The sequence below is a fragment of the Mytilus galloprovincialis genome, chromosome 1, assembly GCF_965363235.1.
Source record: "Mytilus galloprovincialis chromosome 1, xbMytGall1.hap1.1, whole genome shotgun sequence".
Lineage (NCBI taxonomy): Eukaryota > Metazoa > Mollusca > Bivalvia > Mytilida > Mytilidae > Mytilus > Mytilus galloprovincialis.
This window is the reverse complement of record NC_134838.1, coordinates 68,349,069-68,421,157: the sequence shown is the minus strand read 5'-3', so window position 1 is coordinate 68,421,157 and position 72,089 is coordinate 68,349,069. Positions and strand designations below refer to the sequence as shown.

The window sequence follows — 72,089 nt, the reverse complement described above, 5'->3', positions numbered from 1 at the left end:
ACAGTTGTATGATATGTAATTACGTCTGTAAGTACTAGATAATAACAAGGTCATTGGGAGATAGTTATAATCATATGTGTATTAGAAGTAGCAGCCATTTTATACATGATATTAGAAAACAGGTGCCCCTCCCTTCTTTGAAAAGTTAATTAATTGGGCGGCAGTTCTACCAATTAAAACTGAAGAGGTCACTTGGTATTGGAAATACTTTTTAACATCTTCTTCGCCGGCAAAAAATGTTAGAATTATTTACTCTGTGGTGGTAAATAAAGGTAGACATGTTATATATATGTATTTAGGTTGACGTGTATTTCTCCACGCATTCTTTGCCAAGTTGTACGAATAATATTTTAGTGGTCAGGAATCCGGCAATAAATATTATGTGGTATCAAGTTAATTTAATAATCAGATTAAGAAAAAGGTTACCTTGGAACCGATTTGATTTCCACACTGTCCTGCTTGTATGTGAACTATCTCCCTCATCTTGTATATGTATCACTTCTAAATATTGATGACGAATTTCCGCACGTGTACAAGTTGGTGAGTGATTAATTAATACGCAACTTGCTATTCTTGTCTAAGGCAATTAAGAGCGATCTTTAGATGCCATGCTGCTGAAATATTTATCATTAATTATCTGGAAAGTTAAGTAAATCAACCACTTTGTTTCAGAAGGAGCATTCCGGAAAAAGAAATTGTATCGTTCAAAGACTTATTTAATTAATATAATAGATATATATTAGAATGAAGGGTAAAAAACAATGTTCTATTCCTCTGACAAAAGACATGTGTGTGTAGAAGAACTATGCCTTGGAATGTCGTTTGCCGGATGAATATCGGCAAAGGAATGTAACTAGAACATAAATCCAATAGAGGAATAGAAGTCTTCGGTAATAAGATAGGAGGTTGAACTTTTTCTTATAAAATGAATGAGTAGCGAGCAAAGAGTTAGAAAATAATAAATGATTGAGATACTATAAATTGGGGTATATACCCCCTCCCCCTTCAATAGGCTGTGTCTTGAGTTGGGGTGAATATAATGATTGATAATTCCTGCAGTATAACATTTACTATATAAAAAAAGGTATACAGATAATAAGAAACGAAATACATCATTCTACGTAACGTTTCATACTTTTTTTTATATTTCATATATTTTATATAGCTAACGATTATACATTCATTTTACTATTTATATTGCAGTTCCCTTGAAGTCCTCTTTGCGGTCCGCGATGCATAACACATACATAAAAAAGATACTAGTAAGAGGAATTGTCTTACCGCACAACACAACAAACCACAAACATCAACCGCACTAATGCCTGACTCATCAACTCTGCACTGACAGCAACTAACCACACATCGTCCTCATAGCATGACTTAGTACAGTCTCAAAATGGCATGCAAAGGGGTTCAATCAGTTTTAATTTTAAAAAGAAGATGTGGCATGCTGAGGCAACTCTCCACAATAGACCAAATGACATTAGCAACAATAGGTCATCATACGGCCATCAACAATGAGCAAATGCCATTCTGCTTAATTAGTCAGCTATAAAAGGCCCGAAATGACAAATGTAAAACAAGAACACTATTGGCATCCCATAATAATGAACGAAAAACAAATGTGTATTACAGTAACAAACGACAACCATTAAATTACAGGTTCCTGACTTGAGACATGTACATAGAGAATGTGGCGGTGTTAAACTAGTTTGAAGGCACCAACCCTACCCTAATCCTGGCCAGTGGTATGCAAATGAAACAGTACAACATAAGAACAAAATCCGTTGAAAAAGGCTCAACTCATTAGATATACATCTAACAAAAATACATAGTAGACGTGGCCGGGTACATGTTCATGTGTACTTGCATATCCCCAAAACAAAAAGATTTTAAGGATCTATAAGTTTCTAAATTTCCGGGCTCGGAAAACAACATATCTGTAAAAATGAGGTTATGCCACATGTATCCCGTTTGAAATAAGTTTTCTACAGATACAACCAAACTTCAAAACGTAAATATCTTTATATCTACAGTGGGCAAACTGGTGACAAAATATTACCTCCCCTGTAAACAGTGCGCTCTTCTGACTAGAGGTAATCGGTAAAAAAAAAACGGATGATGCTGTAATTGTTTAGCTTGTTTAAAATGAGCTAGCATAAACGAACTAAGACGTGTCAACATAGTGTGAATATGATAACGAATCAGGTAAATTATTTCTTGTTAAGTTTATCACCTCATCGTATCATCATATGATAGGTAAATGCGTGAATTTTCGATTTTCAGTGTCGTCAGGGATCAAACTTGTAATCATGCCATCCTTTCATTATTTTTTTAAATACTATCCAATGGTCGGAACACCTTGATTTTCTCCCAATTTGTAAAGTTGATTATGATGCATGATATATATTTTTATCGGGTGAAAAAATTGATATGCAGCAAAGATTGGCAGTTTTTAATTTGTGTTGCTATGTGAAATAATGGGAGATAAATTAAAGTATAAGAAGGCGCACTTTTTCAAAAAGTAAACAATTTAATTCAGATGCATAGTATTTTGTCAAATGATAAAGAATATCGTAGAAACTTACTAGAAATTCATCTAATTTATAAAATATATACAACATGACATACTGAAATCTGAAAAGGGGTAAAACCACTATACCTTGAACAAATTCAGTTAAAAAAAAGGGGGGTAATGAAAATGCTACGAAATTTAGATTATATTTATCTGGGGTCTACAACCAAAGGATGATGGGAAATGCAACTAACTACTTTTTTAATTTGATTGTTAAGTAAAATGGCTGGGTTTTTTTTTTTTTGGGGGGGGGGGGGGGGGTTTAGCATCTCTGTTCAAACGTACGTTGGTCTAATATTTTCAGGTTCTGTTTGGATTGCCAAAAAATATTATAATCACCTAATTGAATGTTCAAATTATTTTGCAGTGATGTTCTGTATGGAAGGAAGACTGTCATAAAATCTAACAGTTCTGGATGGCCCGTTAAACTAATTGCTTAAACATCAATAACGATGTAAGATTCAAGTGTCTGATCCAGCACAAGTTTAGCTAGATTTTCCACACTAGACAGTGTCTGGCATTGAAAGGATATCAAACGGATGTTTTATGGAATGATTCTCACGTACATATGACAATCATATGCATAGGAATGTGGAGCTAGACTCTTTCACGCAACAATTTAATTTCCAATATAAACTCCGAAAAGACGAGCATATAAATGTACATCAATGAGAAACATTCTTTGTGAATAAAATCCTTCCAAAACTTAAATGTGTCATTAGTGTTGCATTATTTATCAGTAGAGATAACTAGATTCCAGTCAGATTGCCCAACTGAAGGTTTTTATTGGAAATGTTTTGTAAATCTTGACTGTTTTGCAAGACAAGCTTGGCTGTGCAGGTTGCTCGGCCGCCCCTTTCAGTATGAGACAATATTTTGTTTATTACTAGTATATACTAAATCACTGACGCAAGACTGAAGCGGGCCCCCTTTTAGGCAGTTAGAGCGAATCACCTTAGGTTTCAACCATTACATGCCAAACCGGGGGAGGGGGAAGGTTTTTTCATAATAATAATACATTGAGATTTAACATATACTTTCCTATATGTATGTTTCTTTAAAAGTATTGCCAACAAAATTTGGGATCATTATATTGTTTAAGAAAAACACCTTACCCCCTGTACTTTATAAAAGTGCAAATTCTTCTTCAATACACGTGCATGGTTAATTCGGATCACATATTTTCTATTCCGATATTATAAGAATTCGAAGGTTCATATCATTTACAATATCAATCAACATTTTTCTGGGATTTTTTTTTTACTACCAACGTTTAACCTCGAGGTTACATTGTAGTAAAAAAAAAATCCAATAAAAACGTTGAATGTAAATGATATGAACCTTTAAAGTCTTATATTATAGGACTCGTGTTTTTCAAATATAATGTGTTGATCAATTATGTTATGATGATTTTAATAAACTTCACATTAGGTTATTTGTCACGTATATTGATTACATTATATCGAGTTGTCCCAACGATACACTTGTCGGTGTGCTCGATCATGCGAATTTATCGACATTCATATAGACAAAATGACCCAACTTTGAAAAATTCTTGTGACGAAACTACATTTCGGAACACGTTAAAAATTGGATACTCAGAAAGCTGCATTATTAAGGTTTGATATATATTTTTTTCAAATCTGGCAGTTTTTTACACACCCCTGTTGAACAATAGATTGTTCAATTAACAGCATGTTTGGCAATTAAAAATTCATATATTAACAAATTTAGCTTTAGCATATACTTTATTTATAGTGGTTGTATAAATGTTATATAATGGTTTTGTATTTAAGAGATATTCATCCCTATGCATATCGGTTTTTATGCGTATATTGTCTCTCCTTTTTTTCTACCTTTTCTATCTCTTTCATAAGAAGAGTGATTTTTCTATTGTTCTAGTGTCACTGGAAATCCCACTGTCTATGGAAGAATTGAGTACAGGTAATTTGTAATAACGAAAATCCAAAACGTCACAACAGATACGGGCATAGCGAACGACTTGTGATAAATAGACAGTAATAGTGCATTGACTTGACATATCAACGATATAAGGGTGAGGCTTAGAAACGGGGAAATGCGAGGCTGTGCCGAGCTATTTCCCCGTTTCGGGCCGAATCCTTATATCGTTGATATGTCAAGTCAATGCACTATTATTGTCTTTATACTGCAATCTAAAAAAAAACATTTTCAATTGTTGTTTAATGCAATAATGTCATCACTGATTTAAATATATTGGGAAACTTCCCTCTTTTATAAAAAGGCCTCATATCATGCAGGCGGAGAAATATACAACACGATGAAATGTACATTTACCTGTTGAAATTCGCAATCGATGGTGAACGAATTTGTTTAAGAATGAACTAAAGTATCAACAATAAGCATAAATATATGATGTATGGTATGCAGACCATACATATTAACAAGTGAAATATCTTGTTTTTTTTTTTAAATTGCAAAAGAAATAAGTTTGAGTCGTTGTATACATTGAAAACAAGAACAGGTTGAATAGGTCGTATGAATAATTAATTATAATCTCGGCAATTTCTATTTAAATATTCATGAGGAAAAGTGATATCATGTCAGTGACTGTATATGGCATAGAAATATACGGTCAACGCAATTTGACTGCTCAAATAGAACGAGTGCAGTATAAATAATATTATCAATGTACTTAGAATAAATAAGATATGATTTTTACTGTATGATAATAGCATTAAATTAACGTAAATTGCATATTTTTTGAATTGGTGCTTAGTGGGCTGAAATGAAAAGTTTATCATATGCTTCGACTGTTATCACATGCCTTTCCGTAACGTTATCGCATGGCATTCCGGTGATACTTGGTAAATTCCGGAAAATACACCTCAATGCTACGTTTTCAGTGAAAAACATTAATTGCAAAGTAGTGTACAAAACAATTATTTGAATACTGGAAAGTATATTGTGTAAAATAATAAAAAAAAAAAAAACTAATAAAAACCTAAAAAAATAATTATTAAATAAATGCATTTTTAAAAAGTTTCAAACATAATTTTTCCAAACAGTGTTCATTAGGTATAATGTGTATATTGTTGATTTTATTTGTAGATTTGTCCATATTAAAATGTTTTTCTTCTCGGTGGAGTCAAATGATAGAAATATTTCATATCGAATGTACTAATTTTTTGGTCCGACGTCCGTGAACTTTTCACTCTTTGAACGTAAAAGGATATATGAATCTGTTATTTTTCTCCATTGTTGAAGCATATGATAAAAAAATCATAACATGTCATTTTGCATATCGCATGTATTATCAGCCCCCAGTCAATATCAGATCTCGAGCCATGCAGCTCTTGGGCTGATATTGAATCTAGGGCTGATAATACATGCGATATAAAAAATGCCATGTAATAATCTGATAATAATAAGCACTGTGAGATGTGCCAAAGATTGTTGTCAAGCACGCACTAACCTCCCCATTTTAAGCCATGAATGATCTAAAAAAAAAAACGAATGCATCTATTGGGACGTAAAATGTTACTAGTACGTTTCAAAATAAAATTTAAATGTTAAATTGAAGGATACAAAAGCAAAATGCATACATTGTAAGAATTTATAAAATTTATTTGAACTCGTTAGGTACGAGACAGGAAAAAAGGACGACGATTCTCACGATCATTCATATTGAATTTAATGCGCAATGCTTGAGATTTAAATAAAGACTTTATATCTATATCTTTAATTATATATTATCATAATGTATATTTCAGAAAAGCCGGATACCTCTGACCAAATTTTCAAGAACCCTTTTGGTTCCACCTATTTAAACCTGTAAAAATTCCTTATAAATAATCAGGAATAGTTTGCATATATATGACAATGATAAAGTAATCAAAATTAATGTCATTTCTAAAACTATTGTAAAGGTAGACTACATGCTTGTATATGCACTTGGAAAAAACAAAAACATTTGATATATCACACCTCTTATAATTTGGAACGTTTACGGTACTGAAAATGAACGCCGATACGGCAAATTAAGTTTAGTTTATGAATACCAGTGTATATTATGTTGATTCAACAGCTAGAAAAATAACATAAGGCCACACCAATTTAATTTCTTGTTCTACGGATTTTTGGACTCCAAAATTTGGGGCGAGCGAGCGATTTGAAAATTTTAATAAAAAAATATTTAATTTGCAAATTTTTGAGGCGAAGCTTGAAAAGTAAAGGCGAGCGATTATAATTTTTTTTTGTAAACATAAAATAATAGGTTTTGACAATATTAAAACTTGATTTATCACTTGTACTTTGACATTTCTTTAATTTCTGAAGTATTTTTTCCCTGTTCACCAAGAAATAATTAAATCTGGTATGTATGTGTGACTGACAATGAGACAATCCATCCAAATCATAATCAGTTTGGGGGCAACCCCTTAATGTTATAAATATCCCTTTTACATGTTTTATGAGGGATCAATATAAGTTATAATATATTTGTTTGTACAAAAGGGCTCATATTTTCTCATAGAACTATATATCTATCTGGTATTAAATGGTCAAAACATGTCCAAGAATTTAGTAATATTCCTGGACTTTAACCATGTTAACACATTTACTTTAACAGTTTAATAATATTCAAATTAAGTGGACCCCTCTTTAAGAAAAATTTGTTTAAAATATGATGTAACTCGCCTCTTTTTGAGTACAAAATTCTAAGTGTTCAAAGGTTTTGTATAGAAGAACTATACAAATCCTTGGTATTTCTATTTTCTTTTCTACATCAGTAAAATGACCCCTTGTCTGAGGGAGGGTTGTTCTCAACCTGATAATAACAAACACAGGTCAAAGTACGGCCTTTTACACAAGGCTTTGATACAGACCAAACAGCAAGCTATAAAGGACCCCAAAATTATTAGCGTACACAATTCGAACAGGAAAACCAACGATCTAATTTATATATCCAAACGGGAAAATACCAATGAACAACATCAACAAACGATAACTGCTGAACAACATGCTCCTGAATCAATCAGGACAGGTGCATAAACATGCAGCGGCTATGAATAGTTTTGTTTCGCCAGCATACAATATAATTGCAGTTGAAGGCAAATCCTTCAGAAGTTCTTTGTACTTTATTCTAACAACGATCATTTTTTGATAGGGAATATAAGTAAGGGGGAAAGAAACCAATTTTTTGTTCTTCACAGAAATACCCGGTGTTATAACTTTTTATCGGAGCACTCCAGGTTTCATGCTGGAACAAATATTCTCACAGATATTTACACAGTGTGGTGGGGTGCTTTTATGTTTAAAATCGTTATATACAGGTTAGACTGTGATAAATTTAACAAATGTTGATACCTTTTTATAATATTTACAAAAAAAAAAAAACGGTGCGGGAAATGGATATGATTACAATTCCGGATGCGGGAAGCGGGAATATAAAAAAAATAAAAAAAATTCAGTTTTGAAAAAAATAGGTGCGGGCGGGTCCGTCGAACAAGGGATCAAATTGGTGTGGCCTAATAACAATATCCACAAGGAGGCCACGGTCTGGTTGGGGTTCCGTCAATTGTGTGTTAATTTAATAACATTTTGGTCCATCTATCTCAATTCTTTATATTTTTGTTGATTATTTTCTATTCTGATCTACTAAACTCCATTCACACCCTCATACAAGCTCTTTATTTCAAATATTTTTTACTTTTTCCGGATCCGTTGTAAAAGTTCAGATTTTGGCTTTCTGTAGGTGACAGGCTTAAAATAATATTTCGGAACACACTTGAAGTAGAAGTATCGAATAAATTTCAAAGGAAAATGAATGTCATGCACATTTTGGTCATGTTTCACTCATTTCCTTAGGAATTTATACTTAACAGTTTTTTTTCTGGTGAAAGATCTGCATGATCGAGCTACATGTATGGTTTCTTACATGCACCTATTTACTATGGTAACCCGGCCACATTTGCTGTTAGAAAAGCACGTTAAAATCAAGTGCATCGTCTGATCGTACTAGGTTGACAAAAGGCAGTGGGAGATGGAATATATCTGTGAACAAAATATATTAGGGAACGACCATTTTACTTCAATTTCTTTTATGTTAAATAGAGAAGGGGGATATTAACACTAATCCATCATGCATAAGTAATTTAACACACCAAACATCCATGTTTGATACATGTATATCAAAATTAATAAATTGTTTTATCATATATTTAGACTAAATAACATATGATTTTTACTGTATGATAATACCATTAAATTAACGTAAATTCCATATTTTTCGAATTGGTCCTGAGCGGGCTGATATGAAAAGTTTATCACATGCTTCGATTGTTATCACATGCCTTTCTGAAACGTTATCACATGGCATTCCGGTGATACTTGGCAAATTCCGGAAAATACACCTCAATGCTACGTTGTCAGTGAAAACCATTACAAAGTAGTGTACAAAACAATCATTTGGATACTGGAAAGTATATTTTTAAAATAATAAAAAAAATTAAAAAAAAATAATAAAAAAAATATTAAATAAATGCATTGTTTAAAAGTTTCAAACATAATTTAGAAAGTTACTTTAAAAAGTTGCCAAACATTATGTGTATTGTTGATTTTTTTTGTTTTTGTCGATTCGTCCATATTAAAATGTGTTTCTTCTCTGTTCAGGCAAATGATAGAAAAATTTCATATCGAATGTACTAAATTTGGGGTCCGGCGTCCGTGATCTTTTCAATCTTTGAACTTCTATCTGAGAACCACGTAAAGGATCAATCTACGAATCAGTTATTATTTTTCTCCATTGTTGAAGCACATGATAAAAACTGATCATAACATGTCATTTTTCATACATGTATCACATGTATCACCAGCCCTCGGTCAATATCAGCCCTCGAGCCATGCGGCTCTTGGGCTGATATTGGACCTAGGGCTGATTATACGTGCGATATGAAAAATGCCATGTAATAATCTGATAATATCAAATAATTATAATCTGTTATATATCAAATTGGTAATTTGTTATATCAAATTGGTAATTTGTTATAGCAAATTAATAATTTGTTATAGCAAATTAATAATTTGTTATAGCAAATTAATAATTTGTTATATCAAATTGATAATTTGTGATATCATATTAATAATTTATTATATCAAATTGTAAAAAAGTAAATTAGCATGGCCCTAAAAGGCTTTCGAGGTATCCTGCTATATGTGACAGTCTTGATTATTCTGGCTTATCTCGCATTTTAAAGTCGGCACCATCAACTGAATAACACTTTTACTCGTTTTCTGCAGACGCCATTTTCTCGAAGTTGTGAAATATATTTTTTTTTACATTTTCGTATCCAGATAAAATATCTTGATACATGTACATTTAATTTATCAGAAACTTCCCATATGGAAATTCAAGTTGAAGTTTTGTATTTTAGTAAAATAATTTAAAATATCTCTTTTCGCTTATATATGCATTACAATGAATAATTGTTATTTTTTCGTCTTATTTCGAATTACAACTGCGACACTACCTTCATCCCAAGAAATATGTTTTAATCCCTTCTACTACATGTATGTATGTATAAGTTTTCTACAGTTAATATATTTGGTGTACTTAAATAACGTTGTAAATTTTGATTTAGACTGTTACACAGTAAATCAAAGAGCCTCCTCGTGGGGTTTTGATTATGTGATTACTTGACCATTTTTATAGTTTTTATTTGATTACCTGGACAATTTTTTCATGACTATTTGATTATTTAATCAAAACCTTCTACATGTTTCATATTTTAATCGAGCACAGATGAGCATAAATCTTTCATAAAGCTGTTCATGACGTTTTTAAAAATGATATCTTAATGAATTACACGTGTTTCTCGTCTTCTCCAGTATTTTGTCGACTCAGAAGCCGTTTATCTAAATTAATTTAATTTAGAATCATGATGCTGGCAAAATGTAATGTATAATCCTGCAGATTCCCCAAAAATAAGCTTCTTATAAAATTTTGTTTTGCTTATTTTTTTATATGAAACTCAAGGTATATCAAATATTAATATATTATACCGTTATTATGTCCATGATGTAATGTTCTAATAAGAATCTCCATAATCTAATTATAGCTGCTTAATGTGAAACATTCTTTGCGGTTACAAAATGTAAGAAGTGATTTATCTCTAAAAATATCCATCAAATCTTCTGTCTCAACTTCTTTCCCGGATTTTCAAACGCATTGATGCTCGCTCACGTGCTCGGAAGGAAAATAATGTGTCCGGGTAGTGAAACATGTCTTTCGTGTACTCTCACTAACTTGTGAAAAAGCAAGTAAAAAATCCGGCTCAACGTGTTTGTCAAGTGCAAAGCATGCAGGATTCAAAATTCCAATGATGATTTAAATACCATGTCCTCATCCTGATTGTGCATTTAACTTGTCATTAGACGTTGAGCAGCCATCCATTCTCATCCTCATCATCTTTTCCTGTGTTGATGATTATGTTTAGTTCTAGTTAAGGTGGTACCAAACACTTTTTCTAAAATTGATTGGGCTCGTATAATTTTAATAAAAAATTGACAAAATATTTTCTTTTGACTCTTTGACAAAAATAAACAAAAAAAATAATCAAAACACTTGAACCATACACTTTATCGGTAAAATTTTCATTGGATATGTATAATAGCAGGTTGAAAAACACTACTTTCAATCTTTTAGAAGTTTAGTATTTCCGTAAACCTAGAACGTCATCAATACGTTCGGTTGATTTTAACAGAGTTATTTCCCTGTAGTGTTACATGTAGGTACTACCTTAAAGAACATGAATTGTCATGGTAATTGACATCTGAGTTTCAGATAAAAAGTGTTTTTTGAGAAGTTTAAAATTAATTATAGTATATAAATTATTGACGGACTTTGACAAATTCTTAATTTCAAATAAGGTTTTCTTAGCTCTTTTTTTAACAAATATTTGGACTATTGTCACTATTTACTTCAATGTGAAAGATTTCGATATACGTTTAACAGTTATACTTTAGCTGGGTATTCGACTCGTGTACATTTTTAACATGTTTTAATATGTTAATTTTATTCTGAAAAATAAAAAAATAAATCTAATTTTGTTGAAATCGATTTAAAAGATCCGATTTTGTCTTTTTAAATTTTCTTTATTTTATACATGTATAAATGATAAATATTTATGCTCCAATTTGGCTCACTTTTTAAATAGTTTTATTTCTATTTCATAAGCAGATATATGTCTTCTTCCTTTTTTCTGTTATTTATAGTTCTTCTATATTTTACAAGCTATTATATCAGAAATATTGTGTAAACTGTCTGTTAACATTTCCACTGCCTCTTTAACACCATTTTTGTGACTGTATAAAGTGGAGGATTTCAACTCGAATACTATGAGTAGCAACATCTTTAGTTATTAATTCTCTTGATGTTTAGTATATGATCTTATATTGGTTCCCGATAACACAAAAACACAGTAATAATTACATTGTAAAGAGAGATAACTCTATTCAACTCTTAAGATCTAGTAACGATAATTTTAAGCAATCTAATTAAAAACCGATCTCTCATCGCTCCTGTTTCTGATATGTCGCGTGGGAGATCTAACGAAACCCGCTTTGAGGTCACATGTGAGTGACCTCGTAGGTGTGTCTTTTTCGACGAATGAAATTGAGTCTTCCACGATCTTGAAAGTTTAACGAAAGGTAAAGGGATGTAACTCATTTTATTTACGACGAAATCGTCAGTCAAAATAATTCATAAACTTTTTTGATTGGCTTATTAATAGGTCGTCAACTCATTTGCATATCATTATTAATTCATAACTTTTAGTTCACTAACATGTGACCTCAAAGCCAGTTTCGTTAGATCTCCCACGCGACATATCAGAAAACGGGAGCGATGAGAGATCGGTTTTTAATTAGATTGAATTTTAAGCAGCTTAGTTGTTTTAATGGTTATATGAAAATATCCACATAACTTTAGTTAACACATGACATGGGTAAAATCTCTTTGTTCTTCATGACTGTGCTTTAATCTGAATAATGCACAGCTAAGGTGTGCACAGTTCAAATCTATTTTTACCTTTAGGGGCTGTGGCACCGTTAAAGTCCACAATTCCTCTAAAGTCCACAACACCGCTAAAGTCCACAACAAATCTCCGCTAAAGTCCACAACGCCGCTAAAGTCCACAGAATGACCTCAGCTAAAGTCCACAAGAAAACGCCGTTAAAGTCCAAAATAATAAGTTACGTTAAAGTCCACAAAAAAGCACCGTTAAAGTCCACACATATTTTTTTATTATTAAAAACATCAATTCGTTTAGTTTTTTTTTATCTTGTTAGAATAATACAAACCATGGGCCTTTCTTCTCGGTAGTTATTTGTTTATCAGTTTGATAAATGAAAATAATTTTGATCTTTGTATTATGATGATGGTGGACAATTTGGACATCATTTCCTAAAAAGTTCGTAAATTCGTTGGTTATTTTATTTATAAAACTTATTACATTATAACTGCATTCTTCAAGTACTGTTTTTTTCTTTTCTTATTCTTGGCATATAATCACTTTTTGACGTAACTAATGTACAAAGCAAACGTGCCTCCTAATCTGAAACATTTGAACGGCATTCATTCGGACAATCTTGCTTATATCATTAAACAAAAAATACTAAGTATATGAATCCTCAAAGGGATCACAAAACTTTTGACTGACGTTTTATGATGTTATTAATTCGGTGTTGGTTACAGAAAACAACGAAAAATAATGTGTTATGATTTTCAGAACTGAAAAATGAACTCACACCACATCTTCCTATATCTATGATAAATTCTAAATGAAAAAGAAAATTTCTATGCTTTAAATTATATTTGTATCGATTAGTATCGGATATCGATGCGTTGAATAGTGTGTACCAAAATGTCATGATACAACCTGATTTAGTACATTTCAATGAGACAGCAACTCAACAATAAATGTAATACATATTTACACCACTCTTCCGGAAACCGAAGTGGAAACTTAAATATTACTTGCAACATACTTTTATCACATTAATATCAGTTAATAGTCTATTGATTAGCTTTTGACCTAAAATGAATCTTTATTAACTTTCGCACAACAGTGTACAATGCATGTGCTGTACTGTTTCATCACTGTTCCAGGTTAGGGAAGTATTTTGCGCCAGAAAAGTGTTTAACTTCACCACTTTCTGAATGTGCATGTCCCAAGTTGAGAACCTGCAACTCGTTGGCTGTCGTTTTTGCTGTATATAATATTATATCAGGCCGTTACTTTTCTCGTTTGAATTGTTTAACCTTTTTTTTTTTTTTTATTTCGGGTCTTTTAACGATTACCGTGAGATATCTACTGTTTCTCATTATTGAGGGCAGTATGGTCATCTATAATAGTTGTTAAATTCTCTGGTAGAGGAGTATCTCATCGACAAGTAAGATTACTGTAGATATACTTCTTTAATCGATCGGCATACCAGGCCTCTGAAATTATTTACAGCCGATTTCATTGAGTGTGTAGGGAAAGGTAAAATCCTATTTAGGAAAAAGTCAGCACGTCGTTCTGGTTAATTACGGTCACTAGAGTCGTGTAGAATAAATCATATATACCGACTTGCTTGGTCAATAACTATAACGAACGGACGGACAGACGGACGAAAGAACGAAAGGACGCACAGACCAGAAAACATAATACATGTAGATATAGGAAGATGTGGTGTGAGTGTCAATGAGACAACTCTCCATCTAAATAACAATTTAAAAAAAGTAAACCATTATAGGTCAATGTACGGCCTTCAACACGGAGCCTTGGCTCACACCGAACAACAAGCTATAAAGGGCCCCAAAATTACTAGTGTAAACCCAATTCAAACGGGAAAACCAACGGTCTAGTCTATATAAAAAACGAGAAACGAGAAACACGTATAAATTACATAAACAAACGACAACTACTGTACATCAGATTCCTGACTTAGGACAGGTGCAAACATTTGCAGTGGGATTAAACGTTTTAATGGATCCAAACCTTCTCCCTTTTTCTGAAACAATAGCATAACATCACAACATAGAAAAACACACGATAAGATGCCCATAAGATCGGTATATATGGTTTAATCTGCACGGCTCGGGATGTCCCTTTAACCCGAACTTCTACGTCCTTCTGGTTAATTAGGACCACCCGATCCGTGTAGAATAAATCATATATACCGACTTGCTTGGGCAATAACTATAACGAACGGTACGACGGACGGACGGACGAACGAACGAACCGACGCACAGACCATAAAACATAATGCCCATAAGATCGGTATATATGGTTTAACCTGCACGGCTCGGGATGACCCTTCAACCCGATGTCCTACGTCGTTCTGGTTAATTAAGGTCACCCGAGCCGTGTAGAATAAAGCATATATACCGACTTGCTTGGTTAATAACTTTAACGAATGGACGAACGGACGGACGAACAGAATAACGGACGCACAGGCCAGAACACATAATGCCCATAAATGGGACATAAAAAAAATATGCATACACTAGTTGTTTAACTTGGTAAAGGGTTTTTAATCACATGCAAAATTATTCAAAGATTAATATTTATTAACTCACAAAATGCTAAATCTGTTCTATAGTAACCTATAAAATTGTATAGAAAAGAACAGAAACATTGATACTAGTATATATTTCGTAAAAATTTCAGCTCAAAATTTTATACTAGTCTTCCATTTAGCCATTTCAACCGTTATAGTAATACGTTCGAGTATTCTGATACGGTCCAGACCGTATACGTACGATCCAAATACTCATATTGTCTGATCAAATTTATTGGGATCAAAAGTAGATACTAAGGTCCGTGTAACACTCATCAATTAAAAATATTAAACAGTTTTCAAATTTTTGATTTTTGAAATTTTGATCAAACTTTAATATATCAAAATTTGAAACATTTGAAAAATTTTGAAATTTTGAAATTTTCACCAAATAGTTAAAATTTTTAATTTTTCAATTACGTCTTTATATTTGATAGTTCAGATATTTGATCAATTTTTAAAAGTACTAAACTTAACGAGCAGTTTTGATTATTTCGGTTTTTGAAAGTTTTAAAATATCAAAAATATAAAAGGGGCGAATAAAGGGGCACCTGTAAACTACGAAACTGAATAAAAGCGAAACGAAACGAATACTTCAGAACTATTTGGGTTTCCCAGCGGCCATTTAGGAGTAACAGTGAATACTGACGAACCCGCAGTTAGCCAAATAGTATGGAAGGGTTGAGTATGTATATATTTCTACTCAACTTTAAGCAATACTGAAAGTGGCTTAATATACACGTGTTTTACTTTTTGTTTTGCTTTATCTTACTATCTGCAATGACGTCGACAGATGAACTCATTGAATGTAGATTTTGAAAGATCATCCTCTAAGCTTTTATCAACTACTTCTTTATAAAATGTTGGCCGTCTACTAATCACCTTGGATCATTACTGATGAAGAAAGTTATAGAAAAGCGCTTTGGACGCATGCAATTTTCAACGCTTTGTTTTCATTTTACATCGATTGCACGACGATCATATATTGTACATATAAGAAGATGTGGTATGAGTGCTAATGAGACAACTCTCCATCCAAGTCATAATTTGTTAAAGTAAACAATTATAGATCAAAGTACGGTCTTCAACACTGATCCTTTGCTCAAACCTAACAGCAAGCTTTAAAGGGCCTCAGTTCAAAGTATTGGTACGGTAAGAATACTGAATCCTTGGTGTCGCAATGAACTTTGCGCTAGCCGCGACTGCTGGAGGTTGTTGATATCTAATTTACACTTCTACCCTCTATACACGACGAATTTAAGAAAAAGATCAAATATAAGTAGCTTGGAGCTAAGAAACTGTTGTAAGGTACCTAAATAATCTCATCACAGATACCAGGATGTAAATTTTGTATTTGCGCCAGACGCCGGTCTACAAAAGACTCAACAGTGACGCTCGAATCAAATTGAAAAAAAGGTCTAATAAAGTGATATATGATTAAAAATGTCAAATAAAGTAAACGTTAGCATCCAACTCATCGTTCTGGTTTGGTAAAAGCTGAATACATTGATATCATATATAACGTATGCCATAAACATTATTTTCAGTTTGCATAATAATCTAATAGTTTCTGCTGTACATTAAGCCCCCATCTAACCATTTGTAGGTGTCGACATTTGGAAAATTGAAATTTTTGAAAGTTTATATTAACGGTAATTGGTAATCTATTTGGGAATCGGAAATATGAATATTGTCAATAAGGTGACACTTAATTTGACTTGGATACTTCCACGAGGGGCTTCAATAATGATGCACTTTTTATTTGCGGATCAATGAATATGAAAAGGACTTAGGTGGGGTCCTCACCAGGGAACGACCATTCAACTTCAAGACGGGTACGGTGGGGGGGGGGGGGGGGGGGGGCAATGGTCGCTCTCTTATATTACGTGTGGACTGGTATTTGTAAAAAGTATATGCATTTATCATATATGTAGCTCTATTAGGGATCCTCAATCCGCCAATGTTTACAAATAGCAAATAAAAGGAAACGGGATTTTCTTTTGTAAGAAGGGATAGTTCCGTACTTGTTATTAATGCTGTTTTAAGTTATCGTACGACTATACATTTTTTCAATAGTTTTGGTTCTTATATATTTTACTTGACTTTCAAATATTCGGTTTTCAGCGTTCCGCATGTAAATGCTAAACTTAAAATTCAGCGTTTATATGTCTTCGACAGCAACATTGGTGTGTGGCCAAAACGGCAAAAATTTGTCGCGCAGAAAAGCTAGAGTGTCACTCTCATTACACCCCCCATTTAGACTGGACGTACTTGTACTTTGCTCAAAATTGATTGTAATACCATAACTTAAAAAATGCGCAAATAACAAATACGGAACTATCCATTGATGCAAAAATATTCCGTTTCATTTTATATATATAGTCGCGATTTAAAAACAGAGGTGGATTTAGGGGGCCACCGACCCGTAACGGAGCTACATATATGATAAATGTATATATCCTTTTTACAAGCATCTATCCTAACGTTTTCCTACTAGGCCCCAGGCCACATTTTCAAATTCATGGATCTGCACCTAAAAATGTACCATCATTGAAGCCCCTCGTGGAGGTATCAAAGTAAAATATAGTGTCACCTTAGTGACAATATTTGTATTTCCGATTTCGATTGGTATCGATTGGTCACTTCAACTTGATCCTATGCTTATCGTTGACTTTTTTTAAATTGTTTTCAAATTACCATTTTAAAATGTCGACACCTACAAATGGATAGATGAGCGCTTAACGTACAACGGCAAGTTATAGATTTTTCATACTAATACATACATATACAGGCTTAATGTTTTTGGTTTACGTTTACTAGTATATGCTATGAATGTAAAAAATGTATCAACCTTCAAGCTACTGATATTTGATCTAACTCTTAAATTCAGCGTGAATATCGGATAGTATTGTCAAAACAACCTCCCACATTTGTGGATAGCACAACGTTCATTGCGATACCATACATTCAGTATTCCTTCCATATCAATACTGTAAACTTTAATCAATTATAAAAGGCAATATATGATCGTCATGCAATCGATAAAAAAAAATTAAAACAAAAACGTTAAAAATAATATTGCATGTGTCGGGATCTACCTTTCAGTTCAGGCACGCTCAAAGCCGAATATTAGAAGGCCATCAATTTATAAAGAACCGAAATATTTGATTAAATGTTAAACAAAAGTGTCAAGTATTGATTAACAGCTGAACAATATCACTGTGTCTAAACCACACCGGCAAAATTTGATCGGACTCGATGGTATCTAACATCCGGCACAATGACGGAGCATTAATAGACAGAAGAAAGATAGGTTTCTCCTTATTTTCTTATTTTTTTAAGATATCGAAGAATATATATACATATACAACTATTTTCTATTGTGATATGCAATATTTTCTACAACCGTTCTATATTAACGGAGAAATAAGTAAAAATGCACGTCAAAATGACGAATTGAGTGAACCTTGCCTCGAAATTGTTTAATTTCTCGTTAAATTGTTCACATTGTACGGAAAGAAAGATACGGGATGATAGATACTGACACGGAGATTGCAAAACTTGTCATTATAAACACCTCAATACTTGTATTTCTGAGTATGGAACGAAAGAAATGGGTCATGTCAAAATGGAAATGGCCGGTTTCGTCAATGTTTACCACCCGGTTTGGTCATAGATTTCACAATGCATAACCCGGTTTGGTCAACTAAAAAAAAATCATAATCGCATTACATTATAATTGATAATTTAACTTCAGTGTTAAAAAGGAGTTTTGTGACCGGGTCGTTGGAAAACAAGTTCTTTCACATACGGCTTTTTATATGATTAGTCTCAGATTCAAATAAATAATAAGCAAACACTAGAATTCCTACTCTTATAGAACACAAATAATTTTAATTTTACTTTGCATTCAAAAATTTATAACAGCAGAATAGATAGGAATGAAGGTTATAACGCAAATTGAGATTAAAGCTCTCAAATATGCGTTTTCTATATGAATTATGTTTTAATAATTAGAATGTGTTCATGTCCGCCTGGCATGATTCATTAGACCTCGACTTAAATGGTTCCATAAACAATTGGTTAAGTTTCTGTGACCATTTTTTTTTATCTTACAGACCTTCATCATAAATTGAATTGCGATCATTTAAGCATTTGTGACATATAAGTGCGTACACTTAAATAATTAATATGTCTTAAATTTTTTTTATTGAAAAAAAAACCGCCAGTAAAGTTGTTTGCTATGTCCGATCAAGTTATCCGGTTCGTGAAATTTGAAATTTTCAGTTGTTACACATTTTTTTTTAAATTCAAGAACGGTGTAATTTTGTTTGGAAATCTTTGTTGTTTTTAGCTCGCTTGACCCAACAGGAAAAGTATTTTTTTTCATCACTTGGCACGGCTTATTCTCATTTCGCCTTAGCTGTCAAAATAATTATATAAAATTAATCCCAGTTTGCCTTAGTACAAAAAGCGATCGACTGTCGTTCATTATCTTTCAATACAATTTTTTACATAAATTTTCACATCTAAAATTACTAGGCTGCATTTAACAAACCTTATTTAAAATCATATGTCTTTTTTAATTATAATTAGGGTATCTAGTTTTAAAAAGTTTACTGTGACCCCGCTTGTCAACCAGGATGGCCGTCATGGCTAAGAAATAAACAAAGGGGGCATGCAAGTGCATGATGTCAATTATTTAAACACAGCCGTAAACATAGACAATTCGAAAGGGCCAGGTGATTATCTTCAAAATGTTGAACTCTACCATTTGTCCATTTACTATAAAATTCTCATATTAGTTCTTAAAGGAGTTATTGCATTGCCCTTAAATGACGAATTTGAAGTTCTTTTTATCAATTTCTATCTATTATTTTCAAACATATATATAAAAGTCATATAGCAAAAATTACTTAGGAAGTCAAGAAGATATACACATAAATCGACTTGGCCGATATCCTAATAAAACTTATTGACCTTTAATTAAGAGGTTTTTTTTTCAATTTCATTGCGTTTTTACACGCCCGTCACAATTTTGACAGGATTTATTAATGTATACATCCGTCCGTCCGTCTGTCCTTCCTTCCATCCGTCCGTCCGTCCGTTCGCCCGTCTGTCCTTCCTTCCACCCGTCCGTTCCTCCATCTATCAGTCATTCTGTCCGTCCGTCCGTCCGTCCGTCTATCTATCCGTCTATCCTTCTGTCCAGCGTAAACATGTCGCACCGTAACTTGAGAACAGCTTATCAAGTTTTCATGAAACTTATTTCTTGAAATGGTCAAACGATCTGTAAACCTTTTAGTGAAAATCAAATTAAATCTTTTTGAGTTACAGGACTTTGTAAGTAAAATAGGAGTGTGTTTTTTTAACATGTCGCGCCATATCTCAAAACGATTTATCATAATTGCATCAAACTTTACACACTTCTTAGTAATATAAATCTTAATTTCTGCATACTTTTTGGTGATGTTTTGAATTTTGTTTATTAAGCGTTATTTAGTTTTTTTTTGTAAAAAAAAAGGAGGGGGTCACATATTGCGATGTATCTCAAAACCTATATAAAAAAATATCATAATGTTAATGTTAAAAAAATAATTAGATATCAGCGTTTGCTATTGAGTATTTATATTCCATTTAAAATTAGTTTGAAGATCAGTGAAATAACGGATACGCCTTTCATTAGGTAAATGTGTATTACTATAATTACCTATGTAAATAAATTTAACAACGCCAAGTTAACTTTATAATAAATATATATTTAAATTCTTTCGAAAGACAATGTTCAGATCCGTGTTAACGTTGCTTTTCATAAATTGTTGGTTGTAAAAAAATATAAAAAACCGGGTGATATATATAGACGAAACCGGGTGATTGTGTAGAATTTTAATTTGACATGACCCATTTCTTTCGTTCCATACACAGAAATACAAGTATTGAGATGCTCATAATGACTAGTTTTGCAATCTCCATGTCAGTATCTATCTTCCCGTACCTTTCTTTCCGTACAATGTGAACAATTTAACGAGAAATTAAACAATTTCGAGGCAAGGTTCACTCAATTCGTCATTTTGACGTGCATTTTTACTTATTTCTCCGTTAATATAGAACGGTTGTAGAAAATATTGCATATCACAATAGAAAATAGTTGTATATCTAAATATATTCTTCGATATCATAAAAAAAATAAGAAAATAAGGAGCAACCTTTCTTTCTTCTGTCTATTAATGTTCCGTCATTGTGCCGGATGTTAGATAACATCGAGTCCGATCAAATTTTGCCGGTGTGGTTTAGACACAGTGAATATACAATATTTAAAATAATCAACACCCAGCCAAACAAATTGAGTTATGAGACACTGTAAAAATATATTACAAAGCTATAAACATGTATTATAATAACCATTTAAAAATTAGACGTGGATATTAAACCATTTTATTGCTTACAGTTCAGTAGAAATATTTACATACTCAACCCTAACATACTATTTGGCTAACTGCGAGTTCATCAGTATTCACTGTTACTCCTAAATGTCTGCCACTGGGAAAACCAAATAGTTCTGAAGTATTCGTTTCGTTTCGCTTTTATTCCGTTTAGTAGTTTACAGGTACCCCTCTATTCGCCCTTTTTCTATTTTTTCTATTTTAATCAAAAACTTAAAAAATCAAACTTTCTAAAAGCGAAATAATCAAAACTGCACGTTCCGTTTAGTACTTTCAAAGTTTGGTCAAATATAAAAATGCAATTTAGAATTTTTTAGAAATTTTAACTTTTTGGTGAACATTTCAAAATTTCAAAATTTTTCAAATGTTTGGAATTTTGATATTTTGAAACTTTAATCAAAATTTAAAAAATCAAAAATTTGAAAACTTTTTAATATTTTGAATTGATGAGTGTTACACGGACCGACCTACTAAGTACTTTTATCTTTTCATTTATCAAAAATATAATTCAAGCTGATAAGAAATATTATACAAGAACAAAGCTCTATGCTTTTTCTTAGATCTATATTATGGAGAGTAAAAAAACACAAATTGATCTTTTGATAATAAATAAAAACCAGGTGCTCCACAGGGCGCAGCTTTATACGACCGAAGAGGTCGAACCCTGAACAGTTGGGGCAAGTATGGACAAAACATTCAAGCGTGATACAGCTCTGAATTTGGATTGTGATCAAATTTTTGACATTATATGGGTTTTTTACACAAAACAAATGTCAAGATTTTACAAATCAATTAAAGATTTCTTCTTCAAACTTATTTAAATCTAAAATTAAATAGGTGACACAGCATAGGTTTCTGACACAGAATGAATGTGGTCTAATGAACTTAAATTTTTTTTTTGCCTTTGAGCAATTCACTATGCTGTTGAATATTAATCTTCTCAAAAAAATGATTGAAGAAATTTTCTTTTTATTTATGAAATCTGAAATGAGAAAAATTTAACCCCCCCCCCATTTTTTTTTCACATCCCCCTTTCCCTTTTTCCAAAACTGATATCAATTCAAATTTCTAATGGAGTTTGCAACAATAACTACTCTTAAATACATCATAAAATATTAAAATGTAAAATAAAGTGCTTGTTATCACTGAATGGTAAAGATTGGTTGGTAGTAAAAGTGAATATACATTGTATATTGTATAAAACAATGATTTAAGTTGATTCAACTACTATTCTGAACAAAGAAAGATAACTCCAATTGAAAATTTCTTGCTATTGCACAATATTGTGCAATTAGATATTTCTTGCTATTGCACAATTAGATATTTCTTGCTATTTCGCAATACTGTGTAATTGAAAATATTTGCTATTGCACAATACTGTGCAATTGAAGATTTCTTGCTATTGCGCAATACTGTGCAATTGAAAATTTCTTGCTATTGCATACTGTGCAATTGAAGATTTCTTGCTATTGCTGAATACTGTGCAATTGAAAATTTCTTGCTATTGCACAATACTTAATATAATAATTTTGGATAACTTGAAAACTGGGTCCATAATCAAAAATCTAAGTACATGTTTAGATTCAGCATATCAAAAAAGCCCAAGAATTCATTTTTTGTTAAAATCAAACTTAGTTTAATTTTGGACCCTTTGGACTTTAATGTAGACCAATTTGAAAACGGGACCAAAAATTAAGAATCTACATACACAGTTAGATTTGGCATATCAAAGAACCCCACTTATTCAATTTTTGATGAAATCAAACAAAGTTTAATTTTGGACCCCGATTTGGACCAACTTGAAAACTGGACCAATAATCAAAAATCTAAGTACATTTTTATATTCAGCATATCAAAGAACCCCAAGGATTCAATTTTTGTTAAAATCAAACTAAGTTTAATTCTGGACCTTTTGGACCTTAATGTAGACCAATTTGAAAACGGGACCAAAACTTAAGAATCTACATACACAGTTAGATTCGGTATATCAAAGAACCCCAATTATTCAATTTTTGATGAAATCAAACAAAGTTCAATTTTGGACCCTTTGGGCCCCTTATTCCTAAACTGTTGGGACCAAAACTCCCAAAATCAAACCCAACCTTCCTTTTATGGTCATAAACCTTGTGTTTAAATTTCATAGATTTCTATTTACTTATACTAAAGTTATGGTGCGAAAACCAAGAATAATGCTTATTTGGGCCCCTTTTTGGCCCCTAATTCCTAAACTGTTGGGACCTCAACTCCCAAAATCAATCCCAACCTTCCTTTTGTGGTCATAAACCTTGTGTTTACATTTCATTGATTTCTATTTACTTATACTAAAGTTATTGTGCGAAAACCAAGAATATTGCTTATTTGGGCCCTTTTTTGGCCCCTAATTCATAAACTGTTGGAACCAAACTTCCCAAGATCAATCCCAACCTTCCTTTTGTGGTCATAAACCTTGTGTTAAAATTTCATAGATTTCTATTTACTTAAACTAAAGTTATAGTGCGAAAACCAAGAAAATGCTTATTTGGGCCCTTTTTGGCCCCTAATTCCTAAAATATTGGGACCAAAACTCCCAAAATCAATCCCAACCTTCCTTTTGTGGTCATAAACCTTGTGTTAAAATTTCATAGATTTCTATTCACTTTTACTAAAGTTAGAGTGCGAAAACTAAAAGTATTCGGACGACGACGACGACGACGACGACGCAGACGACGACGCCAACATCATACCAATATACGACCAAAAAATTTTCAATTTTTGCGGTCGTATAAAAATGTATGGACTTTAACGGTGCTTTTTGTGGACTTTAGAGGAACTTGTTATTATGGACTTTAACGGCGTTTTCTTGTGGACTTTAGCGGAGGTCATTTTGGGGACTTTAGCGGAAAGTTTGTGGACTTTAGCGGAAAGTTTGTGGACTTTAGTGGCGTTGTGGACTTAGTGGAGATTTGTTGTGGACTTTAGCGGTGTTGTGGACTTTAGAGGAATTGTGGACTTTAACGGTGCCACAAGGGGCGTTTCCTGGATTCTGAAAGGGGTGTGACATGTATTCTATAAAATTAAAAAATATCAACGATTGTAGCGAGACTAAAAACGTTTCGTTCTCCAATTCAAGGATGAACAGCTTATTCGACCCCCCCCCCCAAAAAAAAAAAACAAAAAAAAAAAACAAACGACACTCAAACAAACGAATCCGCCATCTGACTTGAAGTTACAAAAAAGTTGAGTAAATTAAACACTTTGTACAAACATCGTAGTTTCAATAAGAAAAAATGATGGATTGATTGTTGATGTTTTAACGTCACTTTTAAGTGCCACATTTCGGCTATTTCGTGGCGCCCAGTTTTTATTAGTAGAGGGAGCCGGAGTGCCTGGAGAAAACCACACACATTTGATAGGAAAACTGACAGTCCTAATCAATTAATATTGGAGTCGAAAACCCCAGCACGGGCGGAGTTTGCCCTGAAACCCTCAGTGTTGACTGTCTAGTGATTACTGTAGAAGAACTACTTAGACTTCTTGGCAAACGAGGCCCCTGATGAAAAAAGAAAGGTTTCTCCTTCCTTTTTTATTATCTATACTGGGACATGAAATATTTTATTTTATTTTGTGTACACAGTGTAAATCTTAAATCAGTGTTTCAAAGTCAGAACAGATAATAACGATTTTTTGTAGTTTCTGCCGAAAAAGAAATCATGTACTTAAGAATATTCAAATAAATGAAATCTGATTTGAATAAGTTTTAGACTCAATGAATTTCAATACGATTTTTGGCATTTTTATTCCTATAAAGGGACTATTTGGGTATCGAACTTAAATTTGGGGTCGGGGGAGGGGGTTCAAGATTGGATAGCGAATCGTTGTTTCTGTTTATTAAACATTCTAAATTTATGTACTAAACTCTTCCTCGTTTCATCTTTCTCTAAGCATATCATTAAGGAAAGAAAAGCAATTTATCTTTACTCCAATAACACCGATTTGAAAGTACGATATGTCAAAGTATTAATCGTCACTGATTGCAAGAATAAAAAATTACGAATAAATTTAACAGAAACGATAGAAAAAATTTACAATTCAATCGCAGATAATGTAAAAATTGAGGAAGAAGCCTAAATATAAATAAAAATAATAATTCAAAACTTACCATGCAACGTCTGACTACATAAAGGCCCATTTCCCCCTTTCTTTGCTGTACAAGAAACTTTATTCAGGAGACGCGGAACATCGTTTTCATATTGCTAAAACGTTCACGTAAATTGATGGCGTCATGTGTTAAAACAGTTATTGGCCAATCAAATCGGTATATTGGATTTAATCTGCACGCTCGTGTGACCCGTTAACCCGAACTCCTACGTCGTTCGGGTTAATCAGGGTCACCCAAGCTGTGCAGATTAAATCCAATATACCGACTTGCTTGGTCAATAACTATAACATATTCGTACTGTACATATCTACTAAGCCTCAGAACTGTAAAGTATGGTAAAAATGCCCTTAGATATGAGGCAACAAGACTTTGGAACTAACTGACAATAAAATAAAGCCATAAATATGTCCTCAATTGACCAGTTTCACTGTGTATCATCATAGGTATATCCAAAGCGGTTGAAAAAAAACAAATGTGAAGTCAGGTAAGGTCAAATTCTTCTTACTTTCATTATAGTCTACGTTTTGATGGCAAGTAAAGTTTTGTGATAGTGATTCCAATTATTGTAGCTACTATTTATGGCGAATTTGATCCTTAATTGGTTGTCTCTCTCTTCAAATCGTCAGAATCGGATATGGTGGTACCTGTTCAACGAAGCATCGAGTTTAAACTTGATGAAAAACATTTATCCTTCAACTACTAGTATTCATTTGACGTTTTCGTAGAACAAAGGTATATCACATTGAACAACTGTATTTTGAAATAAACTATTTTTTACACAGATAAACTGTACGGCGAATTGTTGTTTACTGTACGGGGATTAGAATAGGTATTTTTTGCCCTCATTGTTTTTTTGCTTTGGGGTACCTTTATCTGTTGGTGATGCTACATAGCGATTATGTATCTTGCGCGATTATATATCTTGCGTAATGCGATTTGTGGTTTGTTGAAAAAATAACATGATGTATAAAATTGAGAATGGAAATGGGGAATGTGTCAAAGAGACAACAACCCGACCATAGAAAAAACAACAGCAGAAGGTCACCAACAGGTCTTCAATGTAGCGAGAAATTCAATACATGTACCAAACATTGTTAACCTATGGTTGAATTACATTCCTGCTTTTTTGGCTTTTGCTACCAGCTTTAGGCTATATATTTTGCTGTATGCTTATAATAGTGAGTTCTGTTTATGTTATGATTTTTGTCGAGCCTTCGACTTTAGTCGAAAAAGCGAGACTAAGCGATCCTACATTCCGTCGTCGTCGGTGTCGTCGTCGGCGGCGTCCACAAATATTCACTCTGTGGTTAAAGTTTTTGAAATTTTAATAACTTTCTTAAACTATACTGAATTTCTACCAAACTTGGACAGAAGCTTGTTTATGATCATAAGAAAGTATCCAGAAGTAAATTTTGTAAAAATAAAATTCCATTTTTTCCGTATTTTACTTATAAATGGACTTAGTTTTTCTGCGAGGAAATATTACATTCACTCTGTGGTTAAAGTTTATAAAATTTTAATAACTTTCATAAACTATCCTTGATTTGTACCAAACTTGGACAGAAGCTTGTTTATGATCATAAGATAGTATCAAGAAGAAAATTTTGTAAAAATAAATTTCCACTTTTCCGTATTTTACTTATAAATGGACTTAGTTTTTTTGCCAGAAACAAAACATTCACTCTGTGGTTTAAGTTTTTAAAATTTTTATAATGTTCTTAAACTATCCTGGATTTCTACCAAACTTAGACAAAAGCTTATTTCTGATCATAAGATATTATTCAGAAGTAAATTTTGTAAAAAAAAATATTCACTTTTTCCGTATTTTACTTATAAATGGACTTAGTTTTTCTTCCAGTTAACATTACATACAGTCTGCAGTTAAAGTTTATAAAACATTTATTAGATTCATAAACTATCCTGGATTTTTTTACCAAACTTGGAAGATTCTTTCAATCAAAAGACAGTATCGTGAGGGAAATTTTTATTGATGTTTTTCCTCATTTTTGTTGAGTCTGTGATTAACAGAAAAAGTAGGCGAGACACCGGGTTCCGTGGAACCCTTACGAATTTTTTTTGTTTAAACCCCAATTCTTTGTTTCAACTTATTATTTATGTACCTATGTGACATTTTAAAGTGTTTTTGATCCATATTTTGTTTTATTTTAATGTGAGGCATATGTGCGCTTATTTTTGCAAATTTTATTCGATAATCAAGTGTGCTAATTTTTATGATTTGTGTCTTTGTTTCACTTAGAATGAAATTCAAAACAGTGTAGCTGTGGCCATTGATTGACACATTAAATTCATCCATTGACTGGGACAATTTACGTGAACGTTTGTTTGTAACGACCACTGTTCACGACGTACCTACGATAGACATTTAAACTGTGGGGTCACCAAAGGTTTCTTAACGCCTTTAATTATAAAATAATTCGAAAAAATAATCAGGAATAACCTTTACGTTTTGATTTATATAATATATATAAATTAAAACATCGTGTTATTTCTGATTAATTTTTCGAATTACTTTATTTTTGTGTTGAGAACCTTTGGTGACCCCATAGTTTAAGTGTCTTTAAAAAGTACATAGTGATCAGTGGTTGTTACATACAAACGTTCACTTAAATTTTCCCAGTCAATGAATGAATTTAATGTGTCAATCAATGGCCACAGCTACACTGTTTTGAATTTCATTCTAAATCTGTGCTTATTGTTATATTTTCAAATTTGTATATATCATGTTATATACTAGTAGTCAGTCCTCGATTCTCAATAGATATATTTACTCTCTGGGATCCTTGGGGTCAAAGATAAGAAAACATAGCTTGTTAGTATAACGAAGTATAAATATATATATATATATAAGCACGAGATGTATGTCAAGAAATAGATCTAAGTTCTAAAATATGTGTTTTCCCCCGATGTTTACTTATGCGGGAATCCTTGATCTTGAAAGAAATACCGTTGAATTTGTTTTAGATTTTGTATGTCAATTTTTAATCTGTTTAAACACGAAAATAAATATTCTGTCAAATAGAGAAGACTTTTGCAATTTATAGTGTTTCGTAAATTATGAAAATATAAAAGTAAAAAGGCAGTTTTCTTTGAATTTTACTGTCCAAAAGTCGTTCAATCAGCCATGCATGACCGTTGCTATTTCTTAACCATGAAGAAGCTTGTCCAAGTTTAAGTTTCGTAAAACCGTTTAAAAAGGTATTGGAGTTCAAAGAACTTATAACTGTAGACTACCTGATAGCTGACTGCAAATAGCCCTCCAATCTTTCTCCATTGCGTAGTAACCGATCCAGAAAAAAATGCTTATTGATCATGAAATATGTTCCAGCTGTTTAGTTAAAGGTTCCAGTCACGAATCACCGAGCTTCTGATCAAGTATCGTAAAATTTCATGAAGTTTTGAAAAAGTTATTGATTTCAAAAACTTTAACCACAGACTGTACCTAAATTGTTAACTGCAAAACGCTTAATCAATTTCTCACTAAAATACGGAAAAATAAATTAAAAAATATATTTTCAAGTTTCAAAGTTTGCGTTGGATGTTCTCTTCATCATTAAGGCTTTTGTCAAATTTTCGTAAGATTACATTTAGGTTTGACAAAATTATAGCATGTGTTTGTACAACTACAGACTGAACATAATGTTTACAGTGCTTACGGAATCTAGGATCGCTATGTCTCGTCTTATCGATTTTCGTTGCAAGCGAGACAATTAAAGTTATACAGTGCCGCAGGTTCTTTGTCCATTTTTATATTTACTTTTGAACTGAAACGCAGAGGCGGATTTAAGGGGGGGGGGGGGGGGAATTTGGTTGCTTATATAGGGAATCACTGAAGCGGGCCCCCTCTAAGCAGTCAGTTGGCCCCCACTTATGAAAATTTCTAGATCCGGCAGTGAAACGTACTACGAAAATGTGCAATGCCAACTGCAAAGAATCAAATTATAATTACTCACATAGTAAAATAAGATAACAGCAACAATATCTGAGATACAAATAATCGTTTATAAACATTTATCAGTGAAACAAGGAATTTGTAAAGACATAAAAATAAAAATATTGAGCATCCATTTGTAGCAATGAAAGAATATCAAACATGAAGATGAAATTACTTCAAATTTAATCACTCACAGACTAATATTGCATTGGAATAAAAATCTCAGATTTTAACTGTGTGGTGTAAAAAAACAAAAATTGCATATAAATTTGATAAAACATTACATAATCTAACAAAACCTATCACAAAGCTTCATGGGGCTAGGATGAAAAATTTTGTCCTGCCTTTTTTTTAGTTGTAATCTCTGTCCTGCCTTTTTATTTTTTTTTTCACTCTATTCGGTCCTGCATTTTTTTTTTACTAGTTTATCCGGACTTTTTTTTACATAAATTGTTATCCTGCCTTTTTTTTTTCAACTCAAAACGCCAGTCCTGCCTGTTTTGTCAAATTTCATCCTATCCCCCACCCCCCAATAATAATTAAATGGTAGCTCCCTTAAGGTAGATAGGGTGTCTTCCTCCATCTTGGATTTGGAAATACCAAAAAACAAGGTCTAGATCTTTAATAGAATGTGCAAATATTTAGAGTAGTAGGTAATTCATGTGTAAGAACTTCCACTTCGATATAGAAAATGACATGTTTTATCATATTTATGGTTGTATTTTACAAAAAAAACAGAAAACTTTTGTTTGATCAATTTTTTTCCAACTTTGCCACATAAGGGGAGGCAACTCAAATGCAAGGGCAGATAATTCAGATTAAGGTACTTTTACAATAGAATGTGTTAGGAATTTACCTATTTTATAATGTAGCAAGAAAACGGGTTCGGTGACCCCATTGTTTCTTTTTCTTAACTGAAAGCATACTATTAAAGCCATCTTCTCATATGTTATCTCAAATTTCTATGGTGTAGATTATCATGCTTTATTTCAGAAAATTGGGTTTTTCATGCATAATCTATACAAAATTTGTCAATTTTGAACACTGAGTAGCATGAAAATAAGCACGGTGACCCATTCTTTTTATTTATTTTTTTTAAAAAGCAAGATATAAACTACATTTTGGCAAATTATTAAAAAATTCTATGGATTATAATTAAGACACCCCATCTACCTTAAAGTTAATTTGATTACAAATGGCGTTGACACAATGTCAACAATCTTGGTGCTCGTTTTTAACATTTAAATTATTTGAGTTCAATAATCACATCAGGTATCCAGATCCAAAATCCGCGGAGGGATCCGAATCATGAGGAGCAATTACACGAGAATGCATTCGGTGAACAAGTAAAATCTGGATCCGATTCGGTCCAGATTTGAATTCCCTGTCGTTTGCGACCTCGTATAATTGCTCCTCGGGATTCGAATCCTTCCGCGGATTTCAGATTGGGATACCCGGTGTGACAATTGAATCAAGTAAACTACTGCAACACATTAGTTTAGAATGTCTTTATTTTGAAGCAAACAATGAATGTTAAATTGTAATGTAAAAAAAACAACATGATTTTCAAAAGACTGTCTTAAATTCTTTTATTTTGTGTTAGTTCATACCATAAAAAAAGCTATGAGCAAGCGAAGTAAAAAACTATGGCTTAAAGTCAGATAACTTCACAAAAGCTCTAAAGTCTATGAACAGAGACCACAATGCCGATTTAGCAGCTAAGTATGTCGATTTGCATGTTGATGAAAAATAAGAGTATCATAAATCATAAGCGCATTGAATGCTCTTTCTAAACAAAGTACATAGATTTTGAGAGTGATCCGACTAGCCCTAAGCATAATACATTTTCTCGAAATAGACAATTTTCAACAACTAATTTTTTAGCGCATTGGTCTAGGCATTGTCTCGGGACTTTTAATACTAATATGAAAATTAATATAATAAAAACTAAAATTATGCATTGTTTTTATGTGAATATAACGATTTATCTCTTGATAATAATGTTTTTAAATTAAACAAATGAAAGTAAAATATATATACAAAAGTAATAACCCGTAAAAAATCAATTATTATTTCAAGTCATCACGATTATTGCGCTTTAGTGTTAATTTATTCTGTTAAATTTCTTGAAAAACTCTGCTTATACATATACTGTAATATATACAATCATCGAGGTTGGTTAAGTGATAATTTAGGTCCCATATTTGATCCGGTATTCTCTTTGTATGTAATATAAAGAGGAAAATGGCAGCATTGGTCATTCGTTTTTAATAATACTACTCGCTATACTTTCCGTGACAGTTGAACAAAATGTCCAATTGGATCAGTCTAATTGAACGACGGTCACTCTCGCCCCCCACTTTCAAAATAATTTGCTCCCACTAAATCTTTTGAAAAAAAAGTTTGTTTCCAGGTTTTGGTGAAAAAAATAATTTGTTTTGGACCCTGAGAAAAAAAATGTTTGTTTCACCCTCAGCTGCCACTATATGTAATGCTAAAATTGAAAGAAAAAAATTGTATTCGGTTTGTCGCTAAAAAAATAGATTGTTCTTTGCCGAAAGGCGAAAAAAAAAGTTTGCACAGAAAAAAAAAACCATAGCCCCCCCCCCAGAAAATCAAATGGTTGCTGCCTTATTAAATCAATATTTTCAAGCATGACAAAAAAAAAGTGTGAAAAACTGAATATTTGAGTGAATTTTCTAAGTCCAAGGAGCATAACTGCACAAAATCATCAAACCAAAACAAAATTCGAACTTGGTCTGTAACTTGTCATGATAAAACTATATACCAATTATTAAATCAATATCTTTAAGAATGACAAAAAAAGCGGAAAACTGATTACTTGAGTGAATTTTCTAAGTCCAAGGACCATAACTCTGCACAAAATCATCAGACCGGAACATCATTTGAACTTGATCTAAAACTATATACCAATTATTAAATCTATATCTTCAAGCACGAAGAGTGGAAAACTGATTTGCCGGACAGACAGACAGACAGACAGACAGACGGAGTGCAAACCTAAAGTGCCTTTCGACCATGTCGGTAGGGGACTGTAGGGGACTAAAAAGAAAGCAAAAAATTAATCCAGAACCATGTTTGATATTTTTGTTTAAATTTTAAAATATAGAATTGTACATTATTATTTGTAATTGGAATCGATCTTTGCTAAAAGCAAACTTCATTAAAACAAAGTTCAGGACACCATTATGACTTTTGATGATGAAATGTGACACAGTATGATGAAATGTGACACAGTATGATGAACATATTATATATAAAGAAATATTCAGTGAATATCATGGAGATAACAACTAAGAGAATAAACTTTTCAAGGGTCATTAACAATACATGAAGAAAGGTAGATAACTCCAGGACAACAAAAATCGTCCCTTGCATGAAATGTGAGACTTTAGAAGATTTTGGACTAATATAGTCATGAAGGAATGGTAAGTTCAAATTCATAAATGTTACAAAGTAAAACTATGCCTTATGTACCAAAACCTTATTCAATTAAAACTTGCTATGGCCTATGGGTCACACTGACCATATGTTAACAATCTTAGTTTAGTTAACTTGGTGCAAAACGTTTTCTTTAAACCTGCTTTACACATATTTGAATCATATTTAAAACGAACTGCATTAAATGAAATTCAAGATGTCTCATCTGTCTTAACATATAAAGCTAACTTCTTTTTTAATCAATAAGTTGCGCACAGTTCATTTTTTAACATTTTACATTTATCCCTCTTCTTCTTCCTCTTCCTCATCAAAGTCCTGTTCTTCTGAAGTTGCATCCTGATACTGTTGGTATTCAGAAATTAAATCGTTCATATTCGACTCCGCCTCGGTAAATTCCATCTCATCCATCCCTTCACCAGTATACCAATGAAGAAAAGCTTTACGGCGAAACATAGCTGTAAACTGCTCAGAGATTCGCTTGAATATTTCTTGAATTGCTGTACTGTTACCTATAAAAGTAGCCGACATTTTCAAGCCTCTTGGTGGAATGTCACAAACAGCCGTTTTGACATTATTTGGAATCCATTCTACAAAATATGAACTGTTTTTGTTCTGGACATTTAGCATTTGCTCGTCAACCTCTTTCATTGACATTCTCCCTCTAAAAATGCAAGCAACAGTCAAATATCTTCCATGGCGAGGATCACAAGCCACCATCATGTTCTTGGAATCAAACATCTGTTGTGTCAGTTCCGGTACAGAAAGTGCACGATACTGTTGACTACCACGTGATGTTAAAGGTACGAACCCTGGCATGAAGAAATGAAGACGAGGAAACGGAACCATGTTGACGGCTAATTTCCTCAAATCTGCATTCAATTGTCCAGGAAATCTAAGACATGTTGTTATGCCCGACATTGCAGCGGAAACAATGTGATTCAAATCTCCATATGTGGGTGTGGTCAACTTCAATGTTCTGAAACAGATGTCATAAAGAGCCTCATTGTCGATACAGAAAGTCTCGTCAGTGTTTTCAACAAGCTGATGGACAGATAAGGTTGCATTGTATGGCTCAACAACGGTGTCAGAAACCTTGTAAAAAGATAATTTTACAAAAATTATTAAGTGCTTTAATTTATTATGAACCTGGTGAATCAATAATTATTTTAAAACATACTAATCAATTTTCATACATGCATGTACTTACACAAGGTCCCAGAGGAAGAAAGAAATGAACCCGAGATCTTCTTTTCCATGCAAATTTAAGGTCAGTAAACATATTAACGTGCCAGTCTTAAGTTAGGGATCATCCCTCAGTGGTTGTCTTTTTTCATACCTTATTTTTTTGTCATTTGAATAATATGTAGTTAAAAGCTAATTTTTTGTTAGTCTGTTAGATTTATTCACTTTTTGGGACAATTGAAAGCATAACGTATGTAAACCTTTAAAATATCATGATTTTCGGTTTCTTGTACATTTTTTGATAAATACTCAAAATTTGTAAAAATTTGTCATAAAATGATGTTTTGGACTATCTTCAGGTGTTCAGGTCCCAAAAACAAAACAAAATTGAAGTATCGCTTATGAAAGTTTAAACGTGGATTCTGGTCATGTCTTACCCACCATATCTGGATGACATATGCCCAATAGCTGGAAATACATAATAGTTCCATTTCCAGAGATTTTATCTAGAGACCTAGATTCAGGAGATATTTCAAACTAGATAGCTGACATTTGTTAAGAATGCTTAATCCAAGTTCCAATCTGACATGATCACAAAAAGCAGCATCTCCATTTACTGAATTATTACCTTAAATCACAAATAAAATAAATAAATGTTTTATTTTATTCAAAGTAATTGTTGATAAGTCTCTTTTCGAGTAATAAGAGATGTGCCTTGTTTAAAAGTGTCTTATCTTGTAGATATTATTCATGTAGAATGTTATCTAAATGAAGCAGTATAAAAGTAAACATCGCAACTTTGGATAACTCAGATTGATTTGTCTCCCTTTGTATATAAAGTGTTGGACTGTATAAACTTTTACTTCAAATTACGGTATATAAAGAGTAATATTTCATAAATTTGGATTTACATAAGATTGAAATGTAAGTGTTCTTCGTCTGAGATTGTAGCAAGTCTCAGTTTAATTCGGTCTGACTTCAAAAACTCTCTTTTTTTTATTTAAAGGCAAAGACATATAAACATGTACTTTAATAGGTAAATTGAACACATTAGACATATATTTATTTTTACCTTTGGAGATGGCATTACGGAGTAAGTGATCATTATCCTGTCTGGGTATTCTTCCCGGATTTTATTGATCAACAGTGTTCCCATGCCAGATCCTGTTCCTCCACCCAGAGAATGTGTCAACTGGAACCCTTGAAGACAATCGCATGTTTCCGACTCTTTTCGGACGACATCCACAACACTTTCTACCAGTTCGGCTCCTTCCGTATAATGACCTTTGGCCCAGTTGTTTCCAGCACCAGACTGACCAAATATGAAGTTGTCAGGTCTAAATAGTTGCCCAAACGGACCTGATCGCACAGAATCCATGGTACCAGGTTCCAAATCAACAAGAACTGCTCTAGGAACATATCTGTTTCCTATAATTGTATAGATGTAAATGTATGTTAAACTTTATAGACTTTACCTTGGTGGCATTTCGACTCAGATATTTTTTGTTATCTGGGACTATTACAATAACATCAGCATAATTTTCAAGTACATTAAATGAATTTGCATTTTGTATTTTCTTACTCCACTAATTTACTTACCTGCAGTTGATGTATAACAATGTAAAATAATGAACTTAATTCATTCGATTTTACTCTAGCAAAATTGGAACAAGCAGACTGAGATATAATACATATAATATTGTATTATATGTCTCTGGTACAAGTTAAAATAACATTGTTATACATTCAAGGTACGATTATGTCTACTGATGAATCTCTACTAATGAATCGATGTCATTCGAGGTATATCTACCATGCAGATTTGAATCTGATATTGCTCTGTCTGACAGGTAACTCTATACACCTTATCGCTATTTAGTCCAATCCGGGGAAAAAACAGTTACTTGGACAACTTCATATTGAGGCAAAGCAGAACAACAAAGGTCATAAGCATTGAGCTAAGGGAGGGAAAACTTTGGAAGGTGGACAATTTAAAATTTTGATAGTTTTAGAGACTCAATCAATTCATTATTGTTAAAAGACAAATTAAAGCCATTGAAAATGCTTTGTTTGATGTGTTGACGATGGCTCAAACATGTCTCTACAAAAAATTTATGGCCCCTGGTTTGAAAAATTGTGTAATTTTAGAACTTATCCAGATAAGGTGTACAGTGGCGGGTCCAGAAATTTTCATAAGGGGGGCCCACTGACTGTTAAAAAGGGGCCCGCTCCAGTCATGGTTCAGTGAATCCCTTTATATCAAACAAATTTTTCCCACAAAAAGGGGGGGCCGGGCACCCTGGCCTCCTAAATCCGCCTCTTGTGTATTCTTCTACTATGTTTTTACCATTTCATCTTATGTTTTTTCCCTCGTTTTGATTTTTTCTTATTGCCATTATTGTTTAGAAAATATATTGTATATATATAATATAGATAGATTCTAATTGATAGATCATATATTAATGTATTAGTCCAAGATGAATATTGTTGTTGTGAATGGAAAGTTTCTTATTTAAAGTTATCAAGCACAATTCTACCTCCTTTTCACTTAATTATAATGCATTTATCTGTCATTTGATTGGTTTTAAATCTAGGGCTAATGACTTGAAGCCATACATATATGATCAATATAAAAACGTACAACATGAAGAAAATATCACATACCATTTGCTTCGCAGAAATAAACACTGATTCTCTCAAGTTGTAGATCAGAGTCGCCATGATATTCTCCAGTTGGATCTATGCCATGCTCATCTGAAATGACTTCCCAGAACTAAAGAGAAAAAATATTAAATGAATTGTGGAGCTTTTTTATTGACAAAGTTTCTTTCCGACCATTCATCTTTTATAAGGGTGAATGTGTTTTTTTATCGGGACAATATTTGTTTTTCAACTTTACTTTAATAAAAAAAAATCTAAGTCTTTAGATCTCTTACTTGGACAAATAAGAAAATTCATCAATTGGCAAGAGAGATAAATTCTATAAATTTGATTTATTTTGATTCTGAATTTGAACATGTGACTCACCTGATTGTTATAGTTGAACATGTAAATCCCCCTAGATTTTTCCCTTTTACTTTGAGCATAAAATCCAAAATTAGCAAAAACCTTTTTTTGGATTAAAATGGAAAAACAAAGGGGAACAACACTTAATAAATTTCAGGCGTCCGAAGTACTTAAGTCTTTTCTGGACAAAAAAAATTACTTATTATTTTTTTTAAATCTAAATACAATTATATTACATCATATGCTGTTTTTCGTATTACCTTGTCTACAGCATTCGACAGGCTATCCCTGCTAGAAAAGTTTTTTACCAAACAAACAGGGAAATTGTTCAGCATTAACGATATATCGTTAGTTGAACATTCTATCTTTTAGTTATACAAAATGATTTCATTGAAAATAATCTGATTTTCTTGTACATATTTTGTTTATTTGTTGATTAATTTTAACCTTTGATCACACCATGATATAGTATTCATTTTCCAAAAAAAAAGTAGGATTTCATTGTTTTAATGCGACTGAAGTCGCTTAATTGGTACTAAAGATATAGGCACGACGGTCACTTCATTTGCTACTTAATCAGTCGCCTGACATGTGGGAAAACGCCACCATCGCCAGTCTAATCGAACCGTCCTGGAACAGTTGGTCCATAAAGTACGGCGGTAAGCGTAAGGTAAATTGTTTCATAAAAGTAACATAACTGAATGAACATAGTCAATAAGCTTTCTTTTAAAACTGAAAGACATTCGTTTATGCTTGTGTAATTAATTTATGTCATCTAAAGTCCAAATATGAAACTAAACAGAAAGAGAAACTACATTATTTTTCATAGAAAATGACACGACGAAGTTACATTCGGCACACCTTGGCAGCAGAATCAGTCGAGGTTTGCCGATTATAAGATGTTCTTATGATGGTTGTATGGTGTATTTACACTGCTCTAGACTGCATTATCTGCAACATTGTTATGCCAATGTTTGATCCTCTTCATAAGTGGGTCGATTGTAGAAAAGGTGCTTCTTTCCACTGTCTTAATCTTCTTTTTTCAGCCGGTTTCACTCGTTTGCTTTTAGTCGCTTTTTAGCCGGTAACGTGATTTGGTTAACACAGCTTATTCCGAAGCTCGAACAAATGAAGCAGACCTAAAAACAAAAACAAAAAACAAACTAGACAAAGATGATGCCCCCGCCGCATGCATGAATATAATTTCGAAAATATTTGAATTTGAAAACATTGATGTTGAAGTACATATTTGAAATGGCAGTGTCAGTCCATATTTTAGGACAATGAAATGCTTGCTTTTACACAAAAGTTTTGCAAATTTGGCCGAAGTTTAAAAAAGATGTTAATAATACAAAAATGTACATGGTCAGTGCAATAACTAAGCAGTAATAACAAGGTGGACTATCTGACGTCATTTTCGCCCATTATAATCAGACCATTGTTCTCTTTTCTGTAAACTTTACGCAAATCCTCTTTTTATGTGTGATCATGTATTGCAGTATCTTATGTTCAAAATTTTATAATTTTTTTTTTTAAGATGGCATAAGAATACTTGTCATAAGACTAAACCAGGTGCTCCGCAGGGCGCAGCTTTATACGACCGCAGAGGTCGAACCCTGAACAGTTGGGGCAAGTATGGACAAAACATTCAAGCGTGATACAGCTCTAAATTTGGATTGTGATCAAATTTTTGACATTACATGGGTTTTTTTTACACAAAACAAATGTCAAGATTTTACAAATCAATTAAAGATTTCTTCTTCAAACTTTTTAAATCTAAAATTAAATAGTTGATCATGACACAGCATAGGTTTCTGACACAGAACGAATGTGGTCTAATGAACTTAAAAGTTTTTTTTTGCCTTTGAGCAATTCACTATGCTGTTGAATATTAATCCTCTCAAAAAAATGTTTGAAGAAATTTTCTTTTTATTTATGAAATCTGAAATGAGAAAAATTTAAACCCCCCCTTTTTTTTCACTTCCCTGTTTTCCTTTTTCCAAAACTGATATCAATTCAAATTTCTAATGGAGTTTGCAACAATAACTACTCTTTTAAATACATCATAAAATATTAAAATGTAAAATAAAGTGCTTGTTATCACTGAATGGTAAAGATTGGTTGGTAGTAAAAGTGAATATACATTGTTTATTGTATAAAACAATAAAAAAAACTTCATCAGCAACATTTTATATTGGCAAATTTCCAATGAAGTTATTTACATAAAGTTATTGGCAAATAAAAATAGAAAATGACATCATAGTCATGTCTGGCAAATGTCCAACATACATTATCTAAAAACATTTTAGATAAGATAAGGAAAAAAAGCTTCATCAGCAACATTTTATATTGGCAAATTTCCAATGAAGTTATTTACATAAAGTTATTGGCAAATAAAAATAGAAAATGACATCATAGTCATGTCTGGCAAATTTCCAACATATATTATCAACTACTATTCTATACAAAGAAAGATAACTCCAATTGAAAATTAATTGCTATTACACAATATTGTGCAATTAGATATTTCTTGCTATTGTGCAATACTGTGCAATTGAAAATTTCTTGCTATTGCACAATACTTGATATGGAATCCTGATTTGGACCAACTTGAAAACTGGGCCCATAATCAAAAATCAAAGTACATATTTAGATAAAGCATATCAAATAAGCCCAAGAATTTAATTTTTGTTAAAATCAAACTTAGTTTAATTTTGGACCCTTTGGACCTTAATGTGGACCAATTTGAAAACTGGACCAAAAATTAAGAATCTACATACACAGTTAGATTTGGCATATCAAAGAACCCATTTATTCAATTTTTGATGAAATCAAACAAAGTTTAATTTTGGACCCCCATTTGGACCAACTTGAAAACTAGGCCAATAATTAACCAGATGCTCCGCAGGGCGTAGCTTTATACGACCGCAGAGGTTGAACCCTGAACGGTTAGGGCAAGTATGGACACAACATTCAAGCTGGATTCAGCTCTAAATTTGGATTGTGATTAAATAGTTGACACAGCATAGGTTTCTGACACAGAATGAATGTGTTCTAATGAACTTAAAATTTTTGTTTCTCTTAGAGCAATTCACTATGCTGTTGAATATTAATCCTCTCAAAAAAATGTTTGAAGAAATTTTCTTTTTTATTTATGAAATTTCAAATGAGAAAAATTGAACCCAATTTTTTTAATCACATCCCCCTTTCCCTTATTCCAAAACTAATCTCAATTAAAATTTCTAATGGAGTTTGCAACAATAACTACTCATTTAAATACATCATAAAATATTAAGATGTAAAAAAACTGCTTGTTATCACTGAATGGTAAAGATTATTTTAATTTATCAGTTGGTAGTAAAAAGTGAATATACATTGTATATTGTATATAACAAAGATTTAAGTTAATTCTGGACAAAGAAAGATAACTCCAATTAAAAAAAAATCTTGCTATTGCACAATATTTTGCAATTAGATATTTCTTGCTTACTATTCTGGACAAAGAAAGATAACTCTAATTAAAAAAAAATTTGATATTTCACAATATTGTGCAATTAGATATTTCTTGCCATTGCGCAATACTGTGCAATTGAAAAGACTTGCTATTGCACAATACTTAATATAATAATTTTAGATCCTGATTTGGACCAACTTGAAAACTGGGCCCATAATAAAAAATCTAAGTACATTTTTGGATTCAGCATATCAAAGAACTTCAAGATTTCAATTTTTGTTAAAATCAGACTAAGTTTAATTTTGGACCCTTTGGACTTTAGTGTAGACCAATTTGAAAACAGGACCAAAAATGAAGAATCTACATACACAGTTAGATTTGGTATATCAAAGAATCCCATTTATTCAATTTTTGATGAAATCAAACAAAGTTTAATTTTGGACCCCGATTTGGACCAACTTGAAAACTGGGCCAATAATCAAGAATCTAAGTACATTTTTAGATTCAGCATATCAAAGAACCTAACTGATTCATTTTTTGTCAAAATCAAACTAAGTTTAATTTTGGACCCTTTGGACCTTAATGTAGACCAATTTGAAAACGGGACCAAAAGTTAAGAATCTACATACACAGTCATGACAGTTAGATTCAGCATATCAAAGAACCCCAATTATTCAATTTTGATGAAATCAAACAAAAGTTTAATTTTGGACCCTTTGGGCCCCTTATTATGTTGGGACCAAAACTCCCAAAATCAAACCCAACCTTTCTTTTATGGTCATAAACCTTGTGTTTAAATTTCATAGATTTCTATTTACTTATACTAACGTTATGGTGCGAAAACCAAGAAAAATGCTTATTTGGGTCCCTTTTTGGCCCCTAATTCCTAAACTGTTGGGACCTAAACTCCCAAAATCAATACCAACCTTCCTTTTGTAGTCATTAACATTGTGTTTAAATTTCATTGATTTCTATTTACTTAAACTAAAGTTATTGTGCGAAAACCAAGAATAATGCTTATTTGGGCCCTTTTTTGGCCCCTAATTCCTAAACTGTTGAAACCAAAACTCCCAAAATCAATCCCAACCGTTCTTTTGTGGTCATAAACCTTGTGTCAAAATTTCATAGATTTCTATTAACTTAAACTAAAGTTATAGTGCGAAAACCAAGAAAATGCTTATTTGGGCCCTTTTTGGCCCCTAATTCCTAAAATGTTGGGACCAAAACTCCCAAAATCAATAACAACCTTCCTTTTGTGGTCATAAACCTTGTGTTAAAATTTCATAGATTTCCATTCACTTTTACTAAAGTTAGAGTGCGAAAACTAAAAGTATTCGGACGCAGGACGACGACGACGACGACGACGACGACGCCGACGCCAACGTGATAGCAATATACGACGAAAAATTTTTCAAATTTTGCGGTCGTATAAAAATCTAAGTACATTTTTGATATATCAGCATATCAAAGAACCCCAAGGATTCAATTTTTGTTAAAATCAAACTAACTTTAATTTTGGACCCTTTGGACCTTAATGTAGACCAATTTGAAAACGGAACCAAAAATTAAGAATCTACATACATAGTTAGATTCGGCATATCAAAGAACCCCAATTATTCAATTTTTGATGAAATCACACAAAGTTCAATTTTGGACCCTTTGGGCCCCTTATTCCTAAACTGTTAGGACCAAAACTCCCAAAATCAAACCCAACCTTCCTTTTATGGTCATAAACCTTGTGTTTAAATTTCATAGATTTCTATTTACTTATACTTTAGTTATGGTGCAAAAAACAAAAATAATGCTTATTTGGGCCCCTATTTTGGCCCCTAATTCCTAAACTGTTGGGACCTAAACTCCCAAAATCAATACCAACCTTCCTTTTGTAGTCATTAACATTGTGTTTAAATTTCATTGATTTCTATTTACTTAAACTAAAGTTATTGTGCGAAAACCAAGAATAATGCTTATTTGGGCCCTTTTTTGGCCCTTATTTCCTAAACTGTTGAAACCAAAACTCCCAAAATCAATCCCAACCGTTCTTTGGTGGTCATAAACCTTGTGTCAAAATTTCATAGATTTCTATTAACTTAAACTAAAGTTATAGTGCGAAAACCAAGAAAATGCTTATTTGGGCCCTTTTTGGCCCCTAATTCCTAAAATGTTGGGACCAAAACTCCCAAAATCAATACCAACCTTCCTTTTGTGGTCATAAACCTTGTGTTAAAATTTCATAGATTTCCATTCACTTTTACTAAAGTTAGAGTGCGAAAAACTAAAAGTATTCGGACGACGACGACGACGTAGACGACGACGCCAACGTGATAGCAATATACGACGAAAAATTTTTCAAATTTAGCGGTCGTATAAAAATTGATATGTGCACTCTCGTGAATAAATTTAATTTTTGTGTCATCAGCAAATTAATCAAACATCAAAATATTTAAATAACCACCCCATCCCAAGTTGTATAGCCCATCATATATTCAATGTTAATAATATATATGTGATGACAATACTTGTTTTAGTTAAAAGAACTTTATACCTTTTATCAAAAGACTATGAAATATTGACAGTCTAAAAATAATTGTTTATTATCTTCGGTTTAATAACACAAACGCATATTTACATGTACTGTCATTGTTTACCTTCAAATGTTGAAGTAGCAGTGGTTTACACTAAACATGATTTCCATCTTAATATTCTAAGCCTATTGCACATCTTGCAAAAAAAACAGAAATTTCAGCATTGTAATTCTTGGGTTTATAATAGTATATATTTTGCCGGTTTGCAGTCAGTGTTTCCAGTATATTATATCTATAATAAGTTTTTTGGGTTTATTTAGTTTCCGATTTTTTTCATCATAAATTCAAACTCAATTTTAATTTTGAACTATAATATAATAAACCATAGGATTTAAGCAAGGTTTACCATGGTTTGGTATGGCATGATTAATTTAAAATGTTACTAAAATTTTGATGATACGTTATTGATGAGGATGTCGTAACAGATGTTGCCAATTTCGTCAATATCATCTACACATAAAATATAATCTTTAACTTTTATCCATTTTATGGAAATACAGTTTGTGAGTTTTCCCATATCAGACTTTTTAGATTTATGCGATTTTCATCGAAATGTATAAACATGACAGTACTTATTTAATAATTACATGTAGTTGTATGTGTAAAATTTATTTTACACAAAATAAATAAAAAAGGTCTTACTGTTTTACTTTCTGTTTTAATGACCTAATTCGGGGTCCTTTGGTAATGTCGTAATGATACACACAGTTTTAGCCCCCCGCCCACCCCCACCCCTAAATATAACTATGTATTTTGCAATCTTATTATTTCTTCCGAGTATGAATGGTGATATGCACTTATAAAAATGTGCGAAGTTGAAATTATTCTGGTCTCTAAATAGCAATTTCCTTACCAGAGACATGTACATGTATACAGTGGCAGATCCAGAACTTTCCCTTAGGGGGGGCCCTCTGACTGACCTAAGGGGGGGGGGGGCTCCAGTCATGCTTCAGTGATTCCCTATATAATCAACCAAATTCTTTCCACAAAAGGGGGGCCAGGCTCCCCAGTCCCCTCCCCCCCCCCTGGATCCGCCTATGGTATAATACCTTTGGTATATATGTCTCTGCCCTTGCTTAAACCCGTCACATAAAGTTTGTAAATTCGTCTTCAAATATCTTTAGTTATCTATTTATGAATGTTTATGAAAGATCTTTAGTGATAACTCTATTTACAACTCAGTTTCTTTACACACTTGAGGCAATTAAGTAAGACACGTAAGAGCTTCACATATTGCATAGACACTTTTCTATTGCCAAAGACCCTAAAAGTTGGCAAGTATCGGCAGACAGATAGAACAAAATGGGTGACAAATCCGAAAAGAGTTCAAACCTTACAACCTGTCATTGTCAACCTGCAAACCAAATATGAAGTCTTTCTGTTAAGTAAGTAGTACACGAGAAAAAAGTGATGAACATATGTGTTGGACGTATAATAGACGGTTTGACAAGGTGACTTCGAAATAGAGCCCCATGTAATATTCAATATTCTTTAATATTTTAACACCCCATTATTCTCTCTCAGGTTCATTTTATTTTTTTGCCCTATTTTACTCTATTCTTTATTTTATGGATCCATTTTTTGCTGTAGATTTGACCCTTTATTCTCTATTGTGTAACCCTATCCACTCTCATACAAAAATATTTTACAAGGAAGTGACACTTAGTGACTTCATCACAAAAATAACAATGGAAAATAATTGTATTAATGTGATTATTATATAATGTCTGAACTTAACCAGACTGTACTCTATCTAACCTGATCTTACAGATCCATAATTGAACGAGTCATAATGTCTGTTGCATGTATTGTTCAACACATGCTTTGACGAGTTGGATAAAACATGATGAAATCCTTATATTGAAACTGAAATGTTATCTTGCAGCAGCAAGATGTTACTCTACATGTTCTACAAGTTTTTGTAAAATGTTGCATCGAAGAACGTCTCTATTGAACCATAATGAAATAATATTGTATTTATAAGAGAAAGAACACATTAAAAAAATATTGAAAATTTGTTAAAATAAGGAGGATATTTAAAAAAAAATATTCAAAAAAAAAAAGAAGAGGGAAGCAATTTTATTTTCAAAGGCGGCGAAAAAGTGTACTTTTTTATTGAATTGCCATGTCTTGAAAACTTGTCCACAAAATTTTGTTTTAAAATGATATATGCTATTGCTATAGCCATTTTCGTTTTTAAACAATACAATACAAATTTGGTATTGTCATGCAAATCTAAAAAGATTGGTGACATAATTAACTAGTGTATATGAAAATAAAAGAGGGGAGGGGGGGTTTCACCGGATTCTTTTTTGTTGTTTAAATGTCTAATTTTGAGTTTTGTATGAAAAATGCGATTGTGCAGCATATTATAATTATTGCAGAAGTTAGCCTCCTTACATAAAGAAAAGGCGCTCCACTAAATATGTGTCTTCTAAGTCTCGATAGTATATATAGTATAAGTGTTTGTAACTTGATGGCAATATATGTTGTTGTATGTATATACAGTAAATATTGACAATAAAATCACTCCTAATACAAACATTCAAGAAGAATTTATATTCAAGATCTTGCTACAATCCAGACTTATTATTCGATCAAGATCGGTAGTCGAACACACATCGATCATATTTGATCAGTACTCGATTGATGACATTAACAGTGACTTTAATATCGATCATTAGGGAACAACCATTTAACTTTAAAAAAGGGGGGTTATGTTTTTTTCCAAAAAAAAAATTTGATCCCCAATTCGAATAAAAAAACTATTGTGGTCAAGCAGAATAAATGATGATGATGACAAAAAAATTATTCTGAATCTAGATTTTCCCCATACCTTAAAGTGTTAATTTTGAAAAAAATAATTTGGTTGATAGCGTCGAAAAACTAAACAAAAAATGTTCACGCTTTCCGCGAAATAATTTTCTGACTCAGACAAAAAAACAAAAAACCATACAGTACCCCTGTGGAGAACATTGGTACAAGAACAAGCTAGATGAAGAGTCCCGAGTGTTCCGAAAGGCAAGCTATGGACTAATGAGTTGTTACAAATCGGCCTAGCTGTACGGACGTGATCCTGATGTAAAGGACACCTAACAACTCCAACGGTAGAAGCTATACGGCGCCATACAAGGTAGTTATAGCTATATAATAAGTATAGTCATATCACAACAATTGGTGTCAGAAGTCGGCAACGAATTTACTGGAAGTTCTTTGTTTTGACGTTTGTTGGCGCCGAATTTAAGTTTTGAAAGGTGGAAAACATAAGGTGGATAGATTGATTCACTTTATTTATTTGCTTTAGAAGACTAATTATTGGTTGGCTATTATTACTGAACAGAAGATACATTTATTTCAGATTTCAGCCCCCCCCCCCCCTTTTTCAGTCCCGTAAAATATCACATCAGACGTTCTGATGTTTGCGTTTTGATATTTCAGGGATATAACCTGCAATTTAAGGGAACATCAGATGTTCTGATGTATGCGTTTACATCATATGATTAGATAAACTTTTACTTCACAATGTGACCCCCCTTTTCCCCACAATTATTAAACTTTAATATTCGTTGATTCATTGTTATTTTGATTAAAGTCTTATATTTGTCTTCTATCACACTGTAGATCAAATTAAATATTTGTCAACTAGACACTATTTAATTTTTGCTTATACTTGTGTTAATATATATGACATGAGAAGAGTTCACTTTTTTAATGTAGGAGAGGTGTTGATTAATTAAATTGTCATCTATCGATCTTTGTAAATAATATAGATATCTGTATGTTTATTTATGCATGTCTATAAATTTTATTGTTTACCTGCACATTGATTGTACATATTGAGTTTATAAAACATTGATTTGACTGAATCAATTTTTTTTTTTTTGTGTTTGTCCGGATTTTTGTATATATTTTTTTTATTTTGATACATGTAATGCTTGTACATTTTACTTGAGTATTTGTAAAATTTATATAGGAGTTTTCGCATCAGACGTTCTGATGCTAGCGTTGCAAATAGTAAAACAAACTCTCCTGTGAAATTTTTACAGTTCTGAATATATGAGTGTGTTTATCGTATATATATTTTGCAGTAATACATGTAGTCAATTTTATTTTCTTGATACAAACTTCATATAATTTTATCAACATATAAAGTGTTATTGTATCCAAAAGGTATGGATAATTTTGACATTTTTGATGGAACATCAACACCAGAATGGTCCCTGTTCAAAACCAATTTTGATTTTAAGGCTATTAAAAATGGGTGGAATCAAGAACAAAAATTACAAATGCTTATTTCGAAATTATCCGGAAAAGCACTAAAGTTTTATGAAAGGAGGCCAAATACTATACAAAAGGACTATGAAGCATTATGCAAACTGTTTGAAGACCGGTTTGATTGGGTTGGTTATTCATATTTAAGTTTAAAACATCTAGAGAATATCACCCCTTATCCAGGCGAATTAATAGAAGAATTTAAGCACAGAATTGAAGAACTTGTTGAGGGAACTTTTCCAAATAAATCTAAGAAAGACCAAGAACAGCTTGTTATAGAAAACTTTATAAACGCTTGTTGTGATGAGGAAGAGCGAGAACTAGTTAACAAAGTTGCTGGAAGTTCAGTTGAGGCAGCAACACGTTTCATGACTATATTTAAAAAAGCAGAAGGATTTTTAAAACACAACAGTTTGTGGGAGGAAAAACGAGATATAGAGAATATCGAAAGACAGAAAAATGATGTGTTATGCCATACCAGTTTCCAACATGAACAGAATTTGACAATAGTAAATTCTAAGCAGTTTCACATACACAGTACAGGAGATACAGAAAAAAATCATGATGAAATTGATATTGATGATGATAAGGTTAAAAACCCAAAGTGTAAATATGCAGCTGTTATTCAGGAGTGTTATGACAGTAAAGTTGGTGTAAGCGTTACAGATACGCATTATGCGCATCTTCAGCAGTCCATGCATGCTTTTGGAAAAAGTACAGTAGAAAAAGAGCGACTAACTACATCAGTACTAGATGTAGATAACAGTTGTGAGTTTGACATCGACAACAACAACACAGGTACGCGAGAAAGTTTTGAATTTGATTTGAAGGACAGTTATGAAGAACTTGAGCTGAATAGACACCATGCAGATATTCCAGACGTCACAGAATCACGTATAGATGGATCAATAATGGATGTTTTGCAAAAGGATACGAAACTTACAGATGAGAATACAGCAGGATTAAATGAAGCACCTATTACAAAGTTGGCTGCTGAAATCAAACATAAAGAGAAGGAGAAAGTAAAGAAAAGCTCTTTAGGTAGAAATACGACAGGGTTTATGACGAAGAAAAAACTTCATGACTTGGTTAAAGTGAATGTTAAAGAAAATGATAAATTGAATAGAGAGACAACAATGCAAAGTAAACAGATTGACGAATGTGCAAGCAGTAAAATCAGCTTGAACCGAATCAACAACGATCAATTTATCAACAGACACAATGAACAAGAAACAAGTGGAAACATTGGGATTTCAGATGTTTTGGTTAACAATCAGAATATTAAGAACCAAGTGGAATTTTTTGAATTAAAAGAATTGACAGATGCTATTGACTGCCTGGCTCCAAATTGGATTTACAAGTCAAACAAAGATGTAAGTTCAAGGCTGAAAAACCGCAAGCATCTTTATTGGATAGTAGTTCAAGATACCGATAAGAAAAGATGCAACGTTACTAAAGAACAACCGGGAACACAAAAGAAATGCGTAGAATCAAGATGGATACTGGATGCAACACCAACTAGGGTTGATGAAAAAATTAGGTCTTGTTGTCAAAGTGTAGAGATTGCAATAGAAACAGAACTTGAATATGTACCTTTTCCGAAAACTATGGAACACACGACAGAAAGAAAGATTGGTAAAGGTGTATATAACTCCACTCAAACAATTGAAACATGTGTTGATAAATCCACTCAGACGATTCAAGAATCTCAAAAGATTGACACAACGGAGAAGCCAGTTGAAAGATACAAAGCACTAACAACAAAAAGAGAGAAGAAGAATATGGAGGTGAAGAAGATGATACAGAATAAGAAGGTTAAGGAGATGAAGAAGAAGACGAGGTCAGCACATGAGTATGTGAGTGACATAAAAGTCAAAGAAATAAAAGACCAAGGCAGTGTGTGTAGAGAACAGAAGAACGGTTTAAGTAAGGAAGGAATTTCCAGCAAGTGGCAAAGGTGTCTGAAGTCCTTGATAAAAATAAGAAAACCAAATGTTAAGATGATGAACAATGCGCAGAAATTGTTGGAAAATAAAAGTAAAAGTGTTGACAAGCTATTGTTGAGAAAAAGGGAACGATTGAAGGAATTGCCTCCCTTACATCTTTAAGTTGCCTACATATTCATATGTGTAATGTATATATTCCAGTACGACGTTATTTGATGTATATATACTTAGTTCTTCCTATAGACATTCGATTGAACTTATCAATATCATATAATTTAATGTGTATATATATTATTTCTGCAATGCTTATGTGCTTATAAGATTTGTAAATATTATATATGTTTGTGTATATACATATAAGTATAATGTGTATTCAGTTTAACGGCCGTAATGATGATATTTCACAACGCCTCGTAATGTGGCATACACCTCAGTAACTATACCATTTATATTAGTCATTTCATCTTAAACAAAAGATAACTAAGTTTGCTTGATTTAATTAAGAGAATATTTTGGAGTAACAGAACATTATAGAATTCAAAGAAATTACAGAGCCCATTTTATAAAAAGGAGAGGAATGTGGAGAACATTGGTACAAGAACAAGCTAGATGAAGAGTCCCGAGTGTTCCGAAAGGCAAGCTATGGACTAATGAGTTGTTACAAATCGGCCTAGCTGTACGGACGTGATCCTGATGTAAAGGACACCTAACAACTCCAACGGTAGAAGCTATACGGCGCCATACAAGGTAGTTATAGCTATATAATAAGTATAGTCATATCACAACACCCCTCCCCCCCCCCCCCCCCAAAAAAAATAATATAAAATTTGAAGTTAAATGGTTGCTCTCTTATAATCAATGAATAAATTCACAAAAGAACATTTATTTATAATCTCATCTTATTTAAAAAAAAAATCATTACATTATTGAATTCGTATAATTTAACAATACATATAATCATCTGATTCAACAATATCGGCCCTTCCTAGTTAGCAAGCTTGCTCTAGTTATAACCAGTTGGATGTGATGATTAATGTATTATAAATATAACCCATTGTCAAGGTTATTTAGATTGAAACATCATCTACGTATTACAAAAATCGGCCATTTTATTCATGATATTAAGAAAACATGTGCCCGCCCTTTGTAGTTTGTTGTATTAAAATTTAAATAATTGGGAGCGACGCGGCTAAGTGATTCTGTAGAATGTTTTAAAACCTTTCCCTGCAAATAATTTAAAATTCTATGCAACGTAAATGTATGTTTTAAATATGTTATATTTTCCGGTTAATTCTCTTCAAATTGTACGAATTTCAATCACAGGCACTTGTTTCTATCCATTGGAAGAACCACTATCAACGTATATTTACTCGTAAATATACGTTGATAGTGGTTCTTCCAATGGAAAGAAACAAGTGCCTGTGATTTCAATGGATTAATTTGGACAAAAAATAGATATCATTATAATTAAATAATTACCTTGGAACCGATTTGATTTCCACACTGTCCTGTTTGTATGTGAACTATTTCCCGCATTATTTCATGTGCTGCTTACAATAACAAATTTTCACTAATAATAAATATGTGATGACGAATTTCTACTCCAACGGATGTCTGTTTACAAGTTCAAGGGCGAATAACTGGGTGATTAACTGATAAAGTAAAAATAAAAGCACTTTCGCTAATCTTAGAACATACTCACCCTTCTTGTCCAATGAAAAGTCAGTTTTTCCCCCTCTAATTTTCATAGTTCATGGTTTTCCATGCACTATGAAATGCTATACATGAATGACTTTTCATTGTCAGTTAATTATGAAAGTGAACTCTTAATAACTGCACTAACGAAGTGTACAATCCCCTGAGGCATTTTCCATGGGAAAAGTCTACTGATTACAGATGAAAGAGCAAAGATTGAAAAAAAAAAACATTTTGAATTTTGCAAATTTTCATGCATTTTCTAACGGTACACATATACAGAATAAACAAAACTTGAACAATTTGGGTAAGGATGTAGCGGGGGATGTAGGTAAATTAATACTTCTTAATCTATATACCCGTGACATTTGAGGGATATTTTTTTTTCTCAAGAAAACAATGCCAGACTGATGATATATAAAGAATTTTTTCCGGAGAAACACAAATACATGTAAATTTATCAATAAAAAGTAAGCATTTAATGTTGAATGGTCTGATTAAAAATTTATGCAGATAGTTTTATATTTATATTAAAAAAAAATCAAATTTCAAAAAGGGGATTTATATAACATTGTTTTGCTTTTTAAAATAAAAAATCTCAAGACATATAAGTATTAAATTTTACTTTAAGCAGAAGAAAAACAATTTATCCATTCGGTCCTCACAAACTATGTCCGAGCTTTTTCAATCCATCCATTGAAACGATGATTACCTATGTTTTACATTTAGTTCATTGTAAAAAGTGAACTCTTAATATTTAGGTTTGAATATTTATTACAATGGGAAAGGATAACTTTGTAAGGTCACTCGAAAGTGTGAATATGTTTTATACTGTAAATTAACAGGGCAGTAGCGTAATGGAGGCAAATGAGGCAAATGCCTCACTTTTGAAACGACGACCAAACTTTAGAAGTGTCATTTTTTTTAATTGTGTATTTTACATTATCAATATGCGAGTTTCGAGTTTCAAATTATCTACCGGCACACTACATACAGTGTGTCCACTCTGCGGCAGCGATTGCAGCTTTTACCATAGCGGTGACGGTAAAAAAATAAGTGTTCCGAATACAAATAAAAATAAAAAAATTGAAACAAATCTTAATGTCGTTACAACACTGGTTGAAGACGGGTTCTTTAAAGAGAAAAAAAGATGAAAAAGGTAACTCATGAGTATAAACACCCCTATAAGTATGCAGCTGGCTTATTACTTTCCTTGTTTGTTTTTTTTAATCGATAACGCTATAGTTTATACCAATGTTTACACTATCAACTCACTGAACAACAAATGCTAATCGATAAAATAATTCATTGACCACAAATATAATAATTATTTATAATTAATTTAAACAAAATCATGAAGCGTCTTTTCTATGGAAGTCTTTAATGTATAAGACAATTCATGATTTTTATTTATCTTTAATAAAAGTATGAAATATATTTTTGGTATTGTTTAAAAAAAAAATCGTGTTTCTTTTATTGATTATGATCAGCATTGTCTGATTGTATGCTAGCGTGCTCCATTGATTCTAGTGCGGTAGATCGTGGGTTCGAAACCCGATAGGTCAAACCAATGACTTAAAAATTGGTAGAATAATGTGTCCAGGTAGGTTGACATGTCTTCCAGCGGAATGTTTACAGATAACTTGTGATCACTTGTGACATTAGAACGTCAAAAATCCGGTTAAGTAACAATGTTGGTCTAGCCTTCTCTGTACATATTCTTATGGTTAATGATTATGTATAATAAATATATCCTAATTGATGCTTATAACATGTTCTCGTCTTTTAGAAGCTTATAACTTGCTGTTGGATATATATATATATATATATATATATATATATATATATATATATATATATATATATATATATATATATATATATATATAAGAACGTGTGTTGAAGCTTTTCGATAGTACAGGTCACAGGAGAATCGAAAGTTTTTGTTGACCAACAGAGATTAACTTTAATATCGAAACTTGTTTTGTTACTTGCTAGGCTAGCTAATAAAAAAAAATGCATTTCTGTTATATCTTTTTCTTTGTTTTTTATTATAAATAGTAATGCTAAAATAAGCTTCTCCTGTTTCAGTCACCCGAACCCCCCTAAAAAAAAGGCTCAAAAATTTTTCGCCTCGCTTCGCTCTGCGATTTGCCTCACTTTAAATGGACATACGCTACGGCCTTGAATAGGAATAAAAATGCCAAAAATCGTATTGAAATTCATTGAGTCTAAAACTTATTCAAATCAGATTTCATTTATTTGAATATTCTTAAGTACATGATTTCTTTTTCGGCAGAAACTACAAAAAATCGTTATTATCTGTTCTGACTTTGAAACACTGATTTAAGATTTACACTGTGTACACAAAATAAAATAAAATATTTCATGTCCCAGTATAGATAATAAAAAAGGAAGGAGAAACCTTTCTTTTTTCATCAGGGGCCTCGTTTGCCAAGAAGTCTAAGTAGTTCTTCTACAGTAATCACTAGACAGTCAACACTGAGGGTTTCAGGGCAAACTCCGCCCGTGCTGGGGTTTTCGACTCCAATATTAATTGATTAGGACTGTCAGTTTTCCTATCAAATGTGTGTGGTTTTCTCCAGGCACTCCGGCTCCCTCTACTAATAAAAACTGGGCGCCACGAAATAGCCGAAATGTGGCACTTAAAAGTGACGTTAAAACATCAACAATCAATCCATCATTTTTTCTTATTGAAACTACGATGTTTGTACAAAGTGTTTAATTTATCAACTTTTTTGTAACTTCAAGTCAGATGGCGGATTTGTTTGTTTGTTTGAGTGTTGTTTGTTTGTTTTTTGATTTTTTTTTTGGGGGGGGGGGGGGGGGGGGTCGAATAAGCTGTTCATCCTTGAATTGGAGAACGAAACGTTTTTAGTCTCGCTACAATCGTTGATATTTTTTAATTTTATAGAATACATGTCACACCCCTTTCAGAATCCAGGAAACGCCCCTTGTGGCACCGTTAAAGTCCACAATTCCTCTAAAGTCCACAACACCGCTAAAGCCCACAACAAATCTCCGCTAAAGTCCACAACGCCGCTAAAGTCCACAAACTTTCCGCTAAAGTCCACAAACTTTCCGCTAAAGTCCCCAAAATGACCTCCGCTAAAGTCCACAAGAAAACGCCGTTAAAGTCCATAATAACAAGTTCCTCTAAAGTCCACAAAAAAGCACCGTTAAAGTCCATACATTTTTATACGACCGCAAAAATTGAAAATTTTTTGGTCGTATATTGGTATGATGTTGGCGTCGTCGTCTGCGTCGTCGTCTGCGTTGTCGTCGTCGTCGTCGTCCGAATACTTTTAGTTTTCACACACTAACTTTAGTAAAAAGTGAATAGAAATCTATGAAATTTTAACACAAGGTTTATGACCACAAAAGGAAGGTTGGGATTGATTTTGGGAGTTTTGGTCCCAATATTTTAGGAAAAAGGGGCCAAAAAGGGCCCAAATAAGCATTTTCTTGGTTTTCGCACTATAACTTTAGTTTAAGTAAATAGAAATCTATGAAATTTTAACACAAGGTTTATGACCACAAAAGGAAGGTTGGGATTGATCTTGGGATGTTTGGTTCCAACAGTTTATGAATTAGGGGCCAAAAAAGGGCCCAAATAAGCAATATTCTTGGTTTTCGCACAATAACTTTAGTATAAGTAAATAGAAATCAATGAAATGTAAACACAAGGTTTATGACCACAAAAAGAAGGTTGGGATTGATTTTGGGAGTTGAGGTCCCAACAGTTTAGGAATTAGGGGCCAAAAAGGGGCCCAAATAAGCATTATTCTTGGTTTTCGCACCATAACTTTAGTATAAGTAAATAGAAATCTATGAAATTTAAACACAAGGTTTATGACCATAAAATGAAGGTCGGGTTTGATTTTGGGAGTTTTGGTCCCAACAGTTTAGGAATAAGGGGCCCAAAGGGTCCAAAATTGAACTTTGTTTGATTTCATCAAAAATTGAATAATTGGGGTTCTTTGATATACCGAATCTAACTGTGTATGTAGATTCTTAAGTTTTGGTCCCGTTTTCAAATTGGTCTACATTAAGGTCCAAAGGGTCCAGAATTAAACTTAGTTTGATTTTAACAAAAATTGAATCCTTGGGGTTCTTTGATATGCTGAATATAAAAATGTACTTAGATTTTTGATTATTGGTCCAGTTTTCAAGTTGGTCCAAATCGGAGTCCAAAATTAAACTTTGTTTGATTTCATCAAAAATTGAATAATTGGGGTTCTTTGATATGCCAAATCTAACTGTGTATGTAGATTCTTAATTTTTGGTCCCGTTTTCAAATTGGTCTACATTAAAGTCCAAAGGGTCCAAAATTAAACTAAGTTTGATTTTAACAAAAAATGAATTCTTGGGCTTTTTTGATATGCTGAATCTAAACATGTACTTAGATTTTTGATTATGGACCCAGTTTTCAAGTTATCCAAAATTATTATATTAAGTATTGTGCAATAGCAAGAAATTTTCAATTGCACAGTATTCAGCAATAGCAAGAAATCTTCAATTGCACAGTATTGTGCAATAGCAAGAAATTTTCAATTGCACAGTATTGCGCAATAGCAAGAAATCTTCAATTGAACAGTATTGTGCAATAGCAAATATTTTCAATTGCACAGTATTGCGCAATAGCAAGAAATATCTAATTGCACAATATTGTGCAATAGCAAAAAATATCTAATTGCACAATATTGTGCAATAGCAAGAAATTTTCAATTGGAGTTATCTTTCTTCGTTCAGAAGATGGGTTCTTTGATATGCCAAATCTAACTGTGTATGTAGATTCTTAATTTTTGGTCCAGTTTTCAAATTGGTCTACATCAAGGTCCAAAGGGTCCAAAATTAAACTAAGTTTGATTTTAACAAAAATTAAATTCTTGGGCTTATTTGATATGCTTTATCTAAACATGTACTTTGATTTTTGATTATGGGCCCAGTTTTCAAGTTGGTCCAAATCAGGATTCCATATCAAGTATTGTGCAATAGCATTTTTCAATTGCACAGTATTGCACAATAGCAAGAAATATCTAATTGCACAATATTGTGCAATAGCAATTAATTTTCAATTGGAGTTATCTTTCTTTGTATAGAATAGTAGTTGATAATATATGTTGGAAATTTGCCAGACATGACTATGATGTCATTTTCTATTTTTATTTGCCAATAACTTTATGTAAATAACTTCATTGGAAATTTGCCAATATAAAATGTTGCTGATGAAGCTTTTTTTCCTTATCTTATCTAAAATGTTTTCAGATAATGTATGTTGGACATTTGCCAGACATGACTATGATGTCATTTTCTATTTTTATTTGCCAATAACTTTATGTAAATAACTTCATTGGAAATTTGCCAATATAAAATGTTGCTGATGAAGTTTTTTTTATTGTTTTATACAATAAACAATGTATATTCACTTTTACTACCAACCAATCTTTACCATTCAGTGATAACAAGCACTTTATTTTACATTTTAATATTTTATGATGTATTTAAAAGAGTAGTTATTGTTGCAAACTCCATTAGAAATTTGAATTGATATCAGTTTTGGAAAAAGGGAAACGGGGATGTGAAAAAAAAAGGGGGGGGTAAATTTTTCTCATTTCAGATTTCATAAATAAAAAGAAAATTTCTTCAAACATTTTTTTGAGAGGATTAATATTCAACAGCATAGTGAATTGCTCAAAGGCAAAAAAAGTTCATTAGACCACATTCATTCTGTGTCAGAAACCTATGCTGTGTCAACTATTTAATTTTAGATTTAAATAAGTTTGAAGAAGAAATCTTTAATTGATTTGTAAAATCTTGACATTTGTTTTGTGTAAAAAAAACCATGTAATGTCAAAAATTTGATCACAATCCAAATTCAGAGCTGTATCACGCTTGAATGTTTTGTCCATACTTGCCCCAACTGTTCAGGGTTCGACCTCTGCGGTCGTATAAAGCTGCGCCCTGCGGAGCACCTGGTTAGAACTTCTATTCAGAAAAGCAATTTATAGTATGGATTTTGTGATAAAAAACCCACTATAGAACTATTATTCAATGACCACATAATAAACCTTAGTTATAAAATACAAAAATACCCAGATGCATGATGACAGGAAATGTAGTTGATACATGCATGCGAGTTACATGTACAAATAATTCTGATAATATAATAGAAATTGGCTCAAGTGTCTATTCTGATAATATAATAGAAATTGGCCTGAGTGACAATTTGGATGACACCAAATGAAACATAAATCATGTATCTTCTATGAAATTATTTAATATGGATAATTTGGGTACCATATTGGAACAGCTGTAGGATTTTTAAAAGGATGATTGTCGAGAAATTAAATTGAACTTGTTAAATCAAATCAAATACTTTATTGCCATATAAATCAAAAACATGATCTGTGACAAACACAACATATATACAAAGCAAACAATCTTCAAAATAAACAATTATACATCAATAAAATAACACATCTTTGTTTGCAGCCACAGTTTATGAACTTCAACTTTCGCTATGTCATGTATGTGAAGCAGTTAAAAAGCTTTAAGAAAACTGGTGGTCAGGGTTCTCTTTCATGTAAATGCAAAGAGGGGGAGTAGCACTTCTAAATGTAAATGCTAAAAGCAAAAGGTGTTGTGTAATTCCCAAAGTCATTCTCACATGCTCAAAAAATGATACAAAACTATTTTTGTAGTTTGTAAATAAGTACAAAAGGAGAAGTGGTATGATTGCCAATGAGACAACTCTCAAAAGGAGAACAAATGATTAAAAAATTTACAAATATAGCTTATTATACGGCCTTCAACAATGAGCAAACCCATACCGCATAGTAAACTATACAAGGCCCTGAAATGACAGATGTAAAACAAGAATCAAACGAGAAAACTAACGGCCCAATTTAACTACAATACAATGAACAAAAACATTAGTAACACAGCCACAAACGACAACCACTGAACTACAGGCTCCTGACTTTGGACAGGCACATACAGAATGTGGCGGGGTTCAACATGTTAGTTGGCGCCCAACCCTCCCCTAACATGGGACAGTGGTGTAACATTACATTTACAACATAAGGTTTGAGAACACAGTTATTTCGTAGTGCATTTCTTTTAGACAATAAATGAAAATGAAAAAAATCCCTCCTGCGCTGTCTCAGTTATATTTTTACAGTCTGTTGTCCTACTTTTGGGACAAATTATATCAAAATTATTTATAGAAAACTTCATCAGCTCTAATTCTATATCTTAAATATTGTAAAAGCGCAAATGTCCTTTTATAAAAAACGCAAATGTCCATTTAAAAAAGTGCAAACGTCCAACGTAAAGCGCAAATGTCACAGGCCATCAAACTCGCATGGAAAATTATTAGTAATTAAGGTGTTTTTTCAGGAAACTTTAAACAGCATTAAACCAACAGTCATTCAAAATGCATGCATAAAAAAAATCCAATACCTTAAATACACATTAAATTGAACGAAAAACTACATACAAAAACCACAAAAAATGTAAATAAGTCAATATTTGGATAACCCCTTCTTTATTTTAATCTTTTTGTTCAAAATACTGAAAAAATATTTTAAACATATGTAACATGGGTGCCAAAATTACTTCATCGGGTGCCGATTTAACCAGGTGTCAAATTGACTAGGTGCTGATTTGACTATACCGGGTGCTGATTTGACCAGATGTCGATTTGACTAGAATTCATTGATGTGATGTATGTTACTGAAATCCTTCTGCAAATACAGGGCCACAATATTATCAGTGGAAAGACCCCAATAGATATAAGAAGATGTGGTATGAGTGCCAATGAGACAACTCTCCATCCAAGTCACAATGTTCAATTATCTTCAATTTCTACTGAAGATTGGCTGTCAAAAATTTCTAACATTCCAATTTTTAATACATACTCAAATTAACAGATAAAAAAAAATAACAGTCCTATAACACGGCCAACAAGGAATAAGACAATAACAGCTAACAGCAAATACATTTTCAGAATAACAGATAACAAAGAATTAAATTACTCCAAAACAGCATAACAGTTAAACCCCTTGCCCCCCTCAATATTGTTTATCTCCTTGAAAAGTATCTCCCTATCATCATTAATGTAGACCAATTTGAAAACAGGACCAAAAATTAAGAATCTGAATACACGGTTAGATTTGGCATATCAAAGAACCTCAATAATTGTTTTTTTGATGAAATCAAACAAAGTTTAATTTTGGACCCTTTTGGCCCCTAATTCGTTGGGACCAAAACTCCAAAAATCAATCCAAACCTTCCTTTTGTGGTCATAAACCTTGTGTTAAAATTTCATAGATTTCTATGAACTTATACTAAAGTTATTGTGCAAAAAGCAAGAAAAATGCTTATTTGGGACCTGTTTTTTGGCCCCTAATTCCTAAACAGTTGGGGACTTAAACTCCCAAAATCAATCCCAACCTTCCTTTTGTGGTCATAGACCTTATGTTAAAATTTACTTTTACTAAAGTTAGAGTGCGAAAACCAAATGTCTTCGGACGACGACGACGACGACGACGCCAACGTGATACCAATATACGACCAAAAAATTTTCAATTTTTGCGGTCGTATAAAAAGAACAGAAACATTCAAACTTACTTTTAGAAATGTTTTTATTTAATTTCCTAGCGAGCAACAGCAACAAAAGTGTCCATTTTGATCTCCGTTGTTGTTTAAGGATGTTTGCTCCTCTACTTTTTGAAATTTTGCCAGATTTTCGGAATCCTCTGGTTTTATCCATGTATTACCATTAAAAAAAATTGCCCACTAACCCATACTTTTCTTTTCATATTTTTATTACATATCATTTAAAAAGCCATATTTGAAAATCTTATGAAATCCTTGTTATTTTTTCATAGTTTTTTAAACAAAAAAGGTGTCAATGTTAAGTAAAAGAAAAATCTAGAGAGAATTATTTCCCGCCAAATTTTCAACAGCTTATATCTTGAAAACAAGCACACGGACCCTCCACTTTTTTCTGCTTATTAAGTTTCTTTATTTATATACTTTCAATTTATAACAGTCTTTTAAAAAGCTTGTTATTTTTAAACAGAGTAGCGAACATCCTTAAAATGCATCTGACATTGCAATTTCGATTGTGACGTCAATCACATGCAGCCCATGTTTTATTGGAATTAGAACATGGCTTTGCATCCAAAGCTAAAGAAGAACATCATCTTAGAATAAATTTTAGATTTTACTTTTCCGAGTTATGGGGTTTAATTCATTAAAAAAGGGGGATTTTTCAGTTTTCGAACAATAACTAAAAAATACTTTCAGCAGTTCTCATGAAACTTTGATGAATTGTTGATATCTATTGACGTAAGCTCCCCTTTCGATTTTTATAGATTTTAGATTTTACATTTCCTAGTTATGGGATTTTATTCATAAAAAAGGGGTGATTTTCCAGTTTTCAGACAATACTTTTACAGTGCTTTGAGCAGTTTTCATTAAACTTTGGTGCCTGGTTTATACCTATTAAGATAACATTCTTCTAATTATTCATAAATTTCTGATATGACATTGAGAAGTTATTTAACTTTATTCTTACAGAATGCGACGGGCGTATCATGCGCTCATGGCGCAGCTGTTTATTTAATAAATATATTTACTGATAGACTGACTTACTTACCGGGATATTTGAGGTCACAAATTAGGGAAACATAGCTTGTTAGTATTGCAAAGTACAGATATAGGCAGCGAGACAGTCTCAAGTTATGCCAAGAAATAGACCGGAAGTGCATAAACTGTATGTTTTCACTTGATATTTATTTGTGCGGGAATCCTTCGTCTTAAAAGAAAAAGTATTTTATTTGTTTTGAATCTGTTTGTTTGTCAATTGTTTTAATCTGTATACATAAACTAATAAATAATCTGCCAATAGAGAAGTGTTTTTGCAATAAGGGTTTCGTAAATCATAAAAAAAAAAAATTAAAATTAAAAATGCAGTTTTCTTTCTACTGTCCAAAAGCCGTTCATTTAATCAGCCATGCATGTAGATTGCCTTTTCTTGACCACGAAGAAGCTTGTCCAATTTAAAGTTTCTTAAATCCGTTTACAAAGGTATTTTACACAGGCGCTTGGGTATATATGATACAGATATTTTTTTGTTGTCGATTAAAATATTCAACTTTCTATATTTATACTACATATCTATCACTACTGCGCATGTCTCACCTAGTTTCGAGTGATTTTACCAACTCTGAGACAAACCCCCATTGTACTATCCACACCAAGAAACTTGGTGTTTTCTTGGTGTGGAAAGTAAAATGGGGGTTTGTCTCAGAGTTGAAACTTGGTGTGGATAGTAAAAGGGGGGTTTGTCTCAGAGTTGGTAAAATCACTCGAAACTAGGTGAGACATGCGCAGTAGTGATAGATATGTAGTATAAATAAAGAAAATTTAATATTTTAATCAGCAAATTTTTTTTTTTTTTTTTTTTTTATCTGTATCATATACCCAAGCGCCTGTGGTATTTTAGTTTTAAAAACTTGTAACTGTAACATGAATGCGGACTGCAAAAAAAACCTCCTAACTATGTCCATGATTGGTCAGTTACGTACAGAAAAAAGGCTTCTTGGTCAAGAAATATCTAAATGCCAGCGGGAAAACGCTCCGTCAATGTCTCACTAAAATGCTGATAAATCAGCAAATAAAAAATAAATGGGGAATGTGTCCATAGAGACACAGATGATTCCCCCGCTAGCATATAACGCTATAAAGGGACATAACTCAAAAACTGTAAAAGTGACGCTTCCAAAAATTGGACTTAGACTGAGTTTTGTGGTAAAAAGCATCATAGATACATGTTGTACGGATCACATCAAATAAGGCGATAAGTCGAGTATGCGGCAAACTATATAAGTATCTTTATTCATCAAAACTACATATAATTTTGGCTTCATATACTATTAGTGGTGTAACAACCGATTCTCTACAATAAAATACAAATACACATTAACATACATCGTAAGTAAAAATATAAATTAAAACACTAAAAAACACAATACTAAACAAACAATAGGAATCACTTTCTTTCACGCTTCATAAATAACTTGTTAAATAAAAAGTTAATTGAAATACATATTAATTTAGAAGTTCTTTTACATTTCTTTATATTTCTTCTTTAAATAAATATTGTTCTTAAAAATGTACATAAATATCTCTTACCGATTATAATCTCTCTATACAAAATACTGATGTGTCTCCGAATAATAAATAACTTGCAATGAATAAAAACTCTACTGAACAGAAACGAAAATTTTAGCAATTTTTCCATTTGTAAAGGACATAACTCTAGAACGGTAAAAGTGATGCCACCAAAATTCAAACTTGATCAGTATTTAGTGGTAATAAACCTTGTGTATAAATTTATAACATTTGTAGGAGGCAAACTAAAGTTAGAGAACGGAAACCAACTTTGGGACGTACGGACATACGTACGTGCGTATGTACGTACAGACGGACAAGGGTAAATCTTAATGTCCCCTCCGCTACGGCGGGGGCATAAAAATATGTTCTTGAATTTTTGTTTTGGATGGATGCTCCATCTTGATCATTTAGAGGCTTCAGTTAAATTTTCGTAAGATTCCTTGAAGGTTTGACAAAGTTATATCATTTGTATATACAAACGCAGACTCAACCTAAATGTCAACGACGCCGACGGAATCTATGATCGCTATGTCTCGCCTTCTCGACTTTCGTTGCAAACGAGACAACAACAGTTAAATTTATTGCAGATGGTGTTGTCATAATGTCATACATTTTGATGCTCGTATTTAACATTTGAATTATTTCAATAATCACACCAGGTATCCAGATCCAAAATCCGCATCCCAAAGAGCAATAGCACGAGAATGCATTCGGTGAATAAGTAAAATCTGGTTCCAACTCCCACGCAGCATCATCCTCTGTGCGAATCGGATCCAGATTTGATTTTCTTACCGTTTGCGGCCTCGTGTAATTTCTGCTCTGGATTTGAATCCCTCCGCGGATTTCAGATCGAGATACCCGGTGTGACAATTGTATCAAGCAAACAACACATTAGCTTAGAATGTCTTTATTTTGAAGCAAACAATGAATGTTCAAACGTAATTTAACCAGGTGCTCCGCAGGGCGCAGCTTTATACGACCGCAGAGGTCGAACCCTGAACAGTTGGGGCAAGTATGGACAAAACATTCAAGCGTGATACAGCTCTGAATTTGGATTGTGATCAAATTTTTGACATTACATGTTTTTTTTTTACACAAAACAAATGTCAAGATTTTACAAATCAATTAAAGATTTCTTCTTCAAACTTTTTAAATCTAAAATTAAATAGTTGATCATGACACAGCATAGGTTTCTGACAAAGAACGAATGTGGTCTAATGAACTTAAAAGTTTTTTTTTGCCTTTGAGCAATTCACTATGCTGTTGAATATTAATCCTCTCAAAAAAATGTTTGAAGAAATTTTCTTTTTATTTATGAAATCTGAAATGAGAAAAATTTAACCCCCCCCTTTTTTTTCACATCCCCGTTTCCCTTTTTCCAAAACTGATATCAATTCAAATTTCTAATGGAGTTTGCAACAATAACTACTCTTTTAAATACATCATAAAATATTAAAATGTAAAATAAAGTGCTTGTTATCACTGAATGGTAAAGATTGGTTGGTAGTAAAAGTTAATATACATTGTTTATTGTATAAAACAATAAAAAAAACTTCATCAGCAACATTTTATATTGGCAAATTTCCAATGAAGTTATTTACATAAAGTTATTGGCAAATAAAAATAGAAAATGACATCATAGTCATGTCTGGCAAATGTCCAACATACATTATCTAAAAACATTTTAGATAAGATAAGGAAAAAAAGCTTCATCAGCAACATTTTATATTGGCAAATTTCCAATGAAGTCATTTACATAAAGTTATTGGCAAATAAAAATAGAAAATGACATCATAGTCATGTCTGGCAAATTTCCAACATATATTATCAACTACTATTCTATACAAAGAAAGATAACTCCAATTGAAAATTAATTGTTATTGCACAATATTGTGCAATTAGATATTTCTTGCTATTGTGCAATACTGTGCAATTGAAAATTTCTTGCTATTGCACAATATTTCATATGGAATCCTGATTTGGACCAACTTGAAAACTGGGCCCATAATCAAAAATCAAAGTACATATTTAGATAAAGCATATCAAATAAGCCCAAGAATTTAATTTTTGTTAAAATCAAACTTAGTTTAATTTTGGACCCTTTGGACCTTAATGTAGACCAATTTGAAAACTGGACCAAAAATTAAGAATCTACATACACAGTTAGATTTTGCATATCAAAGAACCCATTTATTCAATTTTTGATGAAATCAAACGAAGTTTAATTTTAGACCCCCATTTGGACCAACTTGAAAACTAGGCCAATAATTAAAAATCTAAGTACATTTTTAAATTCAGCATATCAAAGAACCCCAAGGATTCAATTTTTGTTAAAATCAAACTAAGTTTAATTTTGGACCCTTTGGACCTTAATGTAGACCAATTTGAAAACGGGACCAAAAGTTAAGAATCTACATACATAGTTAGATTCGGCATATCAAAGAACCCCAATTATTCAATTTTTGATGAAATCACACAAAGTTCAATTTTGGACCCTTTGGGCCCCTTATTCCTAAACTGTTAGGACCAAAACTCCCAAAATCAATACCAACCTTCCTTTTGTGGTCATAAACATTGTGTTTAAATTTCATTGATTTCTATTTACTTAAACTAAAGTTATTGTGCGAAAACCTAGAATAATGCTTATTTGGGCCCTTTTTTGGCCCCTAATTCCTAAACTGTTGGAACCAAAACTCCCAAAATCAATCCCAACCTTTCTTTTGTGGTCATTAACCTTGTGTCAAAATTTCATAGATTTCTATTAACTTAAACTAAAGTTATAGTGCGAAAACCAAGAAAATGCTTATTTGGGCCCTTTTTGGCCCCTAATTCCTAAAATGTTGGGACCAAAACTCCCAAAATCAATACCAACCTTCCTTTTGTGGTCATAAACCTTGTGTTAAAATTTCATAGATTTCCATTCACTTTTACTAAAGTTAGAGTGCGAAAACTAAAAAGTATTCGGACGCCGGACGACGACGACGACGACGACGACGACGACGACGACGACGCAGACGCCAACGTGATAGCAATATACGACGAAAAATTTTTCAAATTTTGCGGTCGTATAAAAAAATAAAAAACACTTGATTTTTAAAAGATTGTCTGAAATACTTTAATTTTGTATTAGTTCATACCATAAATAAATGGGGAATGTGTCCATTGGACACAGAAGATGCCCCCGCTTACATATACGTTATAAAGGGACATAATTCAAGAACCGTAAAAGTGACGCTACCCAAATTCGTACTCAGTAATGATCTGAGTTTTGTGGTAATATAAGCATTGTGATATTTTATCGTGTGTTTTTCTATGTTGTGATGTTATGCTATTGTTTCAGAAAAAAGGAGAAGGTTTGGTACCATTAAAACGTTTAATCCCGCTGCAAATGTTTGCACCTGTCCTAAGTCAGGAATCTGATGTACAGTAGTTGTCGTTTGTTGATGTAATTTATACGTGTTTCTCGTTTCTCGTTTTTTTATATAGATTAGACCGTTGGTTTTCCCGTTTGAACGGGTTTACACTAGTAATTTTGGGGCCCTTTATAGTTTGTTGTTCGGTGTGAGCCAAGGCTCCGTGTTGAAGGCCGTACATTGACCTATATTGGTTTACTTTTATAAATTGTTATTTGGATGGAGAGTTGTCTCATTGGCACTCACACCACATCTTCCTATATCTATCGTGTATGATTTTCGTATCATTTGATTGAGGCAAAATTAAGTTGGAGAACGGAAACGACAAATTCAGTAATTTTTCCATTCATAAAAGGATACAACTCTAGAACCGTGAAAGTGGCGCCACCAAAATTCAAACTTGATCTGTGTTTTGTGGTAATAAGCATTGTATATAAGATTTATGACATTTGGTTGAGGCAAACTTAAGTTAGAGAACGGAAACAAAAAATTCAGCAATTTTTCAATTTGTAAAGGGGCACAACTCTAGAAAGGTAAAAATGAGGCCACCCAAATTCAAATTTGATCTGTGTTGTGTAGTAATAAACATTGTGTATACGTTTCATAACATTTGGTTTAGGCAAACTGAAGTTAGAGAACGGAAACCAATTTCGAGACGCACGGACGTATAGACGGACAAGGATAAAAGTTAATGCCCCCTCCGCTATGGCGGGGACATAAAAAACCTACAAGCAAGCGAAGTAAAAAATTAGGGCCTAAAGTTTTAGTACAATTCAAAATTTTATGAACAGAGACCACAATGCTCATTTAGTAGCTAAGTATATATGTCGATTTGCATGCTGATGAAAAAAAAGAAAGATTATCATAAATTATAAGCGCACAGAATGCTCTTTCTAAACAATGTACATAAATTTTCTGAGTGATTAGACTAGCCCTAAGCATAATACATTTTCTCGAAATAAACAATTTATTAGCGCATTGGTCTAGTCATTGTCTCGAGACTTTCAATACTATAAATATGAAAATATAATAAAAACTAAAATTATGCATTGTTTTTATTTTAATAACGATTTATCTCTTGTTACCACCAATGTCATTTCAACTGATCGGGCGGAGCTTACGTTTTAATTTGCATAAGGACAGTCTATTTGAAGATGTGTGTGATAAGGATGATAGTCGTTATAATTATTACTGATTTCTAATCACCTATCAGTGTCATCAAAGGAATTTAAAAAACAATGACTGGACACTTCATTGATGAGTTTATCCTAAAACACCTATCTATAGATGGACTGGTTTATTGTGAGCGAATCGATTAAACTCCGCCCAGTCAAGTGAAATAAATTGAGTAATAATCATGTGTTAAAATTAAACAAATGAAAGTTTTAAAAACATATTTACAAAAGTAATAACCCGTAAAACTAGAGGCTCTCAAGAGCCTGTGTCGCTCACCTGTTACTGTATTTACTGATGTCGGCCATCTTGGTTGGTAGGCGGGGTCATTAGACACTTTTTTAAATAGATACCCTAGTAATGATTGTGGCCAAGTTTGGTTAAATTTGGTCCATAGTTTTAGAAAAGATAATCTATAATAGTATTCAAGATAATAACCAAAAACTGCAAATTTTCCTTAAAATTACCAATTTTAGGGCAGCAACCCAACAACAGGTTGTCGGATTCATCTGAAAATTTGTGAGGGGATAGATCTTATTCTGATGGACATTTAAATCTTGAAAGATTTGCCCTATATGTCTTAGTTTAAAGATATAAAGCAAAAACTGCATTTTACCATTATGTTCTAAATTTAGCCATGTCGGCCATTTTGTTTGGTAGGCGGGGTCATCGGACACATTTTTTAAACTTTATACCACAATGATAATTGTGGCCAAGTTTGGTTAAATTTGGCAGAGTAGTTTCAGAGAAGAAGATTTTTTAAAAGAATACAAAAAATTACGAAAAGTTGTTAAAAATTGACTATAAAGGGCAATAACTCCTTAAGGGGTTGATTGACAATTTTGGTCATGTTGACTTATTTGTAGGTCTTACTTTGCTGAACATTATTGCTGTTTACAGTAAAACTGTTTATCTCTATCTATAATAGTATTCAAGATAATAACCAAAAACTGCAAAATTTCCTTAAAATAACCAAATTCAGGGGCAGCAACATGTCTGATTCGTCTGAAAATTTCAGGGCATATAGATCTTGACCTGATCAACAATTTTACCCCATGTCAGATTTGCTCTAAATGCTTTGGTTTCAAAGATATAAGCCAAAATATACATTTTACCCCTGTGTTCTATTTTTAGCCATGGCGGCCATCTTGGTTAGATGGCCAGGTCATCGGACACAATTTTAAAACTAGATACCCCAAGGATGATTGTGGCCAAGTTTGGTTAAATTTGGCCCAGTAGTTTCAGAGAAGATTTTTGTAAAAGTTTACGGACGACAGACGACGGACGCAGGACGCCGGACGACGGACGCCAAGTGATGAGAAAAGCTCACTTGACCTTTCAGGTCAGGTGAGCTAAAAATCAATAATAATTTGAAGTCATCACGATTATTGAGCATAAGTGTTAATTTATTTCGTTAAATTTCTTGTTTCACCTCTGTTTCAGTGTTTATACATATACTGTAATATGTACAATCATCGAGGTTGGTAAGTGAGAATTTAGGTCCCATAAATTTGATCCGGTGTTCTCTTTGTATGTAATATTTAGAGAAAAATGGCAGCATTGGTCATTCGTTTTTAATATTGCTACTCGCTACTTTCCGTTACGGTTGAAAAAAATCCAAATGGATCAGTCTAATTGAACGACGTCACACTCGCCCTCACTTTCAAAATAATTCGCCCCCACTAAATCAATGAAAACTCGTCCACCTGCAATATATCACAGTTATGGTAGGTTCTGAAATCTTTCCATATGCTCGACATCACTTTCAAAATTACCCCAATTTCTAATAAGCTGCTTCGCTGAGCGCAGCTGGATACGCCCGCAGCGGTCAAACCCTGAACAGTTGGGGGCAAAATGGACACAATATTCAAGCTTGATACAGGTCAGAATTTGGATTATAATTAAATATTTGACATATTATAGGTTTCTGAATAAATGTAGTCAAAGAACTTGAAATTTGTTACTAATATATGAATTGAATTTGTATTCTATTAAAGATTTCTTGCTGTTGTGCAATACACTGTGCTGTTGCGTAATACTTAGTAAATCTGTTGTCAGACTATAAAAAAAATAAAGTTCAATAACTTCTCAATGTTATATCAGAAATTAAAAAAAAAAAAACTAAAAGGAGGTTATCTTAATAGATGTAAATCAGTCATCAAAGTTAAATGAAAACTGCTCTAAGCACTTTAATGATATTGTCCAAAAACTTGAAAATCACCCCTTTTTTATGAATAAAATCTTATAACTCGGAAACGTAAAATCTAAAATTTATAAAAATCAAAAGGGAGCTTACAACAATAGATATAAACGATTTACCAAAGTTTCATAAAAAATGCTGAAAGCATTTTTGAGTTATTGTCCGAAAACTGGAAATTCCCCTTTTTCCAATGAATAAAACCCCATACCCATAAATCGGAAACTTAAATTCTAAAATTTATAAATTTCAAAAGGGAGCTCATGTTGATAGAATTAAACAATTCACCAAAGTTTCTTGCAAATTGGTGAAATTGTTTTTTTTGAGTTATTGTCCGAAAACTGGAAACTCCTCCCTATTTTAATGTATAAAACTCCAAAATTCGGAAACGGTATATCCAAAATTAAAAAAAAAAAGAAAGGGAGATCACGTCAATAGATATAAACAATTCACCAAAGTTTCATGCATATTGGTTAAAGCGTTTTTGAGTTAATGTCCGACATGTTGACAACGGACGGACGGACAGACGGTCAACGGTATACCATAATAAGTCTCGTAAACGGGCATATAAAAACTGCAACTTCGCAGTCTAATATTATATGTGATAGTGAATGCAAATTAAATGTTGCCTCATTTCTGAATTTGTTCAGCTAAAAAAATCCTTTTCAAAAAGAACAAGCATTCTGTGAGTATTGCATGGCAATACATAGTCCCCTACCGGTTAAAAATTCATTGTAATGGAATGAAATTCTAACTTGATCTATAACTTGTCATGGTGTAAATTACATAAAATAACAAACAAACCTACCACTAAATTCTTCAAACAATTTATAAAGAGAAGGAAAAAAAAAAATTAAAATGTCATTTATCTTAACACAAAGTCTTTTACAAATCTTTTTAAAACCAGATGCTCCGCAGGGCGCAGCTTGATACGACAGCAGAGGTCGAACCCTGAACAGTTTGGGCAAGTATGGACACAACATTCAAGCTTGATACAGCTCTAAATTTGGATTGTGATTAAATAGTTGACACAGCATAGGTTTCCGACACAGAATGAATGTGGTCTAAGAACTTAAAAAATTTAAATTGGACATTTACCTATTGTGGTCCAATATCCAAAATCTAAATACATGGTTAGATTCAGTATATCAAAGAACCCCATATATTCAATTTTTGTTGAAATCAAATAAGGATTAATTTTGGACCCCGATTTGGACCAACTTCAAAACTGGGCCCATAATCAAAAATCTAAGTACGTGTTTAGATTCAGCATATCAAAGAACTCCAAGAATTCAATTTTTGTTATAATCAAACTAAGTTTAATTTTAGACCCTTTGGACCTTAATGTAGACAAATTTGAAAACAGGACCAAAAATTAAGAATCTAAATACACGGTTAGATTCGGCATATCAAGAACCCCCATAATTCATTTTTTGATGAATCAAACAAAGTTTAATTTTGGACCCTTTTTTGCCCCTAATTTCTTAACTGTTTAGACCAAAACTCCCAAAATCAATCCCAACCTTCCTTTTGAGATCATAAATCTTGTGTTTAAATTTCATAGATTTCTTTTTACTTATACTAAAGTTATTGTGTGAAAACCAAGAAAATGCTAATGTGGGCCCCTTTTGGCCCCTAATTCCTAAACTGTTGGGACCAAAACTCTCAAAATCAATCCCAACCTTTCTTTTGTGGTCATAAACCTTGTGTTTAAATTTCATAGATTTCTATTTACTTATACTACAGTTATTGTGCGAAAACTAAATGTCGGACGACGACGTGATACCAATATACGGACCACAAATTTTTGTTTGCGGTCGTATAAATATGAGTTATTTCCCTTTGAATAGAAATCTAGTATTGAATAAGTATTTCATCAAAAATTTAATTCTAGGGAAAGTTAAAAAATGAGTTATTTCCCTTTGAACAGAAATCTAGTAATTAATAAGTATTTCATCAAAAACTTAATTCTAGGGAAAGGGCTTTAACTGAACAATGAGAAAAGCTAAAATCGTGAAATAGGAACTTGACCTGTAACTTGTCATGATAAAACAATACACCAAATATCAAATCAATATCTTCAAGCATGAAGAAAAAGTCTGGACAAGTGATTTGCCGGACTGACGGATGGACAGACAGACAGACAGACGGCCAGAGTGTAAACCTTAAGTCCCCTTCGACTTCATCGGTATGGAACTAATAACGTATCAGATGTAGACATGGAAAACAAGCCGAAATATTTGCAAAATAATGGAAAAAAGAAAGCAGTAAATTAATCCAGTACCATGTTAAATTTCATATGATTTTTTGTTTAAATTTTAAAATATAGAATTGTACGTTATTATATGTAATTGGAATCGATCTTTGCTAAAAGCAAAGTTCATTAAAACAAAGTTCAGTAAATATTATGACTGTTTATGATTTAATGTGACACAGTATGATGAAAATATTATATATAAAGAGATCAGTGAATATCATGGAGATAGCAACTAAGAGAATAAACTTTTCAAGGATCAACAACAATACATGAAGAAAGGTAGATAACTCCAGGACAACAAAAATCGTCCCGTGCATGACATGTGAGACTTTAGAAGATTTTGGACTAATATAGTCTTGAAGGAATGGTAAGTTCAAATTCATAAATGTTACAAAGTAAAACTTTGCCTTATGCACCAAAAGTTTATTCAATTAAAACTTTCTATGGGTCACATTAATCTTATGTTAACAATCTTAGTTTAATAGTTTACTTGGTGCAAAACGTTTTCTTTAAATCTGCTTTACGCATATTTAAAACGAACTGCATTAA

General features: G+C 32.5%; 3 protein-coding genes across 7 annotated transcripts in view; all 3 read right to left on the bottom strand.

Moving 5' to 3' along the window:
* LOC143082415 (tubulin beta-2 chain-like) overlaps positions 1 to 587 on the bottom strand; it is an 8,824-nt gene extending 8,237 nt beyond the window's left edge. Inside the window, exon 1 of the mRNA XM_076258074.1 lies at positions 427 to 587. Coding sequence (XP_076114189.1) covers positions 427 to 483 — 57 coding nt within the window. The 5' untranslated portion in view covers positions 484 to 587. The remainder of the gene's footprint in view (positions 1 to 426) is intronic.
* A 30,596-nt stretch (positions 588 to 31,183) lies between these two features.
* LOC143082390 (tubulin beta-2 chain-like) lies at positions 31,184 to 51,235 on the bottom strand. 4 transcript variants are annotated; one of them, XM_076258047.1, is made up of 5 exons: positions 51,077 to 51,227; positions 38,272 to 38,479; positions 36,999 to 37,107; positions 35,407 to 35,762; positions 31,184 to 34,244 (listed from the first exon to the last, which is right to left on the bottom strand). In XM_076258047.1, the coding sequence occupies exons 4-5, from the start codon at positions 35,710 to 35,712 to the stop codon at positions 33,432 to 33,434; spliced, it is 1,119 nt and encodes a 372-aa protein (XP_076114162.1). In that variant the 5' UTR covers positions 35,713 to 35,762; positions 36,999 to 37,107; positions 38,272 to 38,479; positions 51,077 to 51,227; the 3' UTR covers positions 31,184 to 33,431. The 4 variants fall into 4 exon arrangements, with proteins under 4 accessions (XP_076114162.1, XP_076114153.1, XP_076114170.1 ...); XM_076258038.1 differs by lacking the exon at positions 38,272 to 38,479 and having other exon boundaries at positions 51,077 to 51,234; XM_076258055.1 differs by lacking the exons at positions 38,272 to 38,479; positions 51,077 to 51,227 and adding an exon at positions 38,202 to 38,220.
* A 20,449-nt stretch (positions 51,236 to 71,684) lies between these two features.
* LOC143082372 (tubulin beta-2 chain-like) overlaps positions 71,685 to 72,089 on the bottom strand; it is a 10,841-nt gene continuing 10,436 nt past the window's right edge. For both annotated transcript variants that reach the window (XM_076258023.1, XM_076258029.1), the window contains one exon: positions 71,685 to 72,089. This exon is cut by the window's right edge and continues 903 nt beyond it. The gene's annotated coding sequence lies outside the window, so the exon portion shown is untranslated.

Excerpts from the sequence above, each read along its gene's own strand:
- LOC143082390 (XM_076258038.1), bottom strand. The coding sequence starts at position 51,133 with ATGCGGGAAATAGTTCACATACAAACAGGACAGTGTGGAAATCAAATC. Across the intron at positions 35,763-36,998 it reads TTATTTCTGCGAAGCAAATG|GAAACAGATATGTTCCTAGA; the intron begins GTATGTGATATT and ends ATACAATTATAG. Across the intron at positions 34,245-35,406 it reads CCGTAATGCCATCTCCAAAG|GTTTCTGACACCGTTGTTGA; the intron begins GTAAAAATAAAT and ends TCTTTTTACAAG.